The 72,089-nt window shown below is 39.0% G+C and overlaps 1 protein-coding gene and 1 long non-coding RNA gene across 2 annotated transcripts; both read right to left on the bottom strand.

The window, feature by feature from the left end:
- Positions 1-14,936: 14,936 nt before the first annotated feature.
- Positions 14,937-26,713, bottom strand: LOC141362504 (DELTA-stichotoxin-Hcr4a-like). The gene is made up of 3 exons (XM_073864693.1): positions 26,613-26,713; positions 16,244-16,362; positions 14,937-16,015 (listed from the first exon to the last, which is right to left on the bottom strand). Exons 2-3 carry the CDS (start codon positions 16,342-16,344, stop codon positions 15,598-15,600), a joined length of 519 nt encoding a protein of 172 aa, XP_073720794.1. The 5' UTR covers positions 16,345-16,362; positions 26,613-26,713; the 3' UTR covers positions 14,937-15,597.
- Positions 26,714-47,778: 21,065 nt separating this feature from the next.
- On the bottom strand, positions 47,779-48,992 carry LOC141362477 (uncharacterized). The gene is made up of 4 exons (XR_012368265.1): positions 48,944-48,992; positions 48,828-48,871; positions 48,331-48,375; positions 47,779-48,233 (listed from the first exon to the last, which is right to left on the bottom strand). It is a non-coding gene; the product is annotated as an uncharacterized lncRNA (long non-coding RNA).
- Between the last annotated feature and the right edge of the window lie 23,097 nt (positions 48,993-72,089).

Here is a 72,089-nt window from a genome sequence, read left to right as displayed (position 1 = left end):
TTAAAACCTAATTCTCCTTATCCTTAAGTGGAACCGGAGGGCTTTACGCAGACACTGGAAGAGGTCAGCCCTCAGTGGCGTTTTGGTAGGGATTCCCAATTCGTCGGTCACGACGTGACGTCGTAGTGACCGACTGAAAGGGAACGTCTCGGTTACGTATGTAACCCTCGTTCCCTGAAGGAGGGAACGGAGACGTCACGTCCCGTCGCCACAGGGCTGCTCCCTGCTGTTTATCGGCCGGTCACACTTTCCGGCTTTCTCAGCGAAAAAGAAGCTAATTTCTACATTTGCACCTGGGGCTTATATACGCACCTGGCGGGGCGGCGCCAGCATTATGCAAATATCTCAATGCCAAGTTCATTGGCGTTTTAGTAGTATTCAAAGCAGATTGGTCTCTCTAAGCGAGTTCCCAATTCGTCGGTCACGACGTGACGTCTCCGTTCCCTCCTTCAGGGAACGAGGGTTACATACGTAACCGTGACGTTTTAATGAATGTGCCCCATGCTCCATTCGACCATCAAAACCCCAGTGTGATCATATCCTGACATACTTATTTTGCGGTAATACCAGACTCCTTCTAATCTACTGGAAATAATAATTTCTGAAAGAATTAAAATAAATCAATACAATTTCTGAAGAATTACAATGAATCAATTATAACAATTTATTATACCAGGCAGGTTCCAGCTTAAAGAATATCATATAATACAGAATATGATTCAATTCCAATTAAAATGATCAACAGTTGCAAAAGTTACAAAGTCATACCTGGTAATAGACACTCTGGCTACAGAGTACTTCTATCATGAATATAATACACCCAAAATGGTGTAGGAAGATTCTTGTTAAAGGTTTCTTCCATGATGTTTGAATACAAACAGAGTGTGGAAGCCCCTGGTTACAGGATGCCTCCATAAGGTTTGAATACACACAGAGTGTGGGAGCTTCTGGGTACAGAATGGCTCCATAAGGTTTGAATTCACACAACGTGTGGGAGCTTCTGAGTACAGAATGGCTCCCCGAACATTTTGCCAGGCCACCTTTTATACACAGCTTGAGACAAAGACATAAAAATCCAGTTTGACCTGTACCAAGTGATACTAAAGTACACCTGGTCAAAATCCAGTTTGACCTGTGCCAAGTGATACTAAAGAGCACCTGGTCAAACTAGCCAGAAGTATCTGGCAAAACCCCACCTCTACAAGAAATGCATATTTTATCCTAAGTTCTAAAACCATGATCCATCTTTTCTTAGACTTATAGAAATGAGACCTTTTTACTCATCGCACCATGACCTTTAAAATAAAGCCAAACATGAATATAAAATTGCAATCTCAGAACAACATATATACATAATATCATATATATTTCAGCAGATACCCAGTGATGTGAGCCTAAAGGCTAACAATGCAAAAAGCCTTTGTGATGAACAGATTAGGAGCACAGAGTTTCATGTCTGTTACCAGTTCAACCTGAGGGTTAAATTTGGGTTAGCAACACCACCTGAGGTTTAATGGTTTTATAGTGTCTCTTCATTAATAAACATAAAGTTTATTATATACCAGCTGTACTACAATACAAAGATGATTTCTTCAGATTAAGGGCACTGCCATGGGTAGCACCATGGCCCCAAATTATGCTAATTTGTATGTGGGCCTTTTTGAAAAGAAATTCATATTTAATGGTCTAAAGAATCCATTTTTGTCCAATATTGTAATTTGTAGAAGGTATATTGATGATATTTTTATGTTATGGTCAGGTACTGAAAATCAATTGCTACAATTTCTTCTTAACCATGATGAACACTATGTTTTACTGTGAATTATGATGATTTATGTGTCAGTTTTTGGACATCTGGATTATTAAGAATGGCAACAAAATCATCACAGATCTTTACAGAAAACCCACTGATCGTAACACACTCTTGCATGGACAGAGCTACCATCCTACAACTTTGAAACATAGCTATTAGTCAATTTAACCAGATACGTCGAATTTGTAGTACTGAACAAAGTACTGATCTGGTTAATAGATTTAGAGAGCGGGGTTATAATGAAGATTGAATACAGTCTGCAGTTAGGAGATTTGGAAATGAAACTCAAGAGACCTCTCTAAATAAAAACCGGTTAAAATCAGAAAAGAAATCAATTGCATGTACCGTTCAATATTCTCCGATTTGTCCAGATATAAAAAAGATCATAAACAAACATTGGTACATCTTATAATCTGACAACCCCCCCCCCCCCCCCAGTAATACCTTTGAAAAAACATCAAGATTTGTTTATAAACGCTCTCCTAATGTGCGTGATCATCTTGTAAGGGCTGATGTTAGTTTACCTGAATGACCCACTCACTTTTAATCTATCCCTTTGGGTAACTACAGCAGTGGTCGTTGTGCCCAGTGTAATTTTACCATCAAAACAAAGGCCTTCTCTCATCCCCATTCAGAAATGGAGTTTAAAATTAAGGGTGTTATCACTTGTACCACCAAAAATGTTATTTATATGATTAAATATCCATACGGGTTGGCGTAATTTTGGAAATACACAACGAGCTATAAAAACTAGGATTGCAGAACATCGAAGTAGTATACGCACAAATTATAAAAAAAAAAACCGGTAGCAGTACATTTTAATTCAAAACGGCATAATCTTTCCACACTTTGATATATTGGACTTAAACATGTTAATGTGCCTAGCGATGTTAACAATCTCTTAACTCTTTCGCCGCCATTGACGAGATATCTCGTCAATCAAGAGAAAACGCTTCCCGGCCAATGACGAGTATTTCCGGCTTTCCACAATACCGCTATTATTCACCTTCCGTAACTTTTTAAACCCGGAAGTATTGCCCTATGGCAAGCGGCTGCATGTCTGTGTCTGTTTTAAAGATCGCTCTGAATGGGATCTCTATGAAAAGTCCGTCACAAAAATGGAATTATCTCTGCTTTTTGCTCAAAATGTGGTGTTTTTGCAGAAACCTACCCATATTCAAAAGCTGATTATAAAAGAACTACTGAATGTAGGATGAAACGTTTTTTTTTTTTTTTTTTTTGAAAGCAGAGGGTCTGTTCTTTCATTTGGTATATTGTATGTTTATATATTTAAAGAAGAACATTTTCTGGAAGGCATTAAACTTTTGTAAAAATCTTGAAAAACGCTGGCGCTGGCTGGCAACTTTTTTTTTAAAACGCAAAAAAAGAGAAGCTTACTACATTTACACACTTAATACTCTTTCTCCTAAGGGTTTGAATTTAGAACTTGATTTTAATTCATGATCATTGTTTGTGTGTGTGTGTTTGGCTGACGAAGGTCTCTGACCGAAACGTTGCTGTTTTAAACTTTTTTGAAATAAAGGGACTTTAACAGTGTGCAGATCTTTTTTCTGTTTTTTAATAAAGAATAAGTATAATTATTATATTTGACGAGTGTTGCTTTTTCAAATGCATGTTATAAACGACTCAAACAGTGATTTCAGGTTGATAAGGACTTACTGATCAAAAGCCGTAGTACATGAAATAGCTGTGAATTATATCGGCTGTGCGATTAAGAAAAGTTATTGGTCAGGCATTATTTGTGTATATCAGCATTTATCGTCACATACTGTTTTATACCAATTAGATTTCCTTGCATATGAATTCAGGTGGGATGAAAATTAAAAGAAATAATTTTGTTACCATTAGGCTAAACGACATTAGATCACTTACAACAATTACAACAAAAACGATAGCACCAGGAAGGACAAAACTTGCTGCAACAATTGCCATACTGCTTGACTTCCACCACTGGGCCAACATCTGGTACGTCTGATATGTCTGATACATCTGGTACGTCTGGTTTGTCTGGTACGTCTGGAATGTCTGGTTTGTCTGGTACGTCTGGTTTGTCTGGTACGACTGGTACGTCTGGTACATCTGATATGTCTGGTATGTCTGGTAGGTCTGGTACGTCAGATACGTCATTTATGTCATTTACGTCATTTACATCTACAATATCCAGTTTAATAATAGCTTTGGCCACATTTGACATAGTTGCTCTTAATTCAACCGTCTGTGCTTTGTAGGTGATTTCAGACGCCATTGCATTCTCACGGATAAAATCTATTTGTTTCCCTTCATACATGCAGTAGTACAAGGCTTTATCGCACTCACGGGTTATCTCGATCACCCCGACTGCCAAGATGCTGTCATAGAGGATGTAGTCAAAGGGAACGGAGAACATTATAGCCATACGTTCAGAGCACGCCTGGTTCTCCATGTGGCAGAGGTCATAGGTCAAGACACCTACGGCCCCGCGTGCACTGAACTCAGTTTTAGTGAATGCACAGATCCCGGTCTTGTTGGAGCTGATTGTGGGCTCAGGATGATTGCAGCAGTACCCACTGAATGTGAAGACCCTGAGAGACGTTTAGAGTTAGTCTGTAAACTTTTACAAGTAACAGAATTTTTTTGGAATAACACATTTGCTCATTTTAAGTGTTTCAGAATAGCTTGGTTTATTCGCAGGGGAAGTTCAAATAATCTGAAAGACAAAACAAATGACAATGTATCCTTAAATGCACAGTAATCATTTTCTCCTTACTGTGGGTTGTTGAGTTTGTAGACGTTGCTCATGTTGTTGATCTCTATCGTGCAGTTCCTGATGGTGTTTATTCTTGCTGACACGCTCTCTGCAGTCGCCATGTTGTCACTTTATCAGAACTGAAGGATCATAAAAGATTAGGAAAAACAAAGACTATTTATCCACGACTGGACAAACGCCTTGGAGAATATATATTTTGCATGTGCTGCATGTAATTTTTGCCAATTCATAAATTCTTAATAAAAGTTTCAAAGACAAACATTGAATCAGGAGCTGTGAAATCTGTAAGACATACACCTGCAGCAATGAGAACTCACACCTAAAGGTTAATGCTCAGTGAAAGCCTTGATCTTGTGCATTTAAAGTCCCTGTAAAGTCAAATGTGACACCACAAAAAATTTTGTTATTAACCACCCAACCAAATTGAATGAAGGGAAAAAACGGCAAGTAAAGAAAATAAGTTATCAAAAATAGGCAGGATTATCTGCTCTCACTGTCTGCGCCAGAACCACGCCCACTCTAAGGAAAGCCCCATCTAAACTAAAACCTGAATGGATGCTCGTGATTATTTTAGAGGCGGTGACCTCACCCAAATTATCCCCTTAGGGGCGGTTTCCCAGACAGGGTTTATCCTATGGCACAGGCTTCTCGTCGGTTTTCATATACTTCTGCGTCGACGCGCAAAAACACAAAAGCAGTAACCATGCATGTAACCACAGTAGCAGCTCAACCACCAAAGAAGAAGCAGCAAATGAAAATACCCAGTGGCGTGTTTACCCACCACGCAATTGCGTGTGGCCCAGGGGACTTGTGAAAGTATGTTGTGTTTATTCACACCCAAATCTGAGGCACGGATAAAGCACGTGCGAGCAAGAGATGTGCAAGTATGCATGCAGAATAAACATAAAAAGGTTAAAATAAAAATTAATTTCCAAAAATATACTTTATAAAATTAACATGTATTTAGCATTTAAAATATATTTAGGCAAAAATAATGTTTTGCCATATGGGATGTATTTGCTTGCCCTTGAAATATATGTTGATATATGAAGGTTAAAGCTAATAAATATATTTCCAAATTCAAAAATATATTCAATTGAGCATAAAATTCTACAAAATGTATTTAGCATATATTTAATATATATTTTTGGCCAGAGAAATGTATTTTTTTGCCATATGATTTTATTTATTTCAATGTATTAATTTAAATAAAACATGTTTCTATAAACATTTATATAAATGTGTCTCTGTATTCTATAAACTGTGCTGATTATTATAAATATGGAGTTGTGTCTCATGGAGCTGTGTAATAGCATGAAGTGTGAAAACTTGTGCTTCCCGTTAACTTAAAATGACGCATCTTGTTTTGTTGTTTTATGTGTTGGTTTCTCTTTTTTTACTTTTTAACCATTGTCGCTTGGGTTTGGGGTAAGAACAAATTTTTGTTACATAAAATGACATCCTAACCCAAATCCCAATTCTAACCCCAACTCAAGTGGCCATGACTTAAAAATAGACAAAAACATGGGGTAACCTTAAATAACCTCCTTAAGCAAATCTCAAAGCTAACCCCAAACCCAAGCAAGAATGGTTTTAAAATAGATAAAATGAGAAACCAATACATAAAATGACAAAAAAGACTGGCGTATCATGCCAAATTGGAATTTGGCCTATGTATTGTACTTCGTGCTAGCATCTACATGAGACTTTAACATAAAACTTAATTCACTCACCTTCATCAAAACTTGTCTATCGCAGAGGAACTGTATTACTGTAACCACCCTTGTTGTGGAAAAAATCTGAATGACTGCAGACTTGTCTTTTAATATTTAATTTATTAGTGGAGATAATAAAGGTCAATAATTTTTCAAGATCTTGGGAGCAATGATCACAGTGAATTTCTCCCCCAAAGCTCAAAGCTCTTGTAGGTTGTCTTAGTATTTATGGGTAAAAGCATGTCATACTTTCTCTTTTGTAAACCCACAAGGTTACTACTAACATTTCAATGCTCTCTTGCACTTCTGCTGACCTGGGTATGCACTTTCTGTGCACGTGCTATTCAGCAGAGATACAGGATGTTTACTACACTGAACAATCTCTGTCAAAGCTTTTCTCACGGTTAAGCAATCGTCAAAAAATGTATAAACATTTCTGATAGCAAATGAACAGATACAAGTTAAAAAAACAATATATGAATAAAAATATAAACAATACAAATTTCTACTACACTCCTCCCTTTTGTCATTTGACAACTTTTAAAACCACAAATTAAATCCATCAAACTAAAGCATTCAAGTGAAATGAACTTAAATTTATATGCAGATGTTTTAAGGAAAACCCACAATCCTTTGCACCTGAATATTTTAATTTTTTTAAGCTTTTTCACAGAATAAGACTGATAAGAACTTTAACTACTTTTTTTATTTGTTAATAAAATGTCATAAAGGTTTAAGCTCTTATATTATTGATGTTGTTTTTGTTGTACATTATAATTTTATGAAGTCACCATTGAGATAAACAGTGTTTCCTTATGAACCCTGTTCAGCACATTTTTGTATTTCTCTCTGCAGTACTGACAATGCATGTCTAAAACATAGTTTTATACTTGTTTCTGTGTTGAATCAAGTTTATTCAATGACTGACTTATAGTTGTTTGTTTGAATTTTGTTTTATACTTTATAACACAAAGAGTAAATAAGTCCATACAATTATGTTATAGAAAATAACAAACAGTTAATAACATCTACCACAAAACAGTTAATAAGATTTATTAAATATTTTTAGGACAGCAATGCTTCAATATTTAAAAAAAAGTAATAGACTTTACTTAAACAATTAGATTAAATCTAACTTCCAAAATAAAAATAATTAAGTGGCATTAATTTATTAATTTTAACAAATGTTTCATGCATTATTAAGTAGAATTTATTTGATTTTAGTAGGTAAGTTGTACTTTAAAAAAGCAGTTAATTTTAATTAAAAGAAGTTTGTCAACTTGTTAGTGTTATAAAGAAATGATAAATCCAATGCAGGAATCACAGGGAAAAGTCTTTAATAAAAAGGTAACAAAGGCAGTCTGGAGATATCACACAGCACTGGAATGTAACAAAAGATACTTGACTCCCGATCTGGGAAAACGACAGATATATTCCCTGGAGCTGGCCGGAGCGCAGCAGTAGATAAATCAGGTACGGAGAATACTCCTCAGCTTCACACACAGCTGAACATCAAATGAATTAGCAGAGATACTGGACAGGACAGACAAGACAAGACCAGGTGAGTTTTTTCCAATACACGACACGACACGATAAAGCTGTAGAGTACACAGAGAACATGTGCAATTCAATAATCCGACAAAGAGACTGCCAAAACAGCCACCAGATAAATGCTAAGGGCAGAGTGGGAACAGGTGTCGAGCGCAGATTGCAATGACACACAGGTGAGAGGGGAGAGAGAGAATCTGATATCAAACTAAAAATGAAGGGATGTATGCGAGAGATGGCGTGTGTGTATGTGTGAATAAGTGTGTGTATGTGCGTGTGTGTATGTGTATGTGACAAAAAGACAGACAGAGAAAACCAGACTCATGACAGTACCCCACCTCCAACGAGCGCCTCTAGGGAGACGACGATGGAACAATAATCCCCGCGTCGAGAGACTCTGTGATATATTTCTCCAGAGCCTCTCGTTCGGGCGCTGAGGGAGAATAAAGTCTACCGCGGGGGGGTGTGGTGTTGGGATGGAGATCAATGGCGCAATCGTAAGGACGGTGAGGCGGCAGAGAAACCGCCCGGGAACGGCTGAAGACAGATCGCAGATCATGGTACTCCTCCGGTACCCCAGACAAATCACCTGGTTCCTCCTGGAAAACAGAAACAGAGGTCACGGGAGACACAGCAGACACTAAACAATTAGTATGACAAGACAATTTCCATGAATGAACACCCCCCTTAACCCAGTCTATCTGAGGATTATGAAGAACAAGCCAGGGATGTCCTAACACAATAGGGGTAAAGGGAGATTGAAAAATAAAAAAAGAAATAGTCTCTTGATGATTACCGGAAACAATCAGACTAACCGGACAGGTAGAACGGTGAACAGTGGTGAGCTCTCTGCCATCCAGAGCGAAGACGGAGGTGGGTTGAGGCAAGTCGACCAATGGAATCTTGTTCCGAGGAGCCCACCCCTCATCGACGAAATTGCCCTCGGCTCCCGTGTCAATGAGAGCAAGGTCAGCGGCGGAGTGCCCAAACCAGCGGAGAGTTGCAGGAATCATAGTCCGGGATCGGGGGGAGGAGGAGATGACAGATGTGCTCACCAGTACTCCTCCGTCTACTGGCGAGCCCTGGCTTTTAAACTGCAGTTGGAGGCGAAATGACCAGCGGTGCCACAATAGAGACAAAGGCGGTTGATGATTCGGCGCTGACGCTCCTCCCAGAGATGTGGACGCTGCCCAACTGCATGGGCTCGGCGTCAGCCATGTGACGGGAAGGGACAGCTGAAGATAAAGAGTCAACGACTGGAGATATCACACAGCACTGGAATGTAACAAAAGATACTTGACTCCTGATCTGGGAAAACGACAGATATATTCCCTGGAGCTGGCCCGGAGCGCAGCCGTAGATAAATCAGGTACGGAGAATACTACTCAGCTTCACACACAGCTGAACATCAGATGAATTAGCGGAGATACTGGACAGGACAGACAGGTGAGAGGGGAGAGAGAGGGAGAGAGAGAATCTGATATCAAACTAAAAATGAAGGGATGTATGCGAGAGATGGCGTGTGTGTATGTGTGAATAAGTGTGTGTATGTGCGTGTGTGTATGTGACAAAAAGACAGACAGAGAAAACCAGACTCATGACAGTTAGTGTGTAATGTGCAAGTTGTTTTTTTCAGTGTGAGATAACATCACATGAATGTTCTTCTTTCGATTTTCACACTTTAAAAGAGTTAAATAGCAAATGAACAGATACAACTTCAAATTAACAATAGAGCGGGGAAAATAAGTATTTTACACATCAGCATTTTTATCAGTAAGATGATTTCTAATAGGGCTATTGACACAAAATGTCCACCAGATGTAGCCATCAAGCAAAATATTGAATTCATACAAAGAAATCAGAACATTATACAAGTTGAGTCATAATAAATAAAGTGAAATGGCACAGTGAATAAGTATTGAACACACTTTTGTACTTTGTAGAAAAGCCTTTGTTGGTAATATCAGCTTCTACATGCCTTTTATATGTAGAGACCAGTTGTCTGCATTGCTCAGGAGTGATTCTGGCCCATTCTTCCACACAAATGGTCTTTAAATCTTAAAGGTTCCTTGGGGAACTTGATTTTCTTTCTTTGAAACCACTTCATTGTTTCCTTGGCCTTGTGTTTGGGATCATTGTCTTGGTAAAATGTCCACCCTCTTTCCATTTTCAGCTTTCTGGTAGATGGCAGCAAATTTTTATCCAGAATGTCCTGGTACATTTCTCCATTTATCCTGCCTTCAATAATATGCCAGTCCCCCTTACTGAATAGCAGCACAAAACCATAATGCTTTCACCCCCAAACTTAACTGTTGGTATGGTGTTCTTGGAGTGGTGGGCAGTGCCATTTCTTCTCCAAACATGGTGTGTAGAATGACTACCAAAAATAAAAATTTTGCTTTCATCTGACCATACTACAGTCTCCCTATAATCCACAGGCTTCTCCAAAATGCTCTTTCGCAAACTTTATCCGAGCCGCAACATACTTTTTGTTCAGCAATGGAGTCTTGCGTGGTGAGCGTGCATGGATGCCATGGCGGTTCAGTCAGTGTTGCCAACTTGGCGACTTTGTCGCTAGATTTAGCGACTTTTCAGACCCCTTTAGCGACTTATTTTCAAAAAAGCGACTAGCGACAAATCTAGCGACTTTTTCTGGTGTTGTTGGAGACTTTTTACGTGACATTCACTCTTCTCAATGAGCAGATACCACTGCTTCCGTGGGCTCCACCCCGTCCCAAAGCATTCACAGGCGGTCTAGTCCTCGCGCAGCAGAGCACAGTCTCTCCCAGCCTCAGTCAGGACAGGAGAAGTGCGTCCAGACGGCGGATCCCGCGATGGCTTACATTAATGGCGAGATGTAAATGTAAAATGGTCTTTGAATAAAATGAATCACTGTACATAAAATAAATGTACTTGAGGGAGCTGAGCAGCAGCACATTTAGAAAAGACAAACTGTACGGAGCTGACACGTTAATATGCAATTTACCTAAAAAAAAAACGTTTCCCATCATTTATCAGTGTATGTTTTGAAACTGGTTTGGCCATATAAACATGAACATACACACATTTCGTTTTATGAGAACATAACAGATAAACAAACGAGAAAACATTTTCAGGCATTCATGTGTATTAAAATAACCTTTTTGACAGTTCGGAGAGAAAGAGAAACGTGAAAACAGCCAATGTTGTAAGAATGCAAATGCGACGTGATGACGTCACTGTTATGCAAATGACGCGATGACGTAATCTAGCGACATTTAGCGACTTTCCAAGCAAGCTTTAGCTACTTTCCATTAAAAATAGTTGGCAACACTGGGTTCAGTGCATTGCTTATAGTTTTCTTTAAAATAACAGTACCTGCTGATGCAAGGTCTTCCTGAAGTTCTGCGCGAGTGGTTCTTGGCAGGGCCGGAGTGGGGCCACTTTTCAGCCCGGGAGTTTCAGGCCCAAGACCGGCCCACTTTTTCCATAGTATTATTCCAAATTAGCACTTTTTTCAAATTGGATAAATAAACCAACAGTCCAGCTCTTACTATAGTTTCTATTAATATCATGGTTAAACAAATAAGGTAAAAGTTAAATAATATTTCACTTAAAATGAGAAGTTAACAAAAATATTCCTCTACACTCTAAAAAAGGCTGTGTTATTTTTTACCCATAATGGGTAAATATTGGACAGAACACATGCTGGGTGAAAAATAACCCAATGTTGGATTGTTGTTATGCAACCATGGATTATAATAACCCAACAGTTGGGTTAAAACAACCCAGCATTGGGTCAATTTTAACCCAGCAGCGTGTTCTGTCCAATATTTACCCATTATGGGTCAAAAATAATCCAGCCCTTTTTGGAGTCTATTCCACAAGAAAAGGTTGATAAATTATTAGCATTGATAATGCTATGAGGGCTATGATTAATCAGATGCAAATAGAAATATAAAACCCAGTCCTAATTAAAAAAGAAAACAATTTGACAAAAATATTGAATCCAACATTGGGTAAATATATAGCATAACAAGTGATTTATAAGCTTTTTTTTTCGGCTGGTCATTTTTGACTGGGAACACAAAAGGTGTTATATGGTTCTGAACACAACATGAGGGTTAAATAACTTTAATTCATATTGTTTTCTCATGGCCTCCTCATTTTCAGCGGCGAACTGGCTTATCTGCTGCTCAGAAGCTGCTTGCATAATATTTGCAAAGTCTATGAATCGCCATGTATACACAAAAGGCTAATATTTTAACTAAAAAAAAGTTGGCTTGTAAATAGTTTGACAACTTATTAGCCGAATAATTACATTGCTAATGCTAATCATTACTAGGCTTATTTCTCTTTATTACCTGTTGTTGTCCTCTTGAAAATAAATCTGTAAGTTTGGCACATTTGGCAGCATCATCCTCCAATGAATTTTTTCTTCAACCTGTTTTTTACGCCCTCCTCCTCTCAGACGCGTATTGTTACGGTAGGGCCGGCCCAGCCTGCCGGAGAAAAGTTTTCTTGGACGTGTTATGGACCGAACCAACTCTATGGGAGGGGAGGGGGAAACTCCCTCACATGGTACAACCCATGCAGAGGCTGCGCGCTGCAGTGTCAATGCGAAACGTGTGAAGTGTCATTTAAGAGAAGATAGACTCACTAACGTGACAAATGTAAAAAAAAAAAAAACCTCGACCGGCCCAAAAGTGAAGCGGCCCACCGGGAATTCTCCCGGTTCTCCCGATTACCCACCCCGGGCCTGGTTCTTGGCTCTCCTGATTATTCTTTGGACTCCTCAGACAGGGATCTTATGTGGAGCACCTGATTGTGGCCGGTTTATGGTAAACTGATGCTCTTTTCATTTCCGGATAATGGCCCCCACAGTGCTCACAGGAACATCCAGCATTCTGGAAATGCGCCTGTAACCATTCCCATCAAAATGCTTTTCAACGATAAGATTACGAAGATCTTGAAAGAGTTCTTTGTTTTTACCCATCATGAAGTCTTTTCTGTGTGCCTCCTGGGTAATGAGAAGCCTTTATAGGCAATCAATTAGGACTAAAGCAGCTGATATCAATTAGTTCTGATAGGGGGCAGAGTTTCTTTCTCAATACTGACAGATTTCAGGTGATCTTCTGGCTTTTTATGCCATTTTGCACATTGTTATCTTCATGTGTTCAATAATTGTTCCCTGTGTCATTTCACTTTATTTATTATGACTCAACTTGTATACTTAAATGTCCTGATTTCTTTGTATGAATTCAACATTTGGCGTGATGGCTACATCTGGTGGAAATTTTGTGTCAATAGCCCACTTAGAAATCCCCTTACTGATAAAAATGCTGATGTGACAAATACTTATTTTCCCTGCTGTATGTTACCCTATTAAGGTATAAAACATAACAAAGTCATTAATATTTTTTATTTTTTTGCAGCAAAAAAAGTATGTGATTCTGACCTCCCTTCTTGTTCTAAAACATGCCATACCTATATTTTCTAATTTACTTTAAACAATATAAACAACAGATTTAACCTAAACAAGGAACAACCAATTTTGCTAAGAATCAGCAGTTCTAACTCGTGCTCAAACTTTTTCTTCCTCAAACTGCAAAAATAGATTGACAGGTTGAAAAGAAAGATTGTTTAGTAATACTAGTTAGTATACTAATTAGTTTTGTATACTCCCTTAGCTCAATATAAACTATGTATGTTTCATTGTTGGATTAGTTAAAAACGTTGGTTCATGTCAATAACTTCCTCTTCTGCTCTTCCTACACAGGATGCCCGACCAACTTTCCTCCGTCCGCGGCCTGCTGGATTCCAAGCTCGTCCCGGATGCCTTCTACAGTCACACACAAGAGACAGGTTAGAGAAATCTCGTTGGACTATCGTGCCTTCCTCCGGCACTGGGGGCTTGCGATGGCAGGCTACTGAAATAAGAACAACTCCACTTTCTACTTTCAGGCTGCTTAGGGGACGTATAGCTTTTAGCTTGGTTCTAGTGTGGCTCTGCGGTTCACTGGGCGTGCTGCTCTGGATCTACAAACTCTCCAGGTAAGTATGCCTTTCAACTTAACCCTCTCTCGATCACACTCGAAGCATTCCAGGTGAGCATTACAATATAGGTGAAAGAATTGGTACGTCACCTAACCTTGGTCCATGGTGAGAGAGGGCAGTCTTTACCTACTTCCAAACGGTTGCTGCTGGCCTGGTCCCGGCCTGTGCCGTCTTGGGAGGCGGAGGGGATGTAGAGGGGACTGCGAGGTGATGTCGCTGTGGCCTTCAATGCACATGCACACACATAGGTAAAAATGCCCCTCTTAAATATAATTCGTCCTCCAAACCTGCTTTGATGACTCGTCTCTCTGTTCTCTTTACTCCAACAGATCCTCTCTTTGATTCCTTATCCTTCGCTTCGCCACATCAACACAACGCTTTGCCACAACGCCCGCTCCAAACATCCACAGGAAACAATGGAACAACAATGAACCACGTCTTGTGTTTCACACGCTTTATTTATACTTCCTGCTTCCTGTGAACCGTCAGTCAGCGTTCGCCACCTCCGCGGACACACCTGTCGCTTGTTCCCGCTGATTCTGTTGCCCGGGGTTAAGTGCCGGTGTTTGTGTAAATCGGTCCGGGCGGAACTTTTCTCCGCAACTTTGGTTCTGCCCCTATAGTCACTCGTGACATCAATGTGTTCACCACTTATTCTTCTATTACGTCTTGCTTTTTAATGCTTTATCAAGTTAAAACAATACTGTACCTTATTGTAGCAAGAACAGATTTTCTGTCACTGAAAGCCCTAATGCTGTTTGTACTCAAATAGTTTAGCACTTATGACTTAAATTGTTCATTATGGATCCATAACTTAACTATCTTTGTTCATTTAACGTAATAACTTATAAAAACCGTAAACTTAAAAATTCAAGTGAAATTAGGGTTTTCAGTGGTCATTGTTTACTCTCACCCCTTTATGTCAATGCTGTATCAATTCTTCAGGCCTGTGCTCTCCATGAACACTCCAAAACCTGTGTTGTGTTTTTATTTTGTTTATTTTCTTGGATAAAAATTTCAACACTTTCCCCTATAGAAAGATATAGACTTTGTCCTAGAATGATACAGAGTTTTGTGTTATAAAAACAGAATTAATTCAATGCATTGACTGTTTTTAACAGTTTATTCATTTATAGCATGTGTGAGCTATTGTAGAATAAATGTCTCAAATGAGTTTACTGTAGCTGTGATGATTGTATACATGTTTACAGAGTTAATTTAATAAATGCAGTTTTTAATTGTCAGATTGTGTTTGTCATTGATTTTCCACCAGTTACACCAAAATCTGGTTCAATGATCTTGGACCAGACTTGAGGTTTACATTTTAAAATGTAATTTCTAGGAAAAGAAAGGGTGTGCTGGTATAAATGTTTTGCAAAAGGCACTGAAATAATCTCATTGTCATGTCATGTTTTTGTCTTTTTGGCCCGCCACCCCCCCCCCCTCGGAGGACAACTTTTTTTTAATAAAGTTAATTATTTTTACAATACAGACAATAGATATACTTGTAAATACATGTCAATGTATTTTTAAGGTTATATATTTATCTAGAAAAAATGTAACCTGAGATATGCACTTTAAACCACTTCTAATTATATAACTAATAATGTAAAATATCCAGTATACCATATAGTACATTTTTCAGTCACAATAAAAAAACTTTTGTTTTACATATGAATTCATGAAAATAAACTCTTTTGTAAGGCAAAACTACATTTTTATCTCAGCCTGTCATAGATCTCTACTTTAATAATAGCTTTGCCTGCATTGGACATAGTTGCTTCTAATTTAACTCTCTGTGCATTGTAGGTGATTCCACCATCCTTTGCCTTCCCACGGATAAAACTGTTGTCATTTTCATAATACATTTTTTCATACATGGCTTCATTGCACACACGATCTGTACTGATCACCCCAACTCCGAAGGTGTTATTGTACAAGCCGTTGAAGGGAACGGAGAACAGAATAGCCATGCGATCAGTGCACTCCTGGTTCTCCAAGCAGAGGTCATAAGTCAAGACACCTACGGCCCCGAAGGCAGTAAATGCAATCTTCGTGAATGCGCAGACCCCGATGTTTTTGAAGCTGATTGTGGGCTGAGGAGGATGCCAGCAGCACCCACTGCACATGTAGAATCTGAGAGAAGTTTAGAGTTAGTTAATAATGTTTTAATAAAGTTACAGTAAAATGACAGCTTTCATTAAGTTCTATTTTGTATTTTTTTTACAAGGTAACAGGATTTTTCTTGAATAACACATTTGCTTATTTACTTAGAACAGCTTGGTTTATTCAAGTTCAAATAATGTGAGAGACAAAACAAATGACAATGTTTCCCTAAATGCACGGTCATCATTTTCTCCTAACTTTGGGTTGTTGAGGCTGTAGGCTTCGCTCATGTTGTTGATCTCTATCGTGCAGCTCCTGATGCGGTCTATATTTGCTGACACGCTATCTGCAGTCTGCATGTTGTCACTTTTTCAGAACTGAAGGATCATAAAAGATTGGAAAAAAAACAAAGATTATTTATCAAAGACTGGACAAATGCCTTTGTGAATAAAGCAATAAGCCCCAAGAAGCAGTGGGTTACCAGTGCATTTTATAACAGCTATGACGTTGTTAGGCACGACCCTTAGCTGTTATAAAATGCACTGTAACCCCACTGCTTCGCATGGGTTATTGCTTTTATAAAACGGTTACTTCATATGCATAACGTTAGCGGGATTTTATAAAATAAAACACAAATAAGCTGTAATTATATTAGTACAAATATTACTCTTCCGCCAAACAAAGTAGTTCCTCAGAATCAAGTGTGACTGAAATAGAGCGCAGTTCTCAACCAACACAGACGCAGCAAAGACACAATGAAAATATGAATTAAGACTGTGGCGTTTTTTTTATAAACCAACATTTATCTAATTTATACATTAACATATCGTGCAACAGTTGTAGTGATGATCAAATATGCTTGGAAGCAAGGCCGTAGCCAGGATTTTTCAAATACCGAGGACAACCCCTAAATTTTTTTAATTATTTATATTTTTTCCATATTACGTAATAATAATAAACATGTCCAAACTACGACATAGCACAAATGTAACTGTGTCTGTGAGAATTGTGTTTGTGACTAAACGCATCCAAAATAAATCAATGGTTACATTTCATCATCTTAAGTCACCCTTTGCCTAAAAACTGCAAAACTGTGTCATTTTTTTTTTCAAGAAGCTTCTTAAATTTTCAATTTAGTATAGAAGGAGTTTATATATAATATGGGCTCTTATTTGCTGTTTTTTCTTCAATATTCAGTGTAAGTCATCTATTTCAAAAATACATTTTTGGTTTTCTAATAATTATTAACAAAACTAGTCAGTTTGGCACAGGTATTTTGGTCTACAAAAGTAATTTCAAGCATTTAACCATGCACCTTCAGATTAAATGATTTTTAAGATCATAGTTAACATTTTAGTCAAGTGACCTTAAACTTTTGAACAATTTGAATCTAAAATTTGGTAGCTGTATTGCATCTCATATTGTAGGCTATTTGCAGTGCTGGGCAAGCTACTTGGAAAATGTAGTGAGCTAAGCTACCAGTTACTTCACAATAAATGAAGCTTCACTATACTGAAGCTACCCCCCTGGGAAATGTAGCAAGCTAAGCTACATCAATAGTAGCTTGCTACATCCAAGCTACTTTTTTATTTTTAACCAGTTTTATTATGTAATTATTTATTCAGTTTCCATTTAAAATTTTGATAATTATAGGCAATTAAAGCATAATGTAGACCTAGGTACTTCACATTATGGGGCGGTTTCCTAGACAGGTCTCATTCTACTCCCAGAATAAAATGCATGAATGAGCTGCCTTAATTTAAAAACACCTTGCCCTGCATACCTTAACACAGCTCCGAAAGTTTCAGAGGTGTACGCGGATCTGGAGCTACCTCTACCATCATTTAAAATCAACTGCAGACACAGTAACGAGACCCGCCCTCCCTTTCACCATGATTGGCCCCGACCTGACCCTGACTGTATGAAACAACTAATCAAACTGATGATGGCAGTGACATTACCCAATCAGAGGTAGAGCACGAGTCTTCACAGGATGCGAGTGGTAATGTTTTGTATGAATAAAGGCTGCACAACTTGAAAATATGGGAAAACAATGTCCCGTGTGATTCAAAATGACGCGCTTATTCACAAATTCAGGACGACTTCAGAAATGTTTGGAAAATTGTAGCTTGTGTGGAAGCTACCGCACTACTTGGTCAAAAAAAGAGCCTAGCTACCAAAAAGCTATTTGATTTAGAAAGCAGCTAAGCTACCGCCAAGCTACTGAAAAATGTAGTTAAACTACTAGCTTCGCTACTTGTAGTGAAGCTACTGCCCGGCACTGGCTATTTGCTGCATAACCATTAACTCTCCCCTTCCCTCCTTCTCTTTGTCTGCTCATCTTTTGCTGGCTTTCCAAATGATTATTTAGTTTGTTGCAGCCTTTTCATTTTCCTTTGCTTTATTAGATCAGAATTACAGACGTGGAGAGACTCTTTAATCAGCATAAGTTGCACGTTACTTAAACATTCTTGCCTTTCTTGCATACTATTCTGGTATAAAAGCAGTGTTTATCATACTTTGTGTTTACGACCGCTACCTTTGAGCTTGTTGTACTTGCCATCGCTCATCGCTCTGTCGGGCAGACTGCACGTGAGGACCGGGCTGCCTGTGAGTGTCTAGCAGCAGCACCCACTGCTCGTTGAGTGGAGAGAATGATACATGCTCTCGCGTCAGTCTCCAACCACGCCAGAAAAGATCGTTAGATTTGTCCTTTTTCGCTTTTATAAGTCGCTAAAGGGGTTTAAAAATGGCTAAATCTAGGGACAAAGTCATCATCAAGTTGGCAACACGGCACTGCTGTGTATGTTTATACAGGGTATGAACTTAAAGTAAGCCTCCTTCTGGTTGGCAAACAATGGAAATTCAGCCAGTCATCATTGGGTATGTGGTTGTCCCACCCCCTCTAACATACACAGGCCAATCATCATCAGTTGAAGAGAAAAACATTGCCTGTCTGATAGTCTACTCGTTTTAGTGAGATTAACGCGCAACATTTTAATGTCAGTAACAGTAACGACAGAAATTTATTTGATTATTCGTTACTGAAAAAATAACACTGTTAGTAACGACGTTTATTTATTACGCCGTTATTTCCATCACTTCACGTGATGGTCCGTAGATGCAAGGATAATTGTTTTGTCTGCTATTTTCACATCAAAATGAAACAAAACTTCAAGAAAAACTACTGAGGACATGACCTCGGTGTCCTCAATGGTAGCTACGGCCATGCTTGGAAGCATGCTAAACTCTTTCCTCGTCAGCGTTTTTTTTAAGTTGCCACCCAGTTGTAGTTTAATGCCTTGCAGAAACATTATCTTCTTTAAATAAACATAAAATATTGAATGAAAGAACAGACCATCCGCTTTTAAACAACAACAATAAAAACTGTTTCATCCTACCTTCATTTGTTCTCTTATCACCTCTCAGATTTTTTTTTTTTTTGCTAAAAGCGGAGATTATTCCATTTTTGTGAATAATTTTTGTAAGAGATCAGATTCAGAGCCTGATAAAAACATGCTGTTTTCAGTGTTGAGTGAATGCGTCAGTGTTTAAGTTGGGTAATATCGCCACCCAGTGGATAGGGTAAATATGAATTTGAAGTAACTCTTCAGGGAGTGTTTTCTCTTTATTGATTAGATGACAAAACCATATTTATTGACATGTATCTGGATATTGCCATAATTGTGCAATTGTAGACAAATTAAAAATATGATTAAAGACTGTGGTGTTTATTTTCATAAATCGGTACGCAACAACAGTGGCGCAGTGATACTTCTGTAATGTGAAATACTTCTGAACCGTGGGGTTATCAGTGTATTTTATCAAGGCTTAGAACGCGTTTCAACCAATCAGAATGAAGAACCAGAACTGCCCATTTTATAATATGAATTTTACATTTGTGTGCTGCATGTGATTTTGCCAAGCCATACATTTTTCTCAAACTGAGTTAGTTTATACTCCAAACACATCAATGTAACATGCATACAAATATTTTAATGTATATTTAATAAAATATTTGAGTAAAGGTTATTCAAGGTTGGACACTTTTGGCTACTACTGCACACAACAATCCAGGCAAACCATCTGTACATCTGAAACTATGGCAGCAGGTACAAATGAGTGCTATCTACAGTACAGTTTTAACTCAGGTGCTAAACGATCTCTAATAAAAACCTTGACAGCAGTGTTGTATAAAGTACTAGAAAGCAATACTTGAGTAAAAGTACAAGTATTGAAAAAGACTTTGGTAGAAGTGAAAGTTGTCTTTTAAAATATTACTCAAGTAAAAGTCTTAAAGTATCTGATACAGTATATACTGTACTTAAGTATCAAAAGTAATTTTCTGATATTTAATGTACTTAAGTATTTGAAGTAAAAGTAAAAAGTTTTTTTTTTTTAAAGCAAGCGGTTAGAACTTTGATTGTGAACTTTATTGTGGCTTTCTTATAGTAAAGCATATTCAGGGTTTCCATTATCTTCTTAATCTTAATCATCAAATAAAAATCTGTCTTTTCCAGGACTTTTCAGGCACAATTCTCTTAAGTTCAAAGAGCAAACAGCATATTTTTAGAGCTGACATCAAATAAAAAAGCAGAAATTTCACTTTTGTAAGAACTTCAGGTAAAAATGAAAAATAAATAATAACTTATTTATTTCAAAACATGAGCATATTTTTGAAAAAAGTGAGTATTGCTTTAAGTTAGCTGCTCTACTAAGAAAAAAATGCCAACTTGTTGTGTGGTAATGAAAGCACTGTGACTTTGATCAACAATGCAAGCGTACATTCACAATGTAACACAACATTATCCTATAACCACTGAGTTTTGAGTTAATTAACATAAAAGGAAATCTCAAGTTTGACAAAACGTATGATGCTTTTGAAAAGGTGAATACAGTCCTTAACACTTTCTTTCTAACCTGCCACTGATTAACATAGCAGTTTTTAAAATATATTTCTCAATCTAACATTAGCCTACCGGAGGGAATATTCGGCCGGCAGTTATGCTATAATGTTACCATAAACAGTTAAGCGTGTTTCATTTGAGAGTTCTCTGTGAATTAAATAAATCCATGGGAAAATCAGCTGTGTAACGTTGACGTTTATTAAACATGTGCGCCTGGCCATCACATTAGACAGATAATTATCTAATACGGCTTATGATAACTAATGTTTAATCACATTGACATTGTGGCTTTACTTAATAACTATTATTTTAACGTACCTTGATGGGATTCTTCAGGTTGGACGGGGAGTTTTTAAATGACAAAATGTAAGTGATTTTCTGTAGGTATAAGAGGCACTTTATTCGGTATCGGGAATCTTTAATTCCAATGTACAAAAACATTTCTTACAAATACGGCCACGGGTGTATAACGTTAGCTTTCTCATCCTGTTCATCGTCGGGGTGGTCGATTACGATAACGGGAGGTCCTCCAGTAGGTGCTTTCATTGCAGTTACAGTTGTGCTTCCTCATCCTTTGGCAACACTACGCTAAAATAGAGTGTGCGTGAAATAGAGTGTGCGGAGCGTAAATCAATCTAGAAGCACTGATTCGCCAAAACCTCCCTTATTGAGTGTGCGGAGCATGCGTAAATCAATCTAGAAGCACTGATTCGCCAAAACCTCCCTTATAGAGTGCCGAAGTCATGACGTCACTTTGTAGGCCAACCCGGAAGTTAGCGGCGCATGGGTTCCCTCGATCGAAAAGCCATTCATTTTTCCCATAGACTTTTGGAAAATCGCAAAAAATAAGATCTGTGTTCAACAAAGAGTTATGAACCTTACACGTTTTGTCTATCAAGATAATCTTTATAAGTTAAACGAAAATGTATACATTTTGAAGCCTAAATAAAGCCGTCAGATATAAAATGCTAACGGTATGCTATAAACGGACTACAGCGCACCGGTCGCGGATCAACGTCATCATCAAGCTTCCTCAAACTTTATTAAAAAACACGCTCGCTCATTGTGATCTGCGCTGTTTATGGACACTTATCCACTTTTTCATGAGAAATATTGCACATTCGTTATTTCCAAAAATGTTAGAAATTTTGTTTACGCGTGATTTTTTGTTAATGTTTTATTTATTTATTAGTTTAATTATTTCGTTAGTTTATATAAACCTTAATATTATCATTGTGCCCCAAATAAACTTTAAAAATTATATTTCACTGTATTATGTTTGATTGTATGTTTGCATACCATTTGCTAATTCGCCAGAAAAAAAAAACATCTCAGAAGCACTAGCTATTGCCGTATATCTTATGTACTTTTTCTTACTTAGACGATAGAAAACCATAGATCGAGGAGAGAGAACCACTATAAATCTGGACATAACAGTGCAGCTTAGATGCTGGTTTACTTACCGGTATTGCAAGGGCCAGCATGAGGGACAAGGTTTATCAAGTCTCATTAAGTAAAACTATGGAGAGATATAATAGTGTTATATGTATTTTTAAGATAACTATACAATCTCTGAACAAACAGAACACAGTTAAAGGGATACTTCACCGATTTAGCATTCAGCTTTGTATCTGTAGAAACCCGGCAGTATTACTGAATGACCATGTTTCCCTCCCTCATTTCCCCCTGAGAGGAGAGATATCTGCATTTTGGTTCTGCAAAAAAGTCCTCCGATTATGTAATATGACGATTTTTGCATCATCGGAGGACTTTTTTGCAGAACCAAAATGCAGATATCTCTCCTCTCAGGGGGAAATGATGGAGGGAAACATGGTCATTCAGTAATACTGACGGGTTTCTACAGATACAAAGCTGAATGCTAAATCGGTGAAGTATCCCTTTAAATTCCAAACATTTAATATAATAGTTATATATAATTATATATGTTAAATTTAAAGAGAATTGTCCAATAGCATCAATGCTTAATACAATATATTATAATTAAACCATATATGTTCTCTAAATAAACCATATATACTAATTTTGTTCACATTTTCTATATATTTTTACCTGGTAATCCACAAGCCCCAATGTGAGAGCCTGTGTAGTAAATTGTATCTCACATTACTGTGAGCTGACTGGTGTATAGTTACACAATAGTATAACATTTAATTTTTGGTATTTGTTAGACAAGGGACTTACAGTGCATTCAAGCTATATATATCAGCGCGTTCTCTGGGAATTAAACAAAAGTTAACAAAATGCTCCAATCACTGATCCACAGAAACATTGCAGCACGTTTTGTAGTAAACATCTTTATTTTCATAAAATAAGTAAACTTTGTCTCCGGACAAAACAAAACATGTCAAACTACAGTCTCTCCACAGTACAATAATATTTGGAAAAACTACAATTTGAAAAGACTAAATATATAACGCTATGTATATTAACTGAAAGGTAAACTTCTGAGAACGTGAGGCTGAAAGGCTATTGACAGATTTCCTGTCATGATGACGTCTAAACTCCCCGCCAAGGATGTAGTCCCTATTAGCAACTTGTTAGCAACCACCGTTTTTAAGGCACAATAAAGTTTAAAAAAATCACAAGCAGATTATAACTGGTGTATTTTATGTCATAGAACAAAACGTGAAAATATTTAGAGGTTTTGTTAACCACAGACCTTATTTCAGGCGATTTAGCAAAAACCCATTCAAAAAACCCATAGACTTCAGGGCGAGGGAACCCGTAGTGCTAAAATGCTACCTCACTTCCGCGTTTTAGCCTACAAAGTGACGCCATTACTTCGGCACTCTATTGAGGTCGCACACATTTCTTCTGATTTTATTTTGTAGTAACGAGTAACGAATATGCTTAGTGGAAATATATCGGAGAAAAAGTATACATTTTATCTAGAAAATGTAGTGGAGTAAAAGTGAAAGTTGACATAAATTTAAATAGCGAAGTAAAGTACAGATACGTGAAATTTCTACTTAAGTACAGTAACGAAGTATTTTTACTTCATTACATTACAACACTGCTTGACACTATGGCAGAATATGGCAGACACATGCAGGCTCCATACGGTTCAAAAGATTTAAATTGTTATCAGCAGGGTGCGATTTGTGAAAAAAACAGAGGGGGGGGGGGTGTTTTCATAGGCGTCGATTTCGGCGACGGTGGGTACACACCATTTTTCGTCATGAGTCATTTTGTACCCACCACTAGTTTTAACTTTTTTGACTGTTTTCAGTGGTAATGAAGAGCAATATATGAGAAATTTGGTAATCATTGTCCGACCTAACAAAAATCCATTATAATATTATTATTATTTTTTATATATTTCTAATTAAAATATTTCTAATATTCAGAAATGCGCTCTCCGCTCACGAGCTCTGATCGGAACAAACCCGAACCTCACTGTCTGCTGAACTTGTGCAGAAACATAAAAATATAACCAGCTTTTCAAAATGGTTTTAAAACTAAACATTTTGACTATTTTAGCACAAATGATGAGCTTATTGACGATTTTTATAATTCTTGACATAATGCGTCTCTGTCCACAGCACATTTCAAAACATTTGAATTCATAAAAATAAATCATGAGAACATGGACTCATCACTGCATTTGCAGGAATTGTAAAATCTTTTTTCTTATTAACTCATGAAGCAGCCTAACGCAATATTTTTACTGTGATAGCTTATCTTTCCCCACACATATGAACTGTGATCATGCACAACGAAAAAACACGCAAGTATTAAATCTTGAATGGCAAATATATATAGGACAACGTAGTGTCAACTTAAACATAGAACAATGTATTGGTTGCAAAGTTAAACCATTACAGTAGAAACAGTTTTACTGCTGCTTTTAAAGTAATAACATTAACTTTACACTGCGATGCTGAGCTACAGTGAAATGATAGAAAAGTCAGATGCATTATGTGTTAGCCTCATTTGCGCAAACTGGACGCGCCCGCGCCTTGCTAAACGCCTCATCGGCATGTATCATGTGTAACTTCGGCCATTCTCAGTGGTGTGACTGGGACACTAACTCTGCTTGTCATCATAAACAGATAATCAGATTGTTATGTGTATTCCCACTTTATTAATATGCGGCTGAATATGCTGCATTTCATCGTTTCGACACACAGCTCCATAACCATCTCGCAAGTGTTGATAGGCTATTACTCATGAGGTGTAACCGGGTCTGTAACCAATCAGATAGCGCCGTGGGCGGGACATTGAGCAAGTCTGCAGAGTGGTGAATACAGAGAGGCTGCGCGGCAGCTGTATCAGAGCCAGATAAAGTAGCGCATTTTAAAACAAAATTGACTTTAATCAAACCACGGATCCGTGATAAGTTTTGTGATCCGTCTCGCCACTAGTGTAGTAGCACTGATCACTTTGAGGGGGGGGGGGGGGTAAATTTATAGAGGGGACGAACTAAGCTAGTACCAAGTGTGTGGTGAGATCGTAACAAGGGCGTGGTGAGCTTGAACCTGCTTACTTCACGAGTCAATTTTTGGACCCAACATCCAATAGAAAAATTCAACTGCAGTAGCCACCGTTCAACCTGAAGATGGCAGCACTCAGACGTTTTTACACCATATATTGTAGTATTGAAACACTTTATATCCAAATGTCAAAAAACTTACTAAAATCAATGAACAGCACTAACAAAGCATCATTCTTACAGATCAGTAACTAAAAAAAGTTGGATTAGGGTTTAGTTACTCTTTCCCCGCCATTGAAGAGTTATCTCGTCAATCTGCAATTTTCTGGAAGGCATAAAAATTTTGCGAAAATCATAAAAAATGCTGGCGGGGAAAGAGTTAAGCAGAGGCAGGGATACATTGACCAGAAAGGGGGAAATCCCATGCATCCCCCCCCCAGCAAATCGCACCCTGGTTATCAGAGACAAACAGTGAATCAGGAGCTGTGGATCTGCAAGACATACACTTGCAGACTGCTGCGTCGCTTTTACAACCGTGAATTAGGTAACTACATTGCATATACTGTAGATCCGAATACCTTAGTAAATGAATACACTAGTTAACTGCATACAATTAAACTTTAGATTTACACAAAAGATTTATAATGTGGCACGTGCCCCAGTTTACTGGGTCTACTGGGCGACGCCGCTGTATGATAGAGTCAGGAAGGAATGAAAATGTATCACATATAACATAAAAAAGGCATTTATTTTTAAATGAAGAAAATGCTTTATTAAAATTCTAAATTTCCTATACAGTATGAACGTGCAAAAGAACTTATGAATGGCCCTTTATTATTATAATGGCCCTACAATGGAAACAATGGAAAATAAAATAATTTTAGTGTATGAATCATTTTAGTCAAGAAATGGCTGCCCACCCCAAAATCCTGACTGCCCCACAGTCTAGCAAGCCTAGTACGCATGAGATTACGTTGGGTTTTCATGTCTGTACATTATATAATATTTTATGTTATAGTTTGGGCATATCTGTTGCTCTACAGAGTGTTTGATCATTTCGTCAATTTAACAGATAAATTAAGCGCAGAAAAGACATTCTTTTATAGAATATTTAAATGCTGTTAGTTACCTTTTTTATATACATTATGCAATATTATTTTAAATTAGAATGTTTATGTCCAAATCATAGTATGTTAATATTAATGTTATTAAGTCCTGTCTAAATGTATTAAATAAAAAGCTTTCAGAGTAAGTCAAATTCACTCACCTTCATCAAAACTCTTCTCATCTGTCAAAGAGTAACTGAACACTGCTTATATATAAACACCCTGATACATTGTTGTGCAATGATCGTCTGTGATTTGTCAATTGTCATTCCTCCCAAATGAAAAAAATACTATACTGCCCTACAAGCCAAAGCGCAGTAACTACACATTTGGTCAAAATTGAGTTAAGGGTTAAAATGGGCTTTGTGAGATCTGTTGTGTTTTGTGACAAAGTCTCCTGGTTCAATTTTGTCCCATTTCAGAGAAACATGTGTGCCAAAATTGCAGTAACATGTTTGACTAGCTGGTGTAAAAAACTTTAAGGGCATTTTTCTCGGTTTCAGTATTTGCGTAGTTACTGCACTTAGCCTTTGTAGGGCAGTATAGTAGCCTAAACTTTTGTTTATTACAGTAAATTACTACACAGCTATACTGTAGTATTTACTGTAGTGAATATAATATTATAATAAATATATAATATTATAAAATCAATAAACCCCAAGAAGCACTGGGTTACAGTGCATTAGGCGAAGCAGAGTGCCTAAAATCCAATTAGTTGTTATATAACGCATTGTAACATCACTGCTTCGCGGGGCTTATTGATTTATTTTATTCTATTTTATTTTATTTTACTTTTATTCAGATAGACTCGCTGAGATTAAAAATCTGTTTCACAGGAGTGACCTGGCCAAAACGGGCAGCAATCCAACTAGTTTTATCACAGACTCAAACAACGCAGACAAAAAGCACCTAAAATACACAGACTGTTAACAATTAAAACATTTATATTTCACTGAGTCAGATTTTATGTGCCATATAACTTCCTTAAATTGAGCCACAGACAACAGATTTTGTAACTTCACTTTCGACTGAAGATGATTCCAGTCCAATGAGGCTGCTTATGTAAAATCCTTATTACCCCTTTCAGTTCTAACTACAGGAACAGAAACACTGTGATAATTTGAAGAACCCAAAAAAAAGTAATTGTCCACAGTTTTCTGTTGCACAATAGTGCTGAGATATGGAGGTATTAATTCCAAGATGGTTTTATAGATGGTTATGGTACCAATGCATTTTTCTCCTACCAGAGAGAGAAGGCTAACCCCCTATGTTATATAAAACACAATAATGGGTTGAAGATTTACAATTTGCTATAAATCTTAGTGAACCATGATAAATGGCATTCGGAGTAGAGAGGAGATATGAAGATGCAAACTGGTACAGGTTACACTTAAATCAATCATTTAGTTTTCAAATTCATTAATCAAAACAGCAACATTCATATCTCAAATAACAATAGAAAATAAAATAAAAATCACAAAGTCAAATCATACCTGGCAATTAAAGCGACACACAGCAGTGCGCGAAGTCTGAATACAGATGCTTCCATAAGGTTTGAATACACACAGAGTGTGGGAGCTTCTGGTTACAGAATGCCTCCCAGAATATTTTGCCAGGCCACCTTTTATACACAGCTTGAGACAAAGACATCGTAATACTACAAAAATCCAGTTTGACCTGCTCCAAGTGACCTTAAAGAACACCTGGTCAAGATCCAGTTTGACCTGTGGCAAGTGATACTTAAGAGCACCTGGTCAAACTAGCCAGAAGTATCCTGGTAAAACCCCACCTCTACAAGAAATGCATCTTCTATTCTAAGTTCTAAAACCTTGATCCATTAGACTTATAGAAATGAGACCTTTACTCATCGCACCATGATCTTTAAAATGAAACCACACATCAGAATCAGAATCAGAATGAGTTTTATTTGCCAGGTGTGCACAAGCCCACAAGGAATTTGTTGTGGTTTTCAGGAGCTCTTGGTACATACATACATACATATCAAATGAGAACAGAAGGAACATTTTAAAAGTAAAACTAAGAAAGTAAGTAATAACAAATAAGTAAGTGAAATAAAATAAATAATAATACCAATGTGGTATACATTTGGATCAGAAGACATAGAGATTTGTATTGTATATACAGCAGGATGAATAGAATATATATATATATATATATATATATATACAGTATACACACACACAGAACCAGTTTTTACTCTCAGCAGTAAAGTGAATACTAAACAGGGGTAATTGCTATGTTTAACAGTTGAAGCTGGAGATAGCGTTGGGGAAAAAACTCTTCTTATGCCTACATGTTTTAGTGCACAATGCAACGATCTGTAACGTCTGCCTGAGGGCAGAAGTGCAAAAAGGTTATGTCCGGGGTGAGAGGGGTCTGTGATGATGTTACCTGCCCGTTTCTTCACTCTGGCATTGTACAAGTCCTGAAGGTTGGGCAGGTGCACACCAATAATCCTTTCAGCTGTCCTGACAATCCGTTGCAGTCTTCTAATATCTGATTTGCTGGCTGACCCAAACCAAACAGTTATAGAAGTGCACTGAACTGACTCGATAACAGCAAAACTGAGTAAAACTGTGTCAGCAGCGCCTGTGGCAGGTTGAACTTCTCTGCTGAGCCTTTTTCACAGTGGAGTCAATGTGATTGTCCCACTTCAGGTCCTGAGAGATGATGGTGCCCAGGAACCTGAATGACTCCACTGCCTCCACAGTGCTGTTCATAATGCTGGGTGGCGGGAGTGCAGGGGGGTTTCTCCTAAAGTCCACTATAATCTCTACTGTTTTGAGCGTGTTCAGCTTCAGATTGTTAAGACTGCACCAAACAGCCAACCTCCAGTCTATAAGCAGACTCTTCTCTGTCCCGGATGAGACCGATGATTGTGGTGTCGTCTGCAAACTTCAGGAGCTTGACAGAGGGGTGTTTAGAGGTGCAGTCATTTGTGTAGAGGGAGAAGAGCAGTGGGGAGAGAACACAGCCCTGAGGATCTCCAGTGCTGATGGTGAGGGTCCTAGATGTGAGTTTTCCCAGCATCACTAGCTGCTGCCTGTCTGTCAGGAAGCTGGTAATCCACTGACAGATGGAGGTGGGTACAGAAAGCTGGGTCAGTTTATTCAGGAGGGTATCCGGGATAATAGTGTTAAAGGCCGAACTGAAGTCCACAAACAGGATCCTGGCATATGTCCCTGGTTTGTCCAGATGTTGTAGGATATAATGCAGACCCATATTGACTGCATCATGCACAGATCTGTTTGCTCAATAAGCAAACTGCAGGGGGTCCAGTGATGTCCTTCAGGTAGGCCAGCACCAGTCTCTCAAATGACTTCATAACCACAGATGTCAGAGCAACAGGTCTGTAGTCATTTAGTCCAGTGATTTTTGGTTTCTTGGGTACAGTGATGACATTGGAGCATTTGAAGCAGGAGGGGACTTCACACAGCTCCAGTGATCTGTTGAAGATCAGTGTGAAGATGGATGACAGCTGGCCAGCACAGGCTTTGAGACAGGCTAGTGAAACACCGTCTGGGCCTTTGGCTTTCCTTATCTTCTGTTTCCTGAAGACACTGCATACATCCCTCTCACTGATCTGAAGTGCAGGCTGAGGTGCAGGAGGGGAGAGGGAAGGGAGGGGGGTGTTGATGGCTGTGTGTTGAGATGGCCAGAGCGAGTGTGGGGTGTAAGACCAGGCTTTTCAAACCTGCAGTAAAATGTATTCAGCTCATTGGCCAAATGTTGGTTTTCTACAGTGCTGGGAGATGGGGTCTTGTAGCTTATGATGGTTTTCAGGCCTGTCCAAACTGATGCTGGGTCAGTGGCTGAAAGTTTGTGTTCTAGCTTTTTACCGTAGTTTCTCTTTGCTTTACTGATCTCCTTATTTAGTGTGTACTTGGCCTGTTTGTACAAGGCTTTGTCCCCGTTCCTGTAGGCATAATCTTTGGCCTGGCGAAGCTGTCTGAGTTTAGCAGTAAACCAAGGTTTGTCGTTGTTATATGATAAATAAGTCCTAGTGGGAACACACATATCCACCATTACACCACCACCAGTAGCCTGCACAGTGGTAACAAGGCCATATCTCCCTGTAGCCCAAGACAGCTTGCCCACTGAAGCTAAGCAGGGCTGAGCCTGGTCAGTATTTGGATGGGAGACCACCTGGGAAAACCAGGTTGTTGCTGGTAGAGGTGTTAGTGAGACCAGCAGGGGGTGCTCACCCTGTGGTCTGTGTGGGTCCTAACACCCCAGTATAGTGACAGGGACACGATACTGTCAAAAAAGCACCGTCCTTCGGATGAGACGTTAAACCGAGGTCCTGACTCTCTGTGGTCATTAAAAATCCCAGGATGTCCTTTGAAAAAGAGTAGGGGTGTGCCCCGGCATCCTGGCCAAACTTGCCCATTGGCCTACTAATCATCCCTCATACTAATTGGCTATATCACTCTGTCTCCTCTCCACTAATAAGCTGGTGTGTGGTGGGCATTCTGGTGCAATATGGATGCCGTCGCATCATCCAGGTGGATGCTGCACATTGGTGGTGGTTGAGGAGATTCCCCCATTCATATGTAAAGTGCTTTGAGCACTGAGAAAAGCGCTATATAAATGTAACGTTCTGTTTATGCCGAATTCTGACTCTACCATCTTACATGTTTCCTGTTCATCAAGCTTGTTAGGAAGATCTTCCGTCTTGCTCTGTAAAACTTCAGAAGCGGTGTGTATGTTGGTGTAACAATGATCTGAATGTATCAAGGAGGTGATGCGTTTGAACTCATTACCTATCTGATGAGAGAGAAAAAACAAGTTTCAGCTATAAAATAGTTTAACAAACACATGCAAACATCACAACAATAACATGAATTAAAAGGCTACGACTATAACATTTTCACCATTAGGAAGAAACAGGGTAGGCCATCGTTCCAGCACCACAGAGACCATTGGCACCACTTCCACAATCTTTTTCGAAAGCGAAAATGTCGGACTCATCTTCTTTAGTTCCTCTACTGATAAGAGTTTTTCCTCTTTCAAAGTATCATCAGACTGGCCTACAGGATAATCATGTAAACAATTAACCTCTCCTCGTTTGGCTCGTTTTATCTGGTCTTTACCATCTCATACCAACTTCATGGCAACCTGCTGATCATAATTTGGATCTATAATTGCCAAGTTTACTAGCTGGTGTTTTGCAACAGGTTGCATGTATTGTAACATTTGCAAATCGAATGTTAACGTTAGCAGCTATTTGTGTGTAGTATGACATGACTAGGTTATTTCTTTTTTCTGTTTTGCAACCCTGTGATGCAAAATGACGAATAAATTACCTAAACATACACATAGCTTTCATGGAAACCACAGAACTTGGTTCTGACGGCCGCTGGTATTTACTGTATGGTTATTATAAACCATGTACAGTCAATTATCTTTAAGGTTCATTGGCCAGTGGTATTCCATTACTGAGTTTGTGTTCACTGTTTTTATAAAACAATATGAAAGTGTAAATTGAGACAGGTGATTTATTTGGGTGTCCTTAGATTACAGTATTGTGTACAGTGTTATGCAATTGATAACCTGACATGATTTAGCCTATTTCCATAACTGGCCCACTACTTACCTGATCAGCATACTCATTTTCTGTGAAGTATTGAAAATATTCTGAATGTGAAAATTACTGTGTGTAGATTGTCCTTGACAATCTAATGTGTAGATGTGTAGTTTGTCTTGGACAACTGCTCACCTGTGTTGCTGGAAGAGCACCCGATTGAGAGCCCACACTTCGGACTTATGGAAAATAAATGTCCCGACTGTAGCTCCTTGAAAATGCCATGTGTAACGATGAAATTAAAGCAGACTCACAGCTACTACTGGCAGGTGGAAGGCCAGCCGTCGCTTACAGTGATGTGATTTTGGTGTTTTTGCAGAGGAGGATATTGTCATACACATTGCTTGTGTCATTTTATTATTTAGATTATTATACTGTACCCTTTCCACCTTTGTACTGTGTAAAGTTAATAAATTTACAAAACATGATTACTACATAGCTGAATCACACATTAAAATGATAATTTATAAGCCATGATTACTACACTTTTGTAGTCATCAAAAGTGATTACTCCCTCACTCGTAGCATTGAGTTTAACGGTGCAGGTACTTTTAAATGACCATTACTTAATTTTTTACAAATTTTCAAACGATTTGGTTTGTTATAAATGTCAAATATGTACCTATGACACTGCATACTTATACAAAAAAAAAAAAAAAAAACATGAAACATGTTAAAGCACCCCGGAATTATAGGCACGTTAACGTTTGTAAGAAAGCAAACCGTTTGAAAATTGGTAGAAAATTGAGCAAGTTATGGTCATTTAAAAGTACCTGCACCATTAAACTCAATGATATGAGTGAGCGAGCTCCCCGTGGTAAGATGATGACATTAGAGACTCTGCTGTAACACATCTAGCCTTTATACATATCTATGGAATGTACCCTCAAAATCACAAAGCATTGTGGGTAAAAAATAGTGAATGAATGTAGGGAATGAAGATGTTCACTCAGGTTTCGGACACCACTACAAAATGGCTGACATCCGATATAGTGGAGTATAAAGTGGATAGGGAGCGGTTTCAGACACAGCTCTTGCGTCTGTGTGTGCCTCATTAAGCGGATGTAAGACAGAGAGCATCCAGGGGCACGTTCACGTTTAAAACGGTCTGCAACGTTTTGCTACAGTTTCCTGAAAACGGTGTGCACCGATGTGCAACAGGGTTTGAGATACGTTTTCTCTTGTTTGGTGGGCGTGTCAGAACTGCAGTCCCATAAGCAGAAACATGTATTTAAACCATGCGGTACTAAAGAGGTCAGTGACTGTAACATTGAGCATATTTTACAGTATTAAACACATATTTATAACGATTTCATCAGGCTGCAGAAACATTTAAAAAAGAACACCAAGCATGGCCTCTCAGCTACCGTAATTGCAGCTCTTGCGTCATCACAACAGAGTGTTTAACGCATCAGCGTTTCTGTTTAATAAACATTGTGCAACGTTTTGTCGGGTTGAACTCAGCCCTGATTGGCCTGTTTCGGTAAATCAACCAATCAATTGTCAATGTGGGCGGGCTTTTATCTCTTCTCTAGAAACAGAAGCGCCCAAAAAGCGAAAATATAAGACACATTTTACGCCAGACAATCTTGCACGGTGTACAGTTTGTAACAGTGACTTCAGTATTGCCCATTGGGGATTAAATGATTGTAAAATACATGTTGAAGTGAGTTCAACGAGTTTCATTTAATGTGCATTTTTCAGGCCGGCTAGTTAGACCTGTTTAAATGGAATATAAATAAAAACAGGTTACATAAATAGTATAAGCAGCTTATATAAATTGTAAAAGTGATTTACATATTTTAATATAATTAACAAATAATTGGGTAACAATTCACAATAAGGTTCATTATTTAACATTAGTTTACTACATAAGGTAATGTTTTGTATGTGGTAAGCACACTCAAAGAACCACACAGAGACGCATGATGCAGCAACAACAACATTACTGAACTGATCAGGGGCCCGTTTCAGAAAGGTGGTTAAGTGACAACTCTGAGTATGTTAACCCTGAAATGAGGGAAACTCTGAGTTTTCTGTTTCAAAATGAGAGGTAGGTTAAACATAAGACAGCGCGGTAAGTTAAGCCTGTTTCAAAAGGAGAGGTAAGTTATACTCAGAGTCCGACAGTAACTTACTCCGGAGTAACTTACTCTGTGAAACTAACCTGGTCAGGAGCAGGTATTATCCTGTAAACTCAGAGTTTCTTGTGGTCTCCTCCCCATTTTTAAAGGAGTAGCAATGTTTAATTTTGTTAGTTGCTTTAGTACATTAATTCATTGCGCACATTTTTATTACATACATTGTAAAATATTTTTTAGCTGTCTTTAAGTTATAATTAAATTGCCAGTGCAAACCATTTTAACTTACTACTTTATATTTGTATATATTACACTAAACTTTCAACTAAAAAGTTAAAACAGTAAATTGAAATCACTTCTAAAGCTAATATGATATACTTAGGTACATAGACCGTCTAAATGACTAAAATGTCATGTACTTTTATAGAGGATCCTGTAGATGATAATGTTGCATTCATTTGTAGAAAGTTACATTTATGTCATGTTGGATCAGGTCTCCACACCACAGACTAAATTAAAAAACGATCCAGCCCCGGACACCAGATCATGTTAGAAAATATAAGTTTACTTGTTTAACAGGCATATGTCTGATAAAAGGTTGATCAGTCGTTGCTAGAGGAGAGCATAAACAGAGGCGTGAGACGAAGGTTCAGATGATAAAATAGAACAGAGTTTTATTGATGGACAGTTTAGTTTCAGTTGCTTATGTCTCAATGTTCAAAACTTGCCTAAATCTCATGATACAAAATTGCTTAACTGCAACATCCTTTAGACCTTGGGCTTCCATTAACATTCTCTTTATCTATCTCTGTTTACACACAGACAGAACAGCTCTTAAAACTTCACAAATGTAAGACTGAACCACCATGAAATTATTAAGAGACATATAGAATATAGAAATACAATGAATGAATAAATGAATGAAAAAATGAATAAATTAATGAATAAACAATAAAGTAATAATAAAAATTATAATAATGTAATTAATAATTATAAAATAATATTAAATAATCAAATACATAATTAAATCGATAACTAATGATTATAAAATGATTATGATGATTATACAGTATTGTTCAAAATAATAGCAGTACAATGTGACTAACCAGAATAATCAAGGTTTTTAGTATATTTTTTTATTGCTACGTGGCAAACAAGTTACCAGTAGGTTCAGTAGATTCTCAGAAAACAAATGAGACCCAGCATTCATGATATGCACACTCTTAAGGCTGTGCAATTGGGCAATTAGTTGAATTAGTTGAAAGGGGTGTGTTCAAAAAAATAGCAGTGTGGCATTCAATCACTGAGGTCATCAATTTTGTGAAGAACAGCGTACTTTGATTAAAAAGTTGATTGGAGAGGGGAAAACCTATAAAGAGGTGCAAAAAATGATAGGCTGTTCAGCTAAAATGATCTCCAATGCCTTAAAATGGAGAGCAAAACCAGAGAGACGTGGAAGAAAACGGAAGACAACCATCAAAATGGATAGAAGAATAACCAGAATGGCAAAGGCTCAGCCAATGATCACCTCCAGGATGATCAAAGACAGTCTGGAGTTACCTGTAAGTACTGTGACAGTTAGAAGACGTCTGTGTGAAGCTAATCTATTTTCAAGAAACCCTCTGTTAAAAAAAAGGCATGTGCAGAAGAGGTTACAATTTGCCAAAGAACACATCAACTGGCCTAAAGAGAAATGGAGGAACATTTTGTGGACTGATGAGAGTAAAATTGTTCTTTTTGGGTCCAAGGGCCACAGGCAGTTTGTGAGACGACCCCCAAACTCTGAATTCAAGCCACAGTACACAGTGAAGACAGTGAAGCATGGAGCATGATATGGGCATGTTTCTCCTACTATGGTGTTGGGCCTATTTATCGCATACCAGGGATCATGGGTCAGTTTGCACATGTTAAAATACTTGAAGAGGTCATGTTGCCCTATGCTGAAGAGGACATGCCCTTGAAATGGTTGTTTCAACAAGACAATGACCCAAAACACACTAGTAAACGGGCAAAGTCTTGGTTCCAAACCAACAAAATTAATGTTAAGGAGTGGCCAGCCCAATCTCCAGACCTTAATCCAATTGAGAACTTGTGGGCTGATATCAAAAATGCTGTTTCTGAAGCAAAACCAAGAAATGTGAATGAATTGTGGAATGTTGTTAAAGAATCATGGAGTGGAATAACAGCTGAGAGGTGCCACAAGTTGGTTGACTCCATGCCACACAGATGTCAAGCAGTTTTAAAAAACTGTGGTCATACAACTAAATATTAGTTTAGTGATTCACAGGATTGCTAAATCCCAGAAAAAAAAATGTTTGTACAAAATAGTTTTGAGTTTGTACAGTCAAAGGTAGACACTGCTATTTTTTTGAACACACCCCTTTCAACTAATTGCCCAATTGCACAGCCTTAAGAGCGTGCATATCATGAATGCTGGGTCTCATTTGTTTTCTGAGAATCTACTGAACCTACTGGTAACTTGTTTGCCACGTAGCAATAAAAAATATACTAAAAACCTTGATTATTCTGGTTAGTCACATTGTACTGCTATTATTTTGAACAATACTGTATAAATAAATGATTAAAGATAAAAAACACAATAATAAAAATATTCTGCGTTTGCAACTAAAGCAAACATTGATCACAACAATGGTGATTTGTTGAAATGTCAACATTTTTTCAATATAAATAGAGGGTGCAAACCTGATATTGATTTAATGGTATTAACAATTTTTAACATTGTTTCAATGGTTGCATGCTATCTGGGTATTTCTGTGATTTTGCCAGGGCTTTTCTTTTTATTCGCTCACTTTCTCTCTCTGCTTCTTCTTTGCAATTGTGCTGCATATTTGTCAGATAGAGCCAAAAAGACGCTGCAGGCGTAAGGTCATGTGGTGGCATTTTCGCACCGCGATTGCCAGATTCGTAGATTTTTAAATGGTCCATCATTTATTCATATCATGCCCGTTTCTCAATCCGAAGGCAGCAGTCACAATGAACAGAAGAACTAAAACTAAACTTCAAGACCCAAGTGCCCAACTAAAGGAAACACTAATTGACACAATGGTGACTTACTTTATTAACCAGATTTACAGCAGTTTTTTTAGAAGTTAAAGTTTTGCTGTGAACTTAAAATTTGACAAAGTACAAAGTACTGTGAGGAATACACATCCTTTAATTGCGCCTTAATATTTGGATTATTGATGTTTGGTCAACGAATAAGAACTGATGGGGCACTTAAATGGTTGTTAATAAGATGTTGTGGCACTAGGTTTAATCTCTTAGTATTGTTTATGTTTTTTGTAAAAATTTGTTTTCTGAGAATTCACCGTTTAGGTGATCATTTGCTTTGGTGTACATTGACCGAGTTCAACACATTGTGTTTCTCTTCATAATAATAATGTGCATGTCATCAGTGCATTCGTGCTTGATAATTATACGTGATGTGTGTTTTTGTAGAGATGTTTAATCAATGATCGACACAAAGTCTATCATGAAGTTTAGGCAAGGCAAGTTTATTTGATAGCACATTTCAGAGGTCATTTAAACTGTTTTAGAAATGAGAAAAAAATTTATAAGAGAAAAAAAAATGTAAAAATAAGAGACACACACAAAAATGATATCCCATACACTATATAAATACCAACTTAAGTAAACTGAAAAATGTAAGTACAGTCTACATGAGCACTGAATTAAATAAACTTTAAATGAACTCAGTATTCCAGTTTTTTAGGAGACTTTAGTTTCCACACATTTTTATAGTAATTTGAACTAGCACACAATGTTATAGTAACTGTTTGGGTTGAGTTGTTTGTACTTAGTTTAAATCTATAGGCTAAGTTAGCTGAACTCATCATACTGAGTTACCTTTACTTGAGTTTTCATGTAATTTCTGTGTATACAGAAAGTTTTACTAACTCAAAAATGATTAAATTTAATAGAAAGTTTCCACAGGTTTTTTAAGTAAACTCAACTTATTACTTTTTGCAGTGCACGTCGTTTTCTTTCATGGACTATGAACCCGCTAAAGTAGCCTTGGCCACCCGATTAAAAAATTCTAGTTCTGCCACTGGCGTACAGATTTAACATGACCTAACCCTGACTGATCAAAGTATTTCATCTATACATATCTTTTTGGTCTTGATGTAAAACCCTGTAAGTGTTGTTGGGACTTCAATACAGTTCCCTTTCAGTCGGTCACTACATCGTCATGTCGTAACAGACAAATTTGAAACCGCTCTGCGGAGACCAATCTGCTTCGAGAAACGTATAAAACGCCAATGAACTTGGCATGCAGGTATTTGCATCTGCTAGTGTAACTGGTCTTGTCTGCGTTGTGTTTACCCTCCGTGAAACAAAGACGAACACCAGCTGACGGGTTGTCTCCTCATTGATTTTTAATCTGACAAAAGATAACAGTCTTTTAACAGTATGTCACACTTGCCCCTTCAGTTCTCTTCCATGCGGACATAACGCGAAAAGGGCAGAGGAGGAGTCATCAAGAATTACAAATAATTAAAACCACATAACAGCATACCTGACAAAAGATAACAGTCTTTTAACAGTATGTCACACTTGCCCCTTCAGTTCTGCAACACAAATGTAATGTGCAATGTAATCAGCATGTCTCAATTTTAACAAGTCCTCATTTAAAAGGACAACGTGAAAATAATGGTACACACATGAAAAATAAAGTGCTAAATAATGTTTAAACCAAAAACTCTGCATAAAATTGATTTTTAACTTAAAGATGAAAGTAAATTAAACAGAGCTCAACAGAAACCCACCTCTTCCATGCGGACATAACGCGAAAAGGGAAGAGGAGGTGCTAAAACAGGAGATTACGTTGGATGCTGCAGTTAGAGAATTAAAGGGGTATGCACACATAAAGAGATCCAAATCAGGTATACTTAAAACATGTACATTTTGTGTAATTCTACCTATAAAAGGAACATAATACTTTTTATACCCGTTACACTCACCCCCCTAGAATTACACAAAATACTAAGAAAACAGTAAACATTTGTACACAGGTCTTAAGACTTACATGGTCCACACACAATAATCAGTGAAGACATTCAGCATTAAAAGCTACCCAAGTAAAGGACAAAAACGTTTTGAAATTGGCCAAATTCCAGCACATTTTATAGACAATATCATGGTGCCCATTACACCACAAACGCTTAGACCAAGTACAGAAGTTACAGTAAAGAAACACAAATGAACAAGCAAATAACAAAAACATGTATCAAAACGGTAACCATCTGTATTCAAACATGAATAACTGGAGACCCAGAATCCAAACCTAACAAGCTTTCAAGCTGGACCATAGATTCAATAAGTCTACATACTGGTTTAATGACTCTACCAAACCTGGTGGTATAATGATCACCAGTATCTAAACCTGCTACAGGTACCTGCCCATGGGGTGCACTTGAAGAAACATGAGTTTGGGAGGATTGGTTAGCACCAGTCACAGTGCCATCATCAGTCAGTAGCACAGGAACTTGTGCATTTGGTTCTTGTTGATCTTGCATCTGAGAATGCACCCATGAAGCGGTGCGGTCATCCTCACAAGTAGCAACATTGGAGATGTTGGACATGCATTCAGACTGTGAGAGATCCCTTGCTTCATACTGTTCATCATCTACATGTACTGTAGGCTCAATCTCACTAGTGCAAGTCTGCCCAATTAAACCAACAGAGTGCGTTGCATCAAACGTCTGCGAGGGAACGCAGCAGGTATGGGTGTCATTGGTCTCATGACTGGAACTTATCCTGTCCGTTTCAGGCAAGGGAAGAAAGTTAACTTGCAAAAGTAAATTCCGGTGTACTGTACGTTCATTACCAGCCCTGTCACGGATCTTATAGACATGTATGGAAGGCTTTGAAGCAACAACAGTGTACACAACTGGATTCCATCTGTCAGCAAGCTTCCGTTTTCCTCTACATCCCTTGTTAGCCACAAGCACCTGATCACCAATAGCAAGAGGTAGGCCTTTAACTCTTTTGTTGTATTGGTTGGACTGATGTTTTTGTTCCAGAATAGAATGCTGCTGTGCTAATGTCATTGCAGTTTGAAGATCATCAATGAGTGATTTGACATATTGGTCATAGTCACAAACCGACTTGTCCCGCAGAACGCTGTGAAACATGAGGTCAACTGGCAGCCTTGGGACCCTACCAAACATCAGGTAAAAAGGGGCAAACCCTGTTGTTTCGTGTGCTGTACAGTTATACACAAAAGTCATGGTCTGTACCAACTGTGGCCATCTCAGCTTAGACGTAGATGGAAGGGACCTCAGCATACTGCCCAATGTCCTATTGAACCGCTCAGTACCACCATTCCCCATCGGGTGGTAGGGTGTGGTCCTAGACTTGTCAATCCCAGCCAGTTCAAGCAGCTCTGCAAACAGCTCACTTTCGAATGTAGCCCCTTGGTCAGAATGAATGCGTTGGGGGAACCCATAGACACAGAAAAAGTTATCCCACAGTTTCTTGGCCACTCTTTTTGCCGTCTGGTCTTGACATGGGAATGCATGTGCTAGCTTAGTAAAGTGATCTGTTATCACTAAAACATCCACAGATTTGTTGTTTCTATCCTCAGCAGACCAGAAGTCAATGCAGACGAGCTCCAGTGGGGTTGTGGTCTTAATGCTCTCCAAAGTGGCTCTCGCTGCTGGCTCCGGAGTTTTGCTGAGGACACACCTGGGGCATCCCTTTACATAATCTCGCACATCACGCTCCATATTGGGCCAGAAAAACCTCTGACGGGCTAAAGACAAAGTGCGCGGCTGCCCCTGATGGCCAGCCAGGTCATGGACACCAGTAAGTGCTTGATGTTTCAAGGATTCAGGCAGAATGAACTGAAATCTCTTGTGCTTCGTAAGGGGGTCTTTAACAGCTCTATACAAGATTCCATGAAGCGCTGAAAGTTTGTCCCATTGTTTCAGAATCTGCAAAACAAACAGGTTTTCATTGGCCCGCTCCCGTCTTGATGGTCTGCGTTTTCTGTCAACATAATACAACACTCTGCCAATTACAGGGTCTTTAAGCTGATGTTCTCGCAAGTCAGACTGTGAAAGGGAATGAAACACATCTTCATCACCACTGGTTAAAGAGTCCAAATGTTCAGCGAATGAAGTAGCTCTACATTCAGTTCCTGTTTCCCATTCATCACAATAGGACAGAATGGAAGACACATCAGTGGTAGACATTGAAACATCTAGACCAACGTCAAATGCATCTGACCTCAAGGACTGCGGTTGGCAGGTAAGTCTGAACACCTCTTGCACATTTCCATCCTCAACACTGTGCACTTGTCTTAGCAATTCAGAATAGGGCTCAGACAAAAGTCGCTGACTCACCGGCCTGACAAATGGAGCCCTACTGAGTGCGTCTGCTACAACGTTAAGTTTCCCAGGAACATATTTGATCTCGAAAGAATATGGAGCGAGTTTTGAGACCCAGCGTTGCTCGCAAGCATCCAATTTCGGCTTGGTCATAATGTACGTAAGCGGATTATTATCCGTCCACACAGTAAATTCATGGCCCTTAAGCCAGTGGCTGAATTTGTCACACACTGCCCACTTAAGAGCCAAGAACTCTAATCTGTGTGCCGGATATTTAGATTGGCTGCGACTCAAGGCCTTGCTAGCAAACGCTATCGGTCTCGCCTTGTCTTCACCAGCAGGAATCTGTGAGAGTACGGCACCTAAACCATCTAATGAAGCATCCGTACAAAGCAGGAAAGGACGTTCAAAATCTGGATGAGCCAGCACTACACTATCCACAAGGGCCCTTTTCAATTCTTCAAAAGCCACATCACAGTCTGGGCTCCAGTCCTGAGGCTTCAGCTCCCGAAAAGTGCCCGCTCTCTTATGACCAGAAACACCCTTCACCAAACGTTTTTGGCCAGCCGTTAAGTTGAATAAAGGTCTAGCAACACTAGAACACTTTGGGATAAATGTCTGGTAGTACAGGACCATACCAAGAAACGATCTGAGTTTCTTTGGTGAAGGCGTGATTCCGTCGTCCCTCATTAAATCAGCCTTTTGAAAAGCAGAGATGACTTTTACTTTCTCCTCATCAACTGAAACACCAGCACCATCTATCACATGGCCTAGGAACTTAACAGATTTTTTTAAAAAGTGACACTTTTTAGGAGCCAGCTTCAGGTTGCTGGATCTCAATCGAGAGAAGACAATCTCCAAGCGCCTTAATGCTTCCTGCTCAGATGGGGCAAAGACCAGCAAGTCATCAAGGTAGCAGAGAAGGTTGGAAAAGTTAAGGTCACCGAAAATGCTGAGCATCATGCGCATGAAAGACCCGGGACTGTTGCAAAGGCCCTGAGGGAGGCGGTTATACTCGTATAAGCCCATCGGTGTTGTGAAGGCAGTGTATCGCCTGTCAGACACATGGAGTGGAATGTTGTAAAATCCCGAAGTCAAGTCCATGGTACTGAAAAAGGCATTACCTCCCAAAGCTGCAAGACAGTCAGCCTGATGTGGAAGAGGGTGGGCGTCTTTGATGGTTTTAGCATTGAGCCAGCGGAAATCAGTGCAGACCCTCAGATTACCGTCCTTTTTCCAGACCATCACTAAGGGGGATGCATACTCACTGATGGACTTGCTGATTATTCCTTTCTCCTCCATCTCTGACAATACTCAATTTTTGGTAGTGGGCAGGAGGGATACGGCGATAGGGCAGCCGGAATGGGCGCTCATCAAAAAGATGGATCCTATGCACGAAATCCTTTGCCTCTCCACAATCCAACTTATCCTTGGAGAAAATGTCATGGTAAGATGCAATGAGGTCTGCTAGTTTTCTCTTCCACACTTCAGAAACTTCACATCCTTCAATGTCAACGTCCATTAGACCACAGTCTTTCAACAACTGTTCAGGACCAGAGGACGAGGCCGTGTCATGGGCATTTGAATTAGGAACGTCACTGTAGGTTCTACTTAAACCCTGTGCAACAGTGAGGTCTTCCACAGCTAGACAAGAGGAAACGTCAGCCAGTTTGGAGTTACGACGAAGTGTAACTGGTGTTAAATTAGGGTTAAGGACCTTCATTGGCACCCATCGATCACCCCACATTGGTGTTACTACTCGTCCGACAAGAATGTTTCGGGGTGCTGAACGTGCCGTGGTTGGCTCAACAATAATAGTACTTCCTGGGGAAATAGGGACATTGGCTGGTAATTTGCCCCAAACAAGATACTCACTTCTGGGAAGTAAAGTGATTGCTTGACAGAGTTTTACAGTACCAAGCTTATCGGGCTGCTGAGAACCAGACCACCGGGAGATACAGCTCAGAAGCTCAAGGAATTGCTCACACTCAGGATTACCATTATTACAAGAGACAAGCTCCCAGTACTTGTCATGAGATTTCATCTTCTGCAGAATGCATTTGATTACATTGCTTCCAATTATGAACTCGTCTCTTTGTCCAGTCACCACAAGAGTTGGAACGACAAACTTAAATCCATAGACCTCAATTTCCATGTCATAAATACACTTTGGCTGAATTGTAAGGCCACCACAGCCAACTAGGACCACATTGCTTGGAATTGCTTGAGGATGCGGAAGAAGACCATTAGCTCGTAGCTTGGACTCACCCTCTTCGCTAAGTGTGCAGGACATACTACCAGAATCCAATAAACCCTTTAATGTGTAATGGCCACAAACTAACACAGGAGCATAAAACAACTCACTAGCTCCATCAACTCTCTGAGACCCCACGTATAAAACAGTTTTGTCTTCTGGCAATAACTTGCAACTGTTCACAAATACATTTTGCACATCTGTCTCTTCTGTGAGGGGGGTTGTAAAATTGCCCATGCTACCCCTCTCATCACACGGGCCATTTAGTTTAACTGAGCAGTATCTGAGGGAGGAGTAGGGCATGCTGCTTTAGGACAGTCACTCTTGAAGTGGCCTGGGCTGAGACAGTGACGACACAGTCTTTGACGTCTACAATGCATGTACGTAGTGTGTTGATTGGATCCACAGACCCTACATGCTGGGCTTGAGTTAACTCTGAAGTCTGAAGTTTTGCCCACCTGGACCTGATTGGGCGTGGATAATGAAGCAGTACACAAGGACAAGACTCTATCCATCATGCCAACCATATGATGAAAACTGGTGTCAGGAGAGAATGGAACAGCATTAGGATTAAGGTGATTCACAGGAGGCAGTGACTGAGCAGGTGTGGAAGTAGGCTGCTGAGGGGAAGTGGACACTGAATTGGGACACGTCATAACACTGCACTGGTTACAGGCTGGCAAAGACGTTGCAAGTGGCGTTCTCAATGAGACTCTTTTGAAATCCCTCTGATAACTGTCCAACCGCTCCTGGACCTCTGCAGCACTCCACTTCTCAGCAGGTTTAAACTGAAAAGATATAGCAAGACTGGGGTCTGGGCAATGTGAAATAAACATCATGACAGCCTCAGCTGCGGGATCCTCAACACTCTTGTTGCGTCTGCGCAGACACTCGTCAGCAACATCAATGGCTTTGTTAAGCCTTATCCAGTAATCCATTGGAGTTTCATTAGCCCTTGGGACAGTATTATAGAAATCAGCCATAGGCATGTTGGAATAAGCTAACTCACTGAAGTTGTGTTTCAGTATGTCAAACACTGCGCTTGGAAGATCACAGGCACTTAGTTCAGGGCGGCTGCGCAGGGACACTTTAACCACATCTCTTGCTTTCCCAGCCAGCCTGCTCAGGATAAGATCAGAAACATCAGTATGTGATTTGCATTTTATTCTGTTTAAATAGCTGTACATCATATCCTCCCATTCATGGACAGTAAATGAATCACTCTTATCGCCCCTGAAGAACGGTGGAGGTGCTGAATCTTGTTGAACTATCACTTTCAGGCTAGAAGCATCCATACGCTCGCTGGAAGACTGAGAATGGTAAGGTGGGTTAGACTGTATTGGGCTGGGCTGGTGTGCAAGGTTTAGGCTGGCTGAAATACTTTCCCCTATTTTCTGGGCCAGGTCTGAAATTATGCTCCCTAATGCCTCAGACGTAATGACGCGTTCATTATCTGGGTGTGTTATTGGGGTGGAGCTAGCTGTTGGACCTACTGAAGCACCAATCGCTGAATCAACTGTGTGTATATTATCTAGACCCACATTAGCTAAAGCCCTCCCTCTTCCATAACAACGAGGGGTAGCTTCAGGTACCCTTGCATTCTGATTAATGTCAGGTCCACCACCCCTACCCAATGGGAAAGTGACATTAAAATGTTCCACAGAACTGAAATTGTCTTTGTTATGATCCCCAAACATGTCTCAAATGTTAAACGAAAAAGACAGAAAACATAGGTAAACAATTACCATTAAATAGTATGCTTTAAACAGCAAAACCCTAAACAACTCACAATTGTTTTAAATATATTTCTTTTGAAAACCTGAGAAATATGAAATAAAATCAACTCAGTTCAAAAATAGGATGCAGAACGTTTAGAGTAATAAGAAATTTCCTAAACAAAGACAAAATATATATATTTTTTTTTTTACAAATGAAGCAGTGTCTCTTTAACATGCATCAACAGTCATTCAAAATATACTGCCAAGATAAAGGATACGATGCTCAAAGATCACTGAATCAGTCCTTGTCACAGTCTCTCTGGATTATTATGCATTGACAATGAACAGAGCTGTTCTCCAGAAAAATAAGAGTCGATCAAAAGTCACTGAAACACTTTACCGTTTTTTTTTAAGATGCACCAGTTTGTTCAGTGATGTCATGCGCCGATTCCCGCACGCACACACACGCGCCGATAGTCACGCACACACAAACGCCGTTGTCGCGCGCACACGCGCGCTCCCGTATGCGCGAGCACGGAGTCGTCACAGCCAATGAAAATCCAGTTGTAATGAAGAAGACCAGGAGAGGAGATTGCCAAGTTAGACGAACCGGCACACAACCACGGCGATCGGCGAAGCGCTGATCAGATGACCCGAAAAGATCACGGCACCAAGTGTAACTGGTCTTGTCTGCGTTGTGTTTACCCTCCGTGAAACAAAGACGAACACCAGCTGACGGGTTGTCTCCTCATTGATTTTTAATCTGACAAAAGATAACAGTCTTTTAACAGTATGTCACACTTGCCCCTTCAGTTCTCTTCCATGCGGACATAACGCGAAAAGGGCAGAGGAGGAGTCATCAAGAATTACAAATAATTAAAACCACATAACAGCATACCTGACAAAAGATAACAGTCTTTTAACAGTATGTCACACTTGCCCCTTCAGTTCTGCAACACAAATGTAATGTGCAATGTAATCAGCATGTCTCAATTTTAACAAGTCCTCATTTAAAAGGACAACGTGAAAATAATGGTACACACATGAAAAATAAAGTGCTAAATAATGTTTAAACCAAAAACATGTGCATAAAATTGATTTTTAACTTAAAGATGAAAGTAAATTAAACAGAGCTCAACAGAAACCCACCTCTTCCATGCGGACATAACGCGAAAAGGGAAGAGGAGGTGCTAAAACAGGAGATTACGTTGGATGCTGCAGTTAGAGAATTAAAGGGGTATGCACACATAAAGAGATCCAAATCAGGTATACTTAAAACATGTACATTTTGTGTAATTCTACCTATAAAAGGAACATAATACTTTTTATACCCGTTACACTGGCACTGCCTTGTTCACTTCACTGCAATGCAACTGCAACTGCAATTCATCCAAACGATTGATTCGCAGCCATCGAACTGAAGGATACATACTTCTATGTCTCGATACTCCCTCGACACAGGCCGTTTCTCCGCTTTGCCTTCAAGGGACGGGTATACCAGTTCAAACTCTTACCTTTCGGGCTATCTCTCGCTTCTTGTGTCTTTACAAAAGTAGAAAATCTGTGTTAGGCTAGGCGCCCACATTGTGTCCCCTATCCGCATAGGTTCCGCCCCCTACGTGGAGGGCTTCTTCAGGCACTGGAATTGTCCAGCTTCAGTGGGGCTTTGGTAGGGAGGGATTTCCAATTTGTCATTCACGATGTGACATCGTAGTGACCGACTGAAAAGAAACATCTCGGTTACGTATGTGTAACCCTCGTTCCCTGAAGGAAGGGAACGGAGACGCCACGTCGCCAAAGTTTGCTGTTCCATTGCTGTTACCAGGCCGGGAACTATGCTCAGCTTTCTCAGCAAATAATAGCCGATTTGGTATTGCACCTGCTCTGCATTAAATACCCGCGGGGCGAGGCGACGCCAGCAGAAGCAAATACCTGCATGCCAAGTTGATTGGCGTTTTGTTAGTTTCCCGAAGTAGATTGGTCTCCGCGAAGCGGTTCGCAATTTGTTGGTCACAATATTTTCTTAATTGTCATTTTTGTACAGATCTTTGGAGCAGTGTTTCAAGGCAACTTTATGAATTTATTATGAACTTAATGCTTTTTTCTTTTCAAGATATAATATAATAATAAAAAAAATTGTGTTTCGTTCAGATTATTTACAAAATATTATGATAGTCTCTACAGGCATTAAACGTTGCATTTTTGTAAATCTATTCAAATCCATATTTTGGTCATGTTCAGGTTATGCTCGGTTTCTGCTTTTGCTGGCATAAAAACCATAGATCTGTTTTAGGTTACTACACAGACCGATCAGGTTATGATTTCAAAGTATTTCCAAATTTTAATTTATTTCAATGTGCAGATAAATACCACCAGCTGATAACATGTATGTGCTCATTTACTAAATTATCCCTAACAACCAACTAATCATTTGAAAACTCAAAGACATTTAAGATTTTTATTTGATCTATAATATTAATCATAATGTTTCTGTTATGAAAAGTGTTAAGTCTATGCACTGCTATAAGCTACATCTGTTATAAAAATTAAACATTAAAAACAATTTATGCACTCATGAAAGTATTAATGTAACAAAGATGTTTATAACGTAATTTGTAAAAATAATGTAAGCAAAATATATTTTGAAGGCATGCAATGAAAAGCATCTATGATTATATGTTATAAAGAATTTTAAATTGTAAAAATCTGTAAAAGGTTTAAAAATCTCAAGAAACTCTTCTAGATTTCATCTGATGTCCATGCAGTCCAGACCTACAATCACAAAGATGATTTATGTTCATGTTACTTTATCAACTCAATTTCAGACATAATGACAGATGTTAGAAAACATCAGATTCTCATGAAGTACCTTCATCTTCTTTCATGAGCAATTCATACGACTGCATTCATTAATCTTTAATATAAACATAGAAGTGTTAAAGATGAAATGATAAGCATTTAAAACAGAGTCACACTGATTATTATTATTAACCATTACTGGTTTATATTCAACAACAAACTCAAGATTCCTCTCTAATAATCTAGTAAGTGTACATCTTTACCACGAGTACCATAAACACAGCAAGTTAAATGTAGCCCAGTATCGGTTTAACTTTATTAGAACAAACACTTAATCAGAGACATAATAAGAGAGATGGTAACCTCTAAATGAATAATAGAAATCAAACTCTCAATACTCTGTATTTCTGCTTTACAGTTGAACATTAATGGATGATAGAAAGCTTAAAATGATGTTTAAAATCGCTTTATATGAAGTACAGCGTGTCACATCACAGGACTTTCCTACGCTGCATTATAAATCAAAGATTAACAACACATAACATCAGTATATAATGTGTTACTCACTGTGTTTATTGGGTCTGTAGAAGAGCATATAAGCACTTGAAGACCTGTAAAGACATTCATTTAATAATCTTCATAACAATAATATCACAGTTAATGAAAGATAGCAGATACTGTACCTGTACTCGAAGTTCTTGTCTTTTCGTGAAAGATTGTTCAAATAACTCTAAAGAAAAAACATCCAGAAACATGAGCAGATTATGATGTAATATTGTCAGCAAATACAATCATTTGAAAAATCAGGACACCCCATTACATTTTCTGTTCTTTGTTAAGAAATATTTACATATCACTGGATTTTGTCTGGAAAAGAAAGTGATTTAATTGCAGGTAAAGAAATCTGACCTAGTTTTACTCATTAAACAAAAGATTAACAAAAATGTGAATTCTCACAGCGGAAAAAAGTAAGGACAACCTGCCAGAGAGTGTTACCCCCTTTGGCTAAAATTACTTCAGTGAGATGCTTCTTGTAGCCATCTACTGTATCAGTCTCTGACAGTTGGTCTGAGGAAAGTTTGCCCTACTCCTCAATGTAAAACCCCTTTAGCTGTGAGATATTTGATGGGTTTCTTGCATGTACAGCCCGTTTCAAGTCAGCCTACAGCATCTCAATGGGATTCAGATCTGGGCTTTGGCTCTGCCATTCCAGTACTCCCCCTTTCTTAGTTTTCGGCCAGTTCTTGGTAGATTTACTGGTATGTTTTGGGTCAGTGTCCTGTTGCAGGATCCCGTGCCGCTTCAGCTTTACTTTTTTACGGATGGTCTAACATGTTCCTCAAGCACCCCCTGATACACAGTAGAATTCATGGTGGATTCTATGATGGTGAGCTGGCCAGGTCCTGCTGCAGCAAAACACCCCCAAAACCAGGACACTTCCACCTCCATGTTTTACAGTTGGTATGAGGTTCCTTTCCTGAAATGCTGTATTTGGTTTGCGCCAAGGGTTAGGGTCCTCTGTTGCGGTGTCCAAATAATTCAATTTTAGATTCATCTGTCCAAAGAACATTATTCCAGAAGTCCAGGGGCCTCATTTATCAAGCGTGCGTACGAACAGAAGTGTGTGTAAAGTGTGCGTAGGAACAGTTTTACGCAAAGTGTGGAATTTATCAAATTGCACTTATACGTAGAAATGTGTGTAAATATACGCACACCTCGGAGTATGCGTATGCAGAGCATCTAGTGGTAGAATAGCGATACTACACAGGACCGTCCATCCCCAGCGTTTAAAGAACACTTTGTCTATTTATTATCCAGCCTCAGGTGTTAAAAATGATTACTGTTAATAAAGTAACTGCAAATCAGTGTTGAAGTTAATAATGAACTTAGTGTCTAACCCTATATAAGAAAGCTCCGTCAAATGCTTGACACAGTGCAATGGCTTATCTTGGATTATTGGAAGACTTGGCAAATCATCCATTCCGCCGGGAGTGCATTTTCAAAGATCGCGCCGATTATGCTGGCTATATGCTGCTGTCCAAGGTGGAAAGCTCTGTCATTGTCGGTCCTCCTACAGTTGCACTGATTTCACGTCGGTGTGCTGTAAAGCGTTTTTTTTTCTTGGCTGATAATTTAATGTCAAACCACTTTTTTATTTCTAGAAGTTTTCTCATACCCAACGGAATTAAAGTGCCCATATTATGAAAAACTCACTTTTTCTGGGTTTTGGGGTGTTATTTTGTGTCTCTGATGCTTCCACACGCATACAAATTTGGAAAAAAAATCCATCCATGCTGTTTTGAGTGAGATACAGGTTTCTGAATGTCCTCTGCCTTGAGTCTCAGATTGCGCGAGTTCAAACTCAGCTCCGTTGTGACGTAACTAGCCGTTTCGTCACATTACGTTTGAATTTGCCCGCCCACCACCCCACTTGCAGGTCTCCACCCACCAGGTAGCTAGAGAGAGCACAGAGCAGTCACTTCGCTGATATCCTCTATACTGTTATCATGTCTCACGGAAATAACAGCGCTATTTGGATATTATGGATTATACTCCCGCCTACTTTTAAAAACAAAGTTTAAACGCGTGTTTATTTAAACCTAAAATGTAATCTCATATATAGTGTGTTACAACGCAAATTGTCCTCAGATTGTAGGCGATAAGACGTTCATGCGAAATCTGATGTAAACAACAGACTATGTAGCTATATTTCACGGATTATACGCATTTGTGGACAAAAATGGTCATTGAATTTATTTTATTGGACTATGGATTATTCACCCATCTGAAACAGACTGGATTCGATTCGCGATCACTATATCAACACAAAAGGTAAGAAGTCACGTTATATTTTGCATGTTGTCATCTTCTGTTACAAAATACTACATTTATGATGCTAGAGCATCTGTATCTCAAAACAGAGATCATACATTGATGCTAATGCCGTAAATTATACCTTTTAAATGTATATGTTATTGTTTGTAGACAGTAGGCTGTATAGATATTTTTTGCAGGCTAGATAGTTTGCAGCGTTTCGAAAGTTAAAAAAATATTTAACGGCTTTATTTTACAATTCTACATTAACTAAGTAATAGTGCTTTGCCAAACTAAAAGTGTTTTGCCAAACTAACCAAGACCGGGCCTTACCGATCCGGCTTTTCTGACGAGGCCAACGTAAGTTACCCCCGAGCCTCTTATAACTTTACGGCCCGGACCTCCCGCTAGCTTCTAGCAATTACCACGCGGCCCACAAGCAGTATACATCCCCCGCCGGGTCTAAATTTTTGTCATTTGTGAAAATAATGCGTTTGAAAATGTTTTATAACGGGAATATGTTAGCATTGTCCAGGAAAAACGAGTTTATTGTTGTGACTGCTAACGTAACATCACAATTTACTCTGGAATCATTGTGTGTCATGAGTTTCTTCTCCTGTAGTGTACTTATTAGTGAAACTTTTCTGCATGATTTGTCTGTTGGCAACATAAACCGTTAATAATTATAATATATAAAATAATAACACAGTATGGTCTGTACTGCTCACGATATCACTATGCACGGGCACATGACTTTAGAAGTGGGGCGTGATCAAAGGAGCAGCAGCTCATAAATATGTAATAACCAGCTCAAAACGGCACAATCTGAACTGCCCTGAAACAGAGACTCCTAGAGATGGGTAACAATCTTTTCCTACAAGCTATTTCGAGCAAACAACTTTTGAAACATGCTTTATGGAACTCATACACCTATTTAACTTGTGGAAAAACAGTCATAATATGGGCACTTTAAACTCACTGGTAATATGTTCCCATGCAGATTTGTTAGTCATTCCTCCTGCACTAAGTGAACCAAACAGGATGTGTTATTAGGATTTAACCTCATCCAGCAGTAACTCAATTTCTGTGTCTGTAAAATTCCTCTTTTATGCTCTCTTTGTCATTATTGCGATGAGGGAAAAAGCACAACCACGTGACTTGTAATGGGAGGTGTTGTCACCATATATGGTTAATTGGAGGCGTTTTGGAATGCAAATGACCATAAACGTGCACGAGTATAGTGCTTAAGAACACATGGGATTTATCATCAAGGATTACTTACTAATGTGCGTACGAACCACATGCACACGTTTGATAAATCCCAATTTTTTGTACTTACACACATTCTAAATTTCATTCGTATGTTCAAATATAGAACATTTTCTACGCAATGTTGATAAATGAGGCCCCTGGTCTTTTTCTATATTCTCTCTGGCAAATGTCAGTCTGGTCTTTATGTTTTTCTTAGAGAGCATAGGTGTTTGCACACCTCCTATGAAAGTTAAACTTGTGTAGTCTCTTTCTGATTGTAGAGGCATGCACTTTCAAATTAACAACAGTAAGACAGCAAGAGCCTCGGACAGCTCTTTTGATCTCACCATGGTGTTCACTCTCACTTCAACAGGCAAGAGCACACCAAACCAAATGTGTGAGATTTAAATAGGGCAAGCCTCCTTGTAACAATGTTCTAATCATGTGTACCTAAATGATACACCTATGTGTGATTTTAGCCAATTTAAGTGGGAAAAATTTTTGGGATGTCCCAACTTTTTCTTCTGTGTGAATTCACATTTTTATTAAACTTTTGTTTAATGAGTAAAACTATGTCAGTTTTTGTTGTTTACCTGCAATTAAATCCCTTTCTTTTTCAGACAAAAATAAAAACAAGATGAAAACCAGTGATATGCAATATTTCTTAATAAAGAACAGAAAATGTAATGGGGTGTCCTAATTTTTTCACATGACTGTATGTTAAATTCTTATTCACAAACACACATTAATGTAAATATATGTAAATACCTCACAGACGTGGGTTTCATGAAAGCGATACCATTGTTGATTTTCACATTTGATGTCTACATTAAAGTGTCCTTTATCAAATGACTTATAGTGGTTTATTATGGCATAGAGCTCAAACTCATGAGAGGAAACCTTAAATTGAAAACAGACTTTATGATAGTTGAATATTCTCTGTTTTATCAAATAAATGGGAAAACACACACACACACAAAATATTTTATTACCTTCAAATGAGGACGAATGATCACTTCCTCTGTATTTGTTCTTATTTTACTGTGGAATCTCCACAAACGTACAATCAGTATTTTTTGTGAGTGGATCTCATGTTTCTGATGAGATAACAACTCGGTTTTAGGACACATAATGAAGCCTAAATCATATTCAATAAATTGTGTTGCTCAGCTGTATCTGAGATAAAAACATTACACAGAGGTCTCGTACACACTGCTTATAAATTTGGTTGTCACTTCACCTTTTAATGCTTAATCCTGTTCTGTACACACAAACTTAAAGGAATTCTTCAGACAATTTAAATTTGAATTGTAACGGGTGTGCTTTAAAGAAAGCGATGAAGAGGAGAATCCATGTGCTAAAGGTGTTTATTAGTAAAATCCCAATAAGGGCCAGCAAACAAATCCAAACAGGGTAAATCCACAATCGTAATCCAGAGACAGGCAAAATATATCAGGGCAGGCGGCAAACAGGCATTAAATCCAAAATACAGGCAGAAGTCAAACACAGGCAGATGCAGGTAACAGGGTAACAGATAAACAGAATAACAGAATCAGAATCAGAATACAGGCAGATACAAACAGGATGGCGATGTAATAATCAGCCAGGAGCAGGTGAACAGGATGTGACTTATATACAGACAGACAGGAAGTGTGAACTGTGACATGGCATGATGAATATCAAAATAAAAGTCCGAACAGAGCAGAGTATCAAAATAAAAGTCCAAAATACAAAAATACACAGAACACAGAACAAAACCATTACAGAACCCCCCCTCTAAAGGGCGACTCCCGGAGCCCAACATCCAAAACATACAGTCCAATAGAGGGTGGGCGGGCGGGCCAGGACCTCTTGGTGAAGGCAGGGCAGTTCAGGAGAGGTCCTGGGTCATATGGCCAGGATGGTCCAGGAACATGGGGCAGATGCGGGCCTGGGTCATGGGGCAGATGCGGGCCTGGGTCATGGGGCAGATGCGGACCTGGGTCATGGGGCAGATGCGGACCTGGGTCATGGGGCAGGCTAGGACCTGGGTCATGGGGCAGGCTAGGACCTGGGTCATGGGGCAGGCTAGGACCTGGTTCATGGGGCAGGCTAGGACCTGGGTCATGGGGCAGGCTAGGACCTGGGTCATGGGGCAGGCTAGGACCTGGGTCATGGGGCAGGCTAGGACCTGGGTCATGGGGCAGACATGAAGCTAGATCATTGGGTAGGAATAGCCCTGGAACACAAGGAGAGGAAGGATCAGAGTCCACTTTGGTCTCTGCCTCGGCGTCCTCTGCCTCCTTCCTGTGTCCGGGTACTACCCCCCCCCAAAAAAAACTTGGAAAAGCTTCCAAAGCCCAGGGTGGCGAAGTCCCAGGTGGTGGACCAGACAAATCAGATGAATCAGGTGAATCAGATGAGCCAGGTGAGTCAGATAAGACAGATGAGCCAGGTGAGCCAGACGAATCATGTGAATCAGGTGAGTCAGACGAATCAGATGGGACAGGTGAATCAGGCAGGACATACGAATCAGATGAAGTGAGCGAGTCAGATGAATCAGGCGAGTCAGATGAATTAGATGATTCAGACAGGACAGGTGAATCAGGCGGGTCAGGCGAATCAGGCAGGACAGACGAATCAGGCAGGACAGGCAGATCAGATGAGACGGGCAGATCAGACGAGACGGGCAGATCAGACGAGACGGGCAGATCAGGTGAATCAGACGAGTCGGGCAGATCAGGTGAATCAGACGAGTCGGGCAGATCAGGTGAATCAGATGAGTCGGGCAGATCAGGTGAATCAGATGAGTCGGGCAGATCAGGTGAATCAGATGAGTCGGGCAGATCAGGTGAATCAGATGAGTCGGGCAGATCAGGTGAATCAGATGAGTCGGGCAGATCAGGTGAATCAGATGAGTCGGGCAGATCAGGTGAGACGGGCAGATCAGATGAGACGGGCAGATCAGATGAGACGGGCAGATCAGATGAGACGGGCAGATCAGATGAGACGGGCAGATCAGATGAGACGGGCAGATCAGATGAGACGGGCAGATCAGATGAGTTAGACGGGACAGATGAATCGGATGGTTCAGATTCAGGGCTTTGAGGAACCTCGGGAACAACAGAGCAGAAGGCAGACAAAACGCACCACAGGGCTATGGCAAATTCAGTAAGTTCAGAGTCAATGAGACATACCTCTGTGGTAGTCGGTTCAGGCAAGACGGCCATCTTGACGGCAGGTGCAGGGTGAACGACAGCCCTCATAAGTGCAGGTGTGGTGGTGACGATGGCCCTCTGAAGCTCAGGTGCAGGAATGGTTGTTGCTCGCACGTAAACAGGTGCAGGTGCAGAGACAGGCAGGATGGCGGCCATTTTAGGGACAGGCAGGATGGCAGCCATTTTATGATCAGTCATGGTGGCGGCCATTTTAGGAACAGGCATGGTGGCGGCCATTTTAGGAACAGACAAAGATTTATTAGAATCAGACAGAACAGGCATGATATGGGTTGGTGTGTTGTGAATAGCCTCTGGTTTGTTATCCACAACACCCACAGTGAAGGGAGAGCCACACAAACACAGAGCATGGTCAATGTACTGTTCTAAAGTCCAGTGTGGTGTATGGAGTGGCATAGTACGGGCAATGTCTCGATCTAATCCACAGTAAAATATGTCCTTTAGAAATGAATCCTGGAAGTTTACCTGACATGATAGTTCACAGAAATCCTCAACAAATTCCTCAATGGAGCGGTGGTTCTGGCGGAGACAAACAAGTTGATCTGCTGGAGTCATGGTGCTGGTGGGAAGTTACAAACCTTTGCTGGATTCCGGGTTAGGCTGATTATTCTGTAACGGGTGTGCTTTAAAGAAAGCGATGAAGAGGAGAATCCATGTGCTAAAGGTGTTTATTAGTAAAATCCCAATAAGGGCCAGCAAACAAATCCAAACAGGGTAAATCCACAATCGTAATCCAGAGACAGGCAAAATATATCAGGGCAGGCGGCAAACAGGCATTAAATCCAAAATACAGGCAGAAGTCAAACACAGGCAGATGCAGGTAACAGGGTAACAGATAAACAGAATAACAGAATCAGAATCAGAATACAGGCAGATACAAACAGGATGGCGATGTAATAATCAGCCAGGAGCAGGTGAACAGGATGTGACTTATATACAGACAGACAGGAAGTGTGAACTGTGACATGGCATGATGAATATCAAAATAAAAGTCCGAACAGAGCAGAGTATCAAAATAAAAGTCCAAAATACAAAAATACACAGAACACAGAACAAAACCATTACATGAATATATTATTAAATTGGGTCACCTATGTAGTAGAAGTGTGAAGTTATTTTAGAAATTGGTGCCCTCTAGGCCGAGAAAAGCCAGAAAATGTGTTTTTTGGCTTATGTGGATGAAAAATCCCAAGTCCCAGAATGCATTGCTTCGCTGCTCTACGAGGCCACTCACTAGTCACGCCTACCGGTTCGAGACGGCAGGAGGGAGGGAGATTCAACTAGACTAATTACAACTTTTACAGACACGTCTGCGACGATTTAGTTGATATATTATTATAAATACTACCTTTTCCACATCGAAATGATGATAAGTTGCGTTGTAACGGGATGTTCAACCAAAACCGGGAAAGGACAAGCAGTAAGTTTTCATCATTTGCTGCGGTGTAAACAATGGCTGCAGGCTATCAACCACGCAAAGTTCAGAGAAGACAACGATGCGGTAAAATTGAAAAACCTGAGGGTTTGCAGTCTCCATTTCAAGCAGGAAGACATCGAACCCAATGTACTCAGAATGAAGCGAAACACGCGAAAGGACACTGCACTTCCGTTCATGTTTACCTTCACAGACACGACGAACAGCTGGAGCCATCTGGTATCAAATGCATGCGTCTACGTTTGAGGTAAGACTCTTGCTAATACTCGTTTCTGATCACACAGTAGCCTTTACATAGTGATACAGTTGTTATCAAAGTAACGTTAGATAGATAATGACACATAAGTTGGCTGTTCTCAAAATAAAACAACTGTTAGCTACCGAGCTACTTCTGGAGTTGCGTAAGCACGAAAGCCTGTTACTGTAAAGTTATTCGATGGTTGAGATAACTGCAGATACATTTGCCAGATGTACATTATTAATTAAATAATATTTATGAAATCCTGAAATCCTTAACAATGAAATCCTCCTTGCATGGACCAGGTCAGTGTTAGTTTGTAATGTGGGAGACTTTACATTGGTTTGCAAGGTTAAAAGTTACTAACTGTATTATCTTTCATAGGTCTGTCATAAATCATATGTGGTTTTCCTGTGCAACTGTGGTAGATTGAAATATTCATTCATCTGTGAAGCAGTGAAAAGAATTGAAATGTGTATTTACAGAGAAATATAAAAGATTTGAAATATGTATTTACAAAGAAATATTCATTAATCTGTGAAGCAGTGAAAACAAAACAATTGACATATGTATTTACATAGAAATATTCATTAATCTAATCTGTGAAGCAGTGAAAATATGTTACATATGGTGTGGATATGTTTATAATTCATATACTGTTATCTATTGAAATGTGTTACCTTGAAATTATTAAGTCTTTATTCTGTGAAGCGTAACTGTTTAAGTTTATAACTGTTTATAAAATCTAATGATGTAATTTTTTGTTATTTTAGTTCATCTATGTCCTATTAGATTTATGAGTTGGGTACAATAAGGCGGGCGATCGATTACTTTTGCCTACTCGATCGCAGGGGGCGATCGATTGCTTTTGCCTGATTCACTTCACTGGGAGTGAACTCGCGGGGTCTCTTCATTACACATAAAGTTCGCAGTGGGGAAACTAGTGATGGGAGAAACGAAGCTTTTCGAAGCTTCGAATCAATTGAACCAATTGCTTCGAAAATTGATTCAGTTTTTCGAAGCAGTTCGAAACACCACACACGCTGGCGACCCCTGCTGGTCAAAATCAGTGTTGTAATGTAACGAAGTAAAAATACTTCGTTACTGTACTTAAGTAGAAATTTCACGTATCTGTACTTTACTTCGCTATTTAAATTTATGTCAACTTTCACTTTTACTCCACTACATTTTCTAGATAAAATGTATACTTTTACTCCGATATATTTTCACTAAGCATATTCGTTACTCGTTACTACAAAATAAAATCAGAAGAAATGTGTGCGACCTCAATAAAGGAGGTTTTAGCGAATCAGTGCTTCTAGATTGATTTACGCACGCTCCGCACACTCAATAAGGGAGGTTTTGGCGAATCAGTGCTTCTAGATTGATTTACGCACGCTCCGCACACTCTATTTCAAGCACACTCTAGCCGTTTCTCAATATGCGTTCTTGTCTGTACTTGCGTTCTTGTGGACTTGTGAAACGTCATCAGTCGCGGCCCAAGTACTGTTCCAATTCAAAGTTCGCATCAAGCCCAAGTTCACATAAAATCCCCGGATGTGTTCTTGATCCGCCCATTTTATCGAGGATGCATCAGAGGAGACTTGTGTGGACTTATGACAGCGAAGTTTCCCAGAATGCATTTCGCGTCAGAAGTTCGTTTTTCCGAGTCTGAACTTGCAAGTCCGAACTAGGAAGGACACAAGTCCGAACTTGGCGTACTTGGTATTGAGAAACGGCTTCTATTTTAGCGTAGTGTTGCCAAAGGATGAGGAAGCACAACTGTAACTGCAATGAAAGCACCTACTGGAGGACCTCCCGTTATCGTAATCGACCATCCCGACGATGAACAGGGTGAGAAAGCTAACGTTATACATCCGTGGCCGTATTTGTAAGAAATGTTTTTGTACATTGGAATTAAAGATTCCCGATTACCGAATAAAGTGCCTCTTATGCCTACCGAAAATCACTTACATTTTTTCATTTAAAAACTCCCCGTCCAACCTGAAGAATCATATCAAGGTACGTTAAAATAATAGTTATTAAGTAAAGCCACAATGTCAATGTGATTAAACATTAGTTATCATAAGCCATATCAGATAATTATCTGTCTAATGTGATGGCCAGGCGCATGTGTTTAATAAACGTCAATGTTAACGTTAGACCGCTGATTTTCCCATGGATTTATTTAATTCACAGAGAACTCTCAACTGAAACACGCTTAACTGTTTATGGTAACATTATAGCATAACTGCCGGCCGAATATTCCCTCCGGTAGGCTAATGTTAGATTGAGAAATATTTGTTAAAAACATTTTAATCAGTGGCAGGTTAGAAAGAAAGTGTTAAGAACTGTATTCACGTCTTCAAAAGCATCATACGTTTTGTCAAACTTGAGATTTCCTTTTATGTTAATTAACTTAAAACTCAGTGGTTATAGGATAATGTTGTGCTAATGTTATACATTGTGAATGTACGCTTGCATTGTTGATCAAAGTCACAGTGCTTTCATTGCCACACAACGAGTTGGCATTTTTTTCTTAGTAGAGCAGCTAACTTAAAGGGATACTCCACTTTTTTCAAAAATATGCTCATGTTTTGAAAGAAATAAGTTATAATGTATTTTTCATTTTTACCTGAAGTTCATACAAAAGTGAAATTTCTGCTTTTTTATTTGATGTCAGCTCTAAAAATACGCTGTTTGCTCTTTGAACTTAAGAGAATTGTGCCTGAAAAGTCCTGGAAAAACAGATTTTTATTTGATGATTGAGATTAAAGGCGGAGTCCATGATGTTTGAAAGCCAATGTTTATATTTGAAATCACCTAAACAAACACGCCCCTACCCCAATAGAATCTGGACCTTCTGTTGATAGACCCGCCCCACACATACGCAACTTGGCATTTGATTTGATTTGATTGGCTATATGTGTGTTTTGGTAGTCGGCCCGTCTCCTTTTCCAAAGCGTTTTTCAAACATCGTGGACTCCGCCTTTAAGAAGATAATGGGACCCTGAATATGCTTTACTTTAAGAAAGCCACAATAAAGTTCACAATCAAAGTTCTAACCGCTTGCTTTAAAAAAAAACTTTTTACTTTTACTTCAAATACTTAAGTACATTAAATATCAGAAAATTACTTTTGATACTTAAGTACAGTATATATCAGATACTTTAAGACTTTTACTTAAGTAATATTTTAAAAGACAACTTTTACTTCTACCAAAGTCTTTTTCTAGTACAATACTTGTACTTTTACTCAAGAACTGCTTTCTAGTACTTTATACAACACTGCTGTCAAAATAGTGTAAAGCAGATATGGCCAAACATTTTACACTTTTTTTTTACAAAATAATATCAAGATTTTTATTAAAATATGTTAAAAAAAATATTTAACTTAATTAAGACAGTTAAAAGTGTATTATGTGTTTTTAGTTTTATTTAGGGCAAACAAATGATTAAAACTAACTACCCTTTTAATTATGCACATCTTTGTCATTAAATCTGTCTATAAACAATAAATAGACAAAAATGAAGTGTTATTAGTCAGAAGGATAAATGTTTTATGAACTTTTGTAATAAAACTGGCCCAAGTTCACCGAAACATATTAGACACTGGTCATGTGATCAACTCCCCCTAGTGGTGAATCGTCGGATTTTCGAAACGTTTCGAAACAGTTATGACGTAATGAAGCCTCGTTTGCTAAAATCACGACTTGGGCCAGTTTGAAACAAGCTCCGAACCACTGATTCGAAACAAAAGATTCGTAAATGTTTCGAAGCCTCATGAAGCAGTGCTTCGAAAACGACCATCACTAACTGCTACTACATCGCACATACATGCATACATGCTTTATATTACATATCCCCATTTATTCTGCCCTTACAAGGTAACAGCTAATAAACTGCACACATTTATATTTTGTTCATATTACTCTAACCACCTTCTGTAAACAAACAGCACTACTGTCTACACTGCACTACAGATGAGTCCCGCCTCCAAAATTCACATCGCTAATATGATTGGCTTAACCTTTCCTTAGTTCCGCCTCTCTAACTTATTTCGCTTTATGATTGGCTTGTCTACACTCGTGCTGCATCATTCGCGCTTCAAGCGCCAAAGCTGAGCCTGAACGAGACGCGATGTCCATAATTTGCAGGCAGCTACCGGTAAGTGTGTGAGGAAGAAAGCATTCTTATATTAACAGTTTTATGCACAAAATATGGGACACGTTGTTACACATAACGATTCAGGGACATTGTTTTCCATGGCAATCCCATGTTAACCTGAAGAGTTGCAAACGTGTAACAGTGTAGTGTATGTAGTCTAAACAGACTGCTCATAAAATAATAAAGCACAAACAATAAAATAATTGCTAACTGCAGTACTAAACTTTTTTGAATGCGTTTTTTGTAATGTCTGTTAAATAAGTATAATGTGTTATACTGGAGTGCTGGAGTAGATTGGGAAGAAATCTGATGGTTCAGTATTTTACTTGCCCAGTCAGAATTTTCACTGACATCACAAAAAAGTAAAATATAAAATACAAATAAAATAGGCCTAATCTATATTTGTTGTTTCTGACATATGAAATATGTCAATATGAAAATATGAATATGAAACCTAAGATTAAAGGTGCCATAGGATGTGTTGTCATAATATGTTAATTTGTTCTTTGACAATTACATAGAAGGTATGTTGCTTTATTAAGTGCAAAAATTATCCAGAAACGTTTTTACATGTCTATTTACAACCCTAGAATTTGTCATTTTAATTAAATGGTCTATTTTTGCCCTATTTGAAAGGGTCATGAATAATAATGTTGAGCTCTGCTCTGATTGCTCTGCTCTGAGGCTCATGCCAGAAGCTCATATTAGTAAACAGACCTTATATTTTGAGCCCTTATCAGACAAAAATACATTTTGAGTAACAACTAACAACTAATCAGCTAAACGCTAGCATATGATATAGCATGTATTGGCATGTAGCGCTAACTCAGCAGTTACAACTCTGTTATTAGCATTTTAACAAATTTGTAATTAATATGTAATTTAATGTTTTCAAAACATGCACATTGTGTAATGGCTTCCTCTGCTGCTCTATAAACCTAGACTACTAAGGAGACCATGGTGTCTGTGTGAACTGATTATTTCGTAGACATCTTTTGAAAATTAAACAATTGCGTGAGTTTGAGGAAGATAAAATTAATTAACTTTTTTAAAAAAATTTTTAAAAAGGAACTCAGAATTGTGTTAATATATATACTTTTTGTTTTTAAAAAAAAGAAAAAAAATACATAATTATGAAAGGTGCCCTTTATTTAACTTGAGCCCCTGCCCCTTAAAGTGTCTGTGCACGTCCCTGTTTATAAGCTATCATTTTATGGTCATTGCAGTTTTAAATCTTTGCCACCAGGGGGTGCTGCAGCACCTGCAGCACCCCCACTTCCCGCGCCCATGCTTGCCCCAGTCTTTCGCCTTGCAAAACCCATTCCATGAAATGACGATAGGATGTAAGGAAAAACAGTAAGCACGACGTTAGCAATGCAAGCTATTTTCACATACAATATGCTAACATAGGTGTAAATATAACAACCATAGCTCAGCTGATGGACGTGAAAAACAAAATACTCACTTTTTACCCATGCCTCCGTTTCTCCCTGCAGGCTTCAAGAAGAAAATGCTATCGCTGAAATTCGCGACAGCAATATGACTCTCTTTCGGTGTCCATAGGCGCACAGCGAGAGCACGTAAACCACCAGACCGGCCCCACATCGGCTACAGCGGCCGTGGTGGCAGCCTCTTGTTCCTCGTTCATCCGTAACTGTTCCTCGTTGTATTGCGGCTCGTACAGGTACCACGACTATCAGATTCGAGCGACAGCAAGGCGCACAGCGAGAGCACGTAAACCACCAGACCGGCCCCACCTCGGCTACAGCAGCCGCGGTGGCAGCCTCTTGTTCCTCGATCATCCGTTCTGCTCCTCGTTGTATTGCGGCTCGTACAGGTAACCACGACCATCAGATTCGAGCAACAGGTCATCAAAATCCCCTTCTGCCATCCGTTTTCAAAACTACACCCTGCCGTCGTGGTTTGTTTACTCGGCTTTCTCCACAAAGCAAGACCCAGGCTAGCTTAGCTTAGCGAAGATTAAAGATAGCTGACTCACGTTTTGGTTCGGGCTTTTCCGAATGGACTCGCAGTCCAACCCCTATGGGCGGGGAGAAAACATGCGGAAGTACCTCCTAATACTGGCTGTAGTCTTTGCCTCTGTCCAAAAACTCCTCCGATGATGCAAAAATCGTCATTTTGCGTCATCTGAGGACTTTTTTGGACAACCAGAATACAGATATCTCTCCTCTCACGGGGACATGAGGGAGGGAAACACACATTCAGAAATACTGCCAGGTTTCTACTGATACAAAGCTGAATGCTAAATTGGTGAAGTATTCCTTTAAGTAATTTACGGGAGTAACAACCACATTTACTCTGCGTAGTGCATACAGAACCGAACAACTAGTTGTTGATGAAGTACTTTAATATGTATGTGCATCATGGACATTAGGGGTGTGCAAAAAAATCGATTCACACATTTGAATTCGCGATTCAAGCTTTGACGATTCAGAATCGATTCATAGAATTCCAAAAATCGATTCATATATTTTTTTGTAATGCCGTGTTACTATTGTCCTGAAATGAGTTTATCTCAGTATTCCTATAGATGACGCTGCATCGAATTCACACTGACGCCCGCACACTCTTGTCACAGTGTTTCCCACACATTTACTTTACTTATGGGCGCGCTGCCTAGGTATATTAACAAGTGCTCAAGTATATCTGGCAAACAAAAAGTCTTTTTTGTTTTTCCGTGATGATGACACTATTTAATAATGATATTTTGTGTGTGACATGAGGAGTTCGGTGTGCGTTCACGTGCTCTCTGTTTCTCAATGAATTGGGATGCGACGCGAACAAGCTCGTGTCACATTGTATCCTTCATGTTTCTGAACTTGAGCAGAGTTTTAACATTAGGGGACTTCACGGAGCACCCGTGGCCCATATGGTTCCGGGTTTGTATTTGAAATGGTCAGTCGGGTACGGGTCAGTCATAGTTAAATTACTTTGGGTTCCAAGTCTGATTGATATTGTGTGTAAAACCCGAGTTGATCGTAGAATGTCCGTGAGCGCTACCGCGCTAGGCTCACGTGCAGTTTTTAGCTTGCCGACGGTTTCTATGGTGATAACAACTGGCTCTTGTTTTGAAAGTCACGACCACGCGCTGGATTTTCTTTCTTCCATTTTACATACTATTATTATTAATAAACCATATATTTTCTAAAATCTAAAAAGTTTTCACATAGATGGTAGCAAAGGGACAATGCTAAATTGCACTGAACGAGCAAAGCTCAAGCTGACTCAAGATTTACAAAACGCAAACCTGTAATGTAAAGTCCCCTGTCACTGGGACATAATTGGCAAGAGAGAAATAGAAAGACAGGCACTTTTCCTGCTTCTGCTCTAAAAGAAATAATAACCATTAAACACCACTCACATTTACCTGCACTGTCTATCATTAATATACTATATTATTGTATTGTCAGAAACTCTTTTTAATAGAGTTTGATAAAAGGGGTCATCTAATTGCTTCATATCAGTTTTTATTTTTGCATAAAGACATAAAGTAATATCAAACTACATTTAATTTGTTGTGTTTCTTTTCTTTAAAATTGTATATCTACTACAATCAGTCACATAGGAAAAAGTAAACTACATTTACATAATGTGAATCCTTTTTTAAAATCGAGAATCGTTTTTGAATCGAAAATTCAATTTTGGTTCGAATCTCGAGCCTAAAAATCGGAATCGAATTGAATCATAAAACTTTCTGAATCGTGCACCCCTAATGGACATGACACATGTCTCTGTTCTGAAAAATAAATGCAGAAGGGGAAAAATCTATTAAATACATCTTATAATCCTTTTCCCTTTTGCTCCTCGGGGCTGAGCATGCCGCTTGTAGTAGCCGGTGTTTGTTGAACTCAGTCGCTGTTGTCCCTCTGTCTACCGCTCTCGCTGTCAGATCACCACACCGGAAGTTTTCACCGGAAGTACTGGGCCTCACAGTCAAGTTCGAAGCGTCCGCGATCGCCATATTGAGCACAGAGCCTATTATGCCCTCGTGTTCTCTGTCTTGTGCTCGATTGTTTGTTCAGATTCCGTGTGTTTTGCCTGTGAGTTGTATTCCTGTTCAACCAAAGTCATATTCTGTGTGGTTAGTTTAGAAATTTTGTTATTTAGTTTTATGTTACCCTTCTGTCCATTTATTGCCTTGCCTGTCTGCACCTGGGTTCTGCTTTATTCGTGTCGTGACTGTCTGTATTTGTAACAATCTCAAAATTATTTGTATCTGCATTTGTATTTAGATGGAACAGGAAGTGGGTGGGTCAAATTACATGAAAATGGTATTTTAAATGCATTATTGTTTTTTATTATAATTCCTATTAAAGAGCCACACAGATCCAGAATCGAAAATGACCTGTATTGCAGTGTGTCATGTAACTGTCCATCAATGTAATAATTTATCCACACAGGTCAAAGTAATAAATGAAACCTAATAAATGGAATTATTCTTTAGAAGCACTACAGAAGGAAATTACACGAGACCCCTTCACCACGGCATTGGTGTTCAGTTGTTTTTTATGTTAAAAAAAGTTATTAAGATCGACAAGAATCGTGCTGATTGACAGATCTGAAACGCACATACGCACAAGTGTGCACACCGATATATATCCTACACATATATACAAAATAGTTAAAAAATGTTTTGGCAAGAATTCACGAAAGCGCATGCATTACAACAAACTTGCTGAGCTCATTATTATCTACTGTATGTCCATACAGCGTTTTCGCGAACATAAATTATTCTTTTTTTTTAACTCATTAATCTTCATCTAAATAAATAAATAAATAGTCAGATATTAATTTAAAATAACAGTATGCTTTATTATTTTAAATTCAGTTTTGACCATTAGTTCAAAACAAGCAACATGATTTTAAACAATGAGGTTATTAGAATAATTTAATTCAAAGTTTTAATTGTTGTTTATTTACTTAATTTTCATGTCAAAGTAATCTTCAATTTAAATGTTGCTTTTATAATGTTACCTTTTCATATTCTATAATAATAGTAATTACATAGTAATTACAAGATCATCTGTTACCGGAGTCTGTAATTATTAACGAATATTATCAGAGTGCAGCATTTTATCAAGCTTTTATGGTCTTGTGTAATAAAATAAAATGGGAAAAATGAATTTTTTACAGTTGGTTTAAAAGAAGTTTCATATTAACAGCGTTTTAAAGATTTTTTAATTAATTCCAAAAAGCTCGGATTTCGCAGTAAGAGGTGCGCAGAAAATGTCATTCATGTCATTTCATAGATTACACTCATTCACTTCACACCAGGGATGAAAATTAGCTTCAACTACCGGCCACCGTGGCGGGTAAATTAAAATAGCATAATGTTTCACCCGGACACTTTTAGAGAAGGCACACTTTCAAAAACATGTTGCGTTACATCATAGGCGTTAAGAGGTCTGCAGAGAAAACATCTCAGGAGGAGCTAGTGGACAAAGACCTTCCGGGTGAACGCAGGCGCTGTTAGCTGCCGCTGCTCAGGGAGGGAATTTTAAAAACTTGTAAGTGCTCCAAATTGTCCTGCACTTGTGAATGCATGGATCTATTTATGAACTGCTTTAAAACCTTTTAAGGAGTCCGACCTGTGTGTCCGTGCAGATTCGGCGGGTCTGTACGCTGGTTGATCTGCCTGCGTGTGGACTGTTGACGCCTTCTGCGGTGGCCGATCTGACTGCCGGTTGCTGACCGCTCTTCGTGGTGCATCTGACGTGTGGTTTAACTATGAAGATCGCTGAGCTACTGGTGCGGATGAATTACATCTGGGTCGTCCTCTCTGCAGTATACCACTCGGTAGCATGGACGCTAATGCTCCAGTATTCGGCGGCGGAGCTAATTCAGCTCCGTTTGCGTTCTTTTAATCTTCAGTTAACTTCACATCTTCCCCTGGATATTATACATACCGCGTCGGAAATAAATTCACCGCAGGTCACGGCAGAACTATAACATCGATGACTCATGCCAAATACAATCCTTCTGGTCATCTAAACCTCGTTTGCCTAGGAGGCTTACACGGACTGTTGATCGCAGTGTTTTAATTAATCCGGTTCGGTTGGCAACGATTCTCGTAAGAACAATATTTCCTTTGGATTACTTAATATACGATCGCTTTCCACTAAAGGACCCCTGGTGTACGATCTGTTGTCTGATCGTAAGTATGACTTTCTCTGTCTAACTGAGACATGGCAGAAATCAGATGACTTTTTCCTTTTAATCAGTCTGTTCCCCCAGGATATAGTTATGTTTGTAAATCTCGTGACACGGGAAGGGGAGGGGGGCTAGCAATATTCTATAAAGAGAAATTGAAAGTATCTCAGTTAACTCTCGCCACATACTCTTCCTTTGAATCAACTGCCATAAAAATCAATGGTACGACTCCTACCATCCTTACAACTATTTACCGCCCTCCTAAGAGTAATAACACTTTCTTAACTGAACTATCTGAGCTCTTATGTCATCTATGTTCCATATCTCCAAATGTTATCCTTCTCGGTGATTTTAACATTCATACAGATAATACCAGTAATGCACTTACAAGTGAATTTTTATCATGTTTGGATTGCTTTGGAATACAACAATTTAACACACTGCCCACTCACATTAAGGGGCATACTCTTGATCTTGTTTGTTGCTCCAGTATAATCCCTTTTAATTGTACTGTTTCTGATCTTTCCATATCAGACCACTTTTTGGTGTCATTTTGTGCCAAATTGGCCATATATAAGGCAAACCTGTCCCGTACGATTTCATTTCGGAATATTAAGAACATTGATTTGTCTGCTCTTGCTGATGAACTTGCCATCTTCTCCAGTAAATCTGATTCCTCTTCTGTTGATGACTTAGTAAAATATTTTGATGATGGACTGAACACGATCTTGGATGAACTTGCACCTGTGAAAACTCGAACTGTTTCATTTGTACACTTAGCTCCCTGGTTCACACCTGAACTGCGTGAACTAAAAACCAAAGGCCGTAGGCTAGAGCGGCTGTGTGTCAGGACTGGTCTTACTGTTCATAAGGAAATGTATGCTGAACATATTCAAAAGTATAAAGATGCAGTGACTAAAGCTAAATCTGATTACTACTCCAATATAATTGGAGTTAGCAATGGAAATTCTAGGTCTCTTTTTTCAGTGGTAAACAATATTCTGAAACCACCTGATTATTTGCCATCTGATATGTATTCCACTGACTTATGTGATCGCTTTTTGACTTATTTTGCATCTAAGGTTGAAAATGTACATCAGCAATTACTTACTGGTACTCTTCCTAATAACTTATCAGTTTATAACTCACACACCTGTCCATTCTGTTTTCTTTAATTTTACACTACCTAGTGCTTCAGAGATAATGGGTCTGATAGGTAAGTCTAAATCTTCAACTTGTCAATTAGACCCTCTACCAACTCCTTTAGTAAAAGCTTGTTTACCAGCTGTTTTGCCGTTAATAACAAAAATCATTCATGCTTCACTAAGTTCTGGTCTTGTATCTCCATCTCTTAAATCTGCTATTATTACACCCATACTTAAGGAACCAGGAGGTGATCCATTAGATTTTGACAATTTTTGTCCAATTTCAAATCTACCATTTATCTCTAAGGTAGTGGAAAAGTGTATTGCAATTCAAATTCATGAACAACTTTCTAATAATGACTTGTATGAACAATTCCAATCTGGCTTTCGTCCCCACCACAGCACTGAGACTGCTCTTGTCAGAATAACCAATGATCTACTGTTGGCAGCTGACTCTGGGCTTCTAAGTATACTCGTCCTTCTTGACCTGAGCGCTGCCTTTGATACTATTTCACATAGGTTACTTCTTGACAGGTTAGCTTCTATTGGTTTTGCTGGCACCGCTCTGTGTTGGTTCAGGTCATATTTATCTGGACGCAGTCAGTGTATTCAATTAAAAGGTTTTAGTTCAAGAACATCAACAGTCACTACCAGGGGCGTTGCACAAGATCTCGGGCCCTATGCATAGACAGTCCTGATGGGCCCCCATGCCCAACCCTCATAAAATATTCCAGAGTTTTCAAGGGTCCTCTCTTCCTTTGGGGCCCTGGTAATCAGTACTGGTTTTACCCCCAGTCCGACGCCCCTGGTCACCACTGGTGTACCACAGGGCTTTGTTTTGGGCCCACTTCTTTTCATTATATATATGCTCCCTCTTGGCTACATTTTAAGGAAATATGGTGTTAATTTTCACTGTTATGCAGATGACACCCAACTTTACCTGTCTGCAAAACCCACTGGTTCTTTTCCTCCGCCATCTTTGTCAACCTGTTTGTCTGAAATTAAAGATTGGCTTTCAGCAAACTTCTTAAAGGTAAATGGCAATAAGACAGAGGCTTTGTTGGTTGGCACTAGATCTGTTGTGTCTAAGCCTAACTGCTTCTCTCTCACCATTGACAATAACACAATCTGTCCTTCCTCACAGGTTAAGAGCTGGGGTGTCATCATGGATACCACACTATCCTTTGAAGCACAAGTAAATAATATTACGCGGACTGCATATTTCCATCTGCGTAATATTAACCGTCTTCGCCCTTTTCTTTCAAATAATAATACTGCAGTTCTTATTCACGCACTAATCACTTCACGTATAAACTACTGCAATGCTCTTTTCACAGGTATTCCTTCCAAATTGCTGCATAAATTTCAGATGGTTCAGAATTCTGCAGCTCGTGTTCTTTCTAGAACACCTTATACTGCTCACATCTCTCCGGTTCTTCGGCAGTTACACTGGCTTCCAGTAAAGTATAGAGTAGATTTTAAAATCTTGCTACTCACTTATAAGGCACTTCATAATCTTGCACCACAGTATCTTACACAACTTCTTTATGTTTACTTCACGTGCACTTAGATCTTCATCTTCAATTTCTCTTGTGGTACCCCGGATTCGACTTACTACAATGGGTGCCAGATCTTTTAGTTATGCTGCTCCCCGCCTATGGAACTTCCTTCCCCTTGATGTTCGCAATAGCGAGTGCTTGTTGACTTTTAAAAAGCGTCTTAAGACATATCTTTTTATACAGGCTTTTTTATGAATGTTTTAATTAAAGGTAGGGTAACACATTTTGAAAAATGCTAACGGTAGCCGCCTAGCAATGAAATCCCGATCCCACCCTCAAGTCAAACCGCCATCCAAAGTCACGCCTCTTCCAAAACACATGAACACGCACAGATCAGACGGTCACATCTCATGTCTCATTCAGCAGTGAGAAAACTTTGCAGTACAAAGTCGAATAACACTGCCAAAATAACCAAACAACTGGTTTACATTAGTTTAAGCACACGTACATTAGAATTAGTTTAAGCACACGTTCGGTTGTGTAGACGTAGTAACTATATCGTTACCCTAATCCGTAAACGAACACAAATTTCATAAGCAACACAATGTTTCATCAAAGTAGAATATCTGAATCCATCTCAATACAAACATATCGCTAACCTACCTTACCAAAATAAACTGTGCAACGACTCTTTCAGACCCTTTGCGTCCTGCAGCTGTTTGCATCACGTGGTAAAGCAGTAAAGTTACCGATGTTCATTTGGGGTTTTGCTCTTGCTGATCCAGGCAGTTTTTGCTGTTGTTGTTATAAAAGATGCCTTTAGTTTTGTGCCTCCTGTGTAGGTTGTCAATTTAGCAGAAAAGTTTGCTGTTCTCACTGTTTACAGGCAGGAGGTGAGCGCACGTGAACGCGCCGATGACGTATGGTGTCTGCGTGGACTCGCTGCACGGTGGGCATTCAAATTATGCTTACGTATGAGGGACAAAAATGGAAACGTCCGTTCGGACCGAAATCTATGATTTGTTGAACATTTTTTGGTCCTACGCCTTTCACAGATGACATAAATTTCTACAAATACATTTAAACAACTTAACACAGTGATTGCTATCAGGATGTAAGGAGACTTTTAACCAGCATAACAAAAAATTTTTCAGGATCAAATCTGTTACCCTACCTTTAAGATTTAAATGTAATTTACATGTATGCTGTTTCTTTGATGTGTGTTTTGTCTTATGCAGTGACTTGTATATTTTTTATTATTTTTTCTTTTGTAAGGTGACCTTGGGTGTTCTGAAAGGCGCCATGAAATAAAATGCATTATTATTATTATTATTATAAGGTCAAAACGTTTTCAAAGAACGATGGAGAAAAGCAGACAATGGGGAGTCCCACGATTAGTTAGTTAATGTCCTGTACACACTGCATATTAATTCGAAGTTGTCACTTCACCTTTTAGTGCTTAATCCTGTTCTGTACACACACAGTTCAGTAATTTACGGGACTGACAACGGCATTCTACAACCGAATTAACTCCCGCAAAATGACGGTAGTGACAACCGCATTTACAGAAACTCTGCATAGTGTGTACATAACCCAACTGAACAACTAGTAGTTAATAAAGTGTTCAAACTTGCATCATGGACATGACAGGTCTCTCTTCTGAAAAAATAAATGCCTAGAAGGGGAAAAAGTCTTCTGTATGCGCAGTGCAGAAAATAACAGGCACGAGCGTTTCCTGACTAGTGTTGCCAGATCTTGCACAAAAAAACATTGAACAAGAAAAATCCAATAATATACCGAAATAAATCCAAATGCTTTATCTCAAAGATCAAAATATAAAAGTACCGGCATGTTCACACTTTAATAACACCAAAAACTTGATCGCTTCATGAGCC

Source organism: Misgurnus anguillicaudatus, unplaced genomic scaffold, assembly GCF_027580225.2.
Source record: "Misgurnus anguillicaudatus unplaced genomic scaffold, ASM2758022v2 HiC_scaffold_27, whole genome shotgun sequence".
In the NCBI taxonomy this organism is placed as follows: domain Eukaryota; kingdom Metazoa; phylum Chordata; class Actinopteri; order Cypriniformes; family Cobitidae; genus Misgurnus; species Misgurnus anguillicaudatus.
Note: the sequence above shows the minus strand (reverse complement) of the source record. Positions and strands in the feature narration are given on the sequence as shown.

Coding starts and splice junctions, on each gene's coding strand:
- LOC141362504 (XM_073864693.1), bottom strand. CDS start 16,344: ATGCAGACTGCAGATAGCGTGTCAGCAAATATAGACCGCATCAGGAGC. Junction 16,016..16,243: donor TACAGCCTCAACAACCCAAA/GTTAGGAGAAAA, acceptor AACTTCTCTCAG/ATTCTACATGTGCAGTGGGT.